Below are 72,089 nucleotides of genomic sequence, written 5' to 3'. Positions count from 1 at the left end.
TTCTTTCATGAATTGTTTAACTTTTTTTCACAGGAAGAAGAAGAAAAGAAGAGATTACTCAACGAGGAAGAAATTAAACAACAACAAGCCAAAGTTGAAGAATTTGAGAAGAAGATGGGAAAAGGGAGAAAAAGAAGAAAGAAGTTTGATGAAGAGGAGGAAGAGAAAATAAGTTTTATACAGCAACACAAAAAACTTTTAATAATGTCACTAACTGTGGCTGTTTTAGCAATATTTGCTTATAGTTTATTGTTACAGTAAATTTTTGTTATTTATTTGTTATGGGAATTTCAAAGCTATTACAATTTGGTAAGGTTTTTACAGTCTATGGTTTATTAAGTTTTGAATATTAATTTGTCTTCGCTGTTTGTCTCATAAGGTTGCTGTCTGATTAATGTACCTTGGATTCACTACTGACCGTTGAATACCAAATGTTCATGGATATTGTGGAATATCAAATGTTAAAAGAATTACTATGATTACAAATTTTTCTATAGGCTTGTTAGAGGGTGATGGTGGGCCTTTAAAGAATAGAGAATAATGATGTGTTGAAATATAAAGAAGAGAGAAAAATTCCCTAGCAAATTGAAGAATACAGAAATGGTGGCCCCCCCTATCCAGACTTTTGCAAAACTATGGAATGAATTATCTACAGATTTTTCCTGATTCCATGTAAATTTGTACCCTAAAAACATAATGAATCCACATTCAACCCCTCATCTCCTTTATTCCTAGTGATATTAGAAATAATCAAAGGTTAACAAATTCCCATCAAATTTATCTGATGTTTATTTATCCAGAACAAAAGATTTGTGGATGCATGTTTGTAAGGTGGATGAGGAAATCAGTTTTACCATTGTTTATTGTCTATTGAAAGCAAAGCAATTGTTACCATTTGTCTTTAAAATGATGGTATAATTATTGAAAGGATGACTGATAAACCTGTTTGATCAAGTATCTGTTCATACAGCTAATGTAATCTCTGAAACCAGCAAATGTCAATTTTGTAAACAAATATGAATTAAAACAAGATGAATTACAAAAGGCCACGGTTTTTTAATTTAGTAGTTGGTTTACGGATTTTCTCCATAAAAAAAGTCGGGTCAGTCGGTCGGAAAAAAAAGGAAAAAAAACAGAAAAATCTCGAGAGATTATGCAAAATAAATATATATTTCACCTTTCTAATAATATGTTTGTTATGCTATTTTGATATCATCTCTTACATTTTAGTTGAAATATTATTGCTCAGCTGTCATAAACATCGCACGACATTGTCTAATAATTTTTCGTAAAATAGGGGGGGTGCACGGACAAAGACGAAATTAAATCATCATTTCACAACCAAGCATAACAGATTCGTGTAGCTCTTAATCAATTTCAGAAAAACTTGTTAAATAATGATCTTCAAGCTTAAAGAAAAAAATGTAAAAATAAGTTTCAAAACACCTGTCAAAAGCGTAATAGACTCGTCCACTGAAAAAAACGAGAATATCGGATTAATCTGTTGTCATGCATTCCCGTTTTTTTTTTATCCAATTGGACGATATTTTTTTTTATTGTATATGAAACAAGAAAATTTCAAATGATTTGTTAATATTCAGTACTTTTAACTTAATGTCTTGAACTTCCACCTGTCCATCTTTGGACAAGTCTATTTCTATGAAATGATGCATCTTACGAACTGATGACAAATAAGAGAAACGAACTTGTTAGGTTATTGGTTTTAAACACAGGTTTCGTTCCGCAAAATTATTTGCGCAAACGACATTTCAAGGTCAGTTATAATTGATTTATCTATTTTTAGAAACGTAAACTGGAAGTTGTGTTTTTTCACATCAGAAAGTATTATCAATTCTGTTGGTGATTAATGCATTTCATTTCATAAAAAAAAGAATATTTTAATTATTTTTCAGTGATAATGCATTTGTTAGGGTCGGCGGGAATAAAAAAGCATGAAAAGTTAATTTTGTTTTTATTCTGGAAATCAGCAAAATCAGGTCGGTGGATCCGTAAATCAACAAATTAAAAAATCCTGGCCTAAGTTACTGTAAACTTGTCAGACATTTTGCAATGTTTTTGTTAGTGGAACAATTTGAGGTAATATTACTTGAAAAAATATAACCTCACATTTTCAAAATAATTATTCTTGCAATTATGTCCATTGTATTTCAATCTAAATAATGAATATTTGTAATAAATTTTTTAATGAATGAAAAGCAATTGTCAGTATATATATCTACACACGATTGAGATTTTCCGGTGCTTTTGTGTGATGTCTTTCAATATTCAATGTATGTGTATTTATTAATAATTTTAATATTACCTCAACAAAATGATGATGTTATTTGCAATGATGTATAACTTACCTTGATGATGTTGTAATATAGTATGTACCAATAGATTAGGTTTCATGTCTTAGTTTTTCATGTGTCATTGACTTCAGTCTATGTCTTAATAATATTTAATTTACTTTGTTAAATGAAATGTTTTTGTCAGTGGATTTTTTTTTCAAGATTTCAACATCTTTTTTCCCAAAACAAAATTGATCTTTTTAAGGAAAATCAGTATTAATGACCAAAAAAAATCAGGACAAAATAAAACCTCATGAACATAAACTTAAACTCTGCAAACATAAACTAGTTATATGTACATGTACATGCATATTTCAATTGTACCCCACACAAATTCTTATCCCCCCCCTGATTTCAGTGATTCTGGTATTTTGAAAGTAAATTGTACTGTGCATTGTTGAATTTTCTACCGAATAAAAATCATAACTATGGGACAATATAATCTGTTTTTCAATTTATGTAATAATCATCACAAGTTTGTAAATTTTATGCAAGCAAAATCTCTCTAGTAATGTTCTTTCTTCTCATCTAGAAAACCCAAAGAATATTAAAAAAAAAATCAGCTTGCCTTGACAATAGCATTAATCCAAGCTCTTTTTAATTATTGAAATTTATTTAATGATATCTGGTTATAGTTTGTAAATTATGATTTGGTTATTATTTATTAAGTAGTAGATATTTTTGACAGAATAAATAAAGGTTAATGTTTATGTGTATTGGAATATTTTTTGTTATTATACTTCACTCCCACCATCCCCCTTTTTTTGGCACTCTATATTAATCTAGGATTATTGCTGTATCTAGATCCTTTAATTTTAAGTCATCAGCATATATTATCATATGAAACGGGGAATAATTTGCAGTTAATCAAAACTTCATTGAAGTTTACAAATCTTGGGACAGAAGTTGCAGCATCAACAAAAGAGAAAAAAGTAAAATCACAAAAATACCAAACACTGAGGAACTCTGAGCAAATTCAGAATGGAATGTCCCTAATCAAATGAAGACATCAAAAGCTCAAACACATCAAATGATTGAATACCAACTGTCATTTTCCATACTTGGTACAGACATTTTCTTATGGTTTTATAGCTAGCTAAATCTAAATCTCTTGCTTGCAAGCCCTTAAGCCATGAATTTACCATTTTTAAAGGCAGTGCTTTAAGGCCTGACTTTCAAGTCATGAGGTTCATCTTTCCTTACGCAAATCTTTGCTGGGGGTCATTTTGCAAGAAATAGATCCGGAAATGTTTAAATTTCTCCTCTACTTTTTGTGGTATGTATTGGTTTTTGTTCCTTTCATTTACATTGGGAAATAAAGAAACGATCAGTGTGTATTGTTCGTTTTAAAAATCTGTTTAATAATGTGTCTTTTGCACATAGATATTAAATAAAACATGCATTATTTTTTATTATAGGGGCGGTTATAAAACATTTTTTATATTACTGTACTGTACATTGATAGATAAAAATATGTTTTTATTAAGAAGAAAGGGATTAGTTTTTATTAGATATAAAAAAAATATATATTTTATGCACACGCTAAAAATTGGCCATCAAAACAAAAAAATTTCAATTTCCCTTTAAAGAATTTATTGAATCAAAACCATGCAATATCATTTCCTTTCTAACAGTGAAATTCTTCTTTTTCATAGGGAAATATTTGATAGGTGTAGCTTCACCCTATCACATCAAATGAGAATAGCCTCGTGAGAGAATTACGATTCACTTGTCCCTTGTTAGTTATTGTCGCTTCGTCACTAAATTAAACTTCTTGTCGCTGTTTGTCTCTAAAATTCTTCTTGTCTCTTATTAATGAGACCAGTCAGTTCCGTCCTTAACTTCCGTTTTTGCACTGCAAAACAATCACACAATTAACGATGCCTAGTCCTTGTTGGTGTGTACCTGAGTGTCATTTAAGAGGAGGACTTGCATTTCTAAATGACTTAATAAGAAGGAAAAGTTGGATCAACGCCATGGCTCAAACGTTGATTGTCATGTGCGATGCAATCGTAGAACCCATATCAATCAGCTGTTGTTTGCAAGGCACATTTTACTGAAAACGACTACGTTCAGGAAACTATTCATGGTAAAACTTCATTTTCTTTAAGAAATATATACTGTTATTTATATAATCGCCATGCAAGTAAACCAAAGTCTGTTTGCAACCGCAATTATCGTTTTAGAATAAAAAGGGGGGTGAATTCAAGACGTCATAACTTTTGGGATTACGATTCAATATCATCTGTTTGACATTTTTTGGTTAATACTACAATTGTATGGTTTTTCTACAAGAGATATATTATACTAATAATTATTTTAGCAGTAATTATGTATATTTCGGTTGTAATGACAAGAATTCATGAGCTATGCCTCGGGCTTTCTTGAAAAATATCAATGACAATGTAAACAGGAACAAAACATTGACATGAATGATGCTCTCCACCTATGTTATAGTTATTTAGGTATGTGTGTTGCACAAGTCTTTCACAAGTTTCAAAAAAGCTAATGTTATAAAACTTTTTTCAGGGCACATACCCACTTTATAGAGACTTGTCTACTGCCATGCATTCCCAATCCTATTTTCATGCACCATTTGTAAACAAGAGACTGAATGGTTTACAAAATTAAAAATCAGGACGGTGTCCCGTTAAACCAAAAGAACTAAACTGGATGAATATTGTAGGAGAAATCTAGAGGAAAGTTTTGATTTGTGAAATTGGTTTTCCTGAACAGATGTACATTCATCCTGCAGGAAAGATTTATAACTGCACCACCAACTGACGAGCTAAAAAAATAAATGTTGAGCTTCACAGATGGAATTACTCAAACACCATAAATGCCTATGTTTTCAGCACAGATTTCACAAATCATGACACAGCTGTGCATTTTTATGCCCCACCTACGATAGTAGGGGGGCATTATGTTTTCTGGTCTGTGCGTCCGTCCGTCCGTTCGTCCGTCCGTCTGTCCCTCTTCAGGTTAAAGTTTTTGGTCAAGGTAGTTTTTGATGAAGTTGAAGTCCAATCGACTTCAAACTTGGTACACATGTTCCCTATGATATGATCTTTTTAATTTTAATGCCAAATTAGAGTTTTTACCCCAATGTCACGGTCCACTGAACATGGAAAATAATAGTGCGAGTGGGGCATTCGTGTACTGGGGACACATTCTTGTTTATACCTGTTAAGAGTCGAAAACTAAATATTATTTTTATATAAAAATAAACATATATTGTGTCATTTTAGAACTTATATTTTTCCAAAGGATGCATGAATGAAAGTAGTGAAATTCATTTTGCTTTGGTATATAGATTTGAATTACAATTGTTCATGTTATTGTAATGCATATAAAAATAAGGAGATGTGGCACAATGTAAATATATGATATTCTGTGAGTTTATCAAACTAAAGGGGATAAGAAATGGGTATAAGCAGTTACAGGACTGTACTACTGTACAATCTCCAACAATGAGAAAAACTCATACTGTAAAGAGAATTTCATATTTACAAGTAAGTTTTGTTTTTGCATTGAATAATTTTCTTCTATTGTCTTAAAAGCAAATATGGGAAGTGGTTAAAATGCTAATGAGACAGCTTTTATGGCCACCAGATGTCATTGTTACCTTGATTAAAAACTCCTTTTTAGCTCACCTGACCTGACTCATCACTTGGTTTCGTCGTCCATAAACTTTTACAAAAAATCTTCTCTGAAACTACTGTGCCAAATTTAACCAAACTTAGCAAAAATCATCATTGCGGTATCTAATTTAAAAAATGTGTGGTTAGACCCGGTCAACCAACCGAGATGGCCACTATGGCCAAAAATAGAACATACAGGTAAAATGTAGATTTTGGCTTATAACTCTGAAACCAAAGCATTTAGAGCAAATCTGACATAGGGTGAAATTGTCTCTTCAGTGAAGATCTATCTGCCCAGGAATTTTCATACAAATCTGACAACCCGTTCATGGATTGCTGCCCCCAAATTAGTAATTTGAAGGAAATTTTGCAGAGTTTGGTTATTATCTTAAATATTATTATAGATAGAGATAAACTGTAAACAGCAATAATGTTTTGCAAAGTAAGATCTACAAATAAGTCAACATGACCAAAATTTTAAGTTGACCCCTTAAAGAGTTATTGCCCTTTATAGTCAATTATTACAATTTTCATAAATTTTTGTATTTTTTGTTAATTTTTAAAAAATATTTTCAACTGTAAATACTGGGCCATGTTTATTATAGATAGAGATAATTGTAGCACCAAGAATGTTCAGTAAAGAAAGATCTACAAACACATCCCCATCATCAAAAACACAATTTTGTCATTTTATATGTGTCCGTTGTTTAATATGCACATAGACCGTCCAAGGTGAGCGACACAGGCTCTAGAGAGTCTCTAGGTCATTAATACAGGTAGATAACTTTATCATGTTTATACTGAAAAATAATTTTGCTTGGAGGGAGAATTTTAAAAAGTTCTGTCTTCAAAAGAGTTGACATGTTACTATGTACATTAACCATTATGTCAGTTGATGTTCTAGCAATACACACAGAACGGAGACTAGTCAATCTTTGTGAATTATTTTTCATAGGATAGGAGTAATTGAATATGTGTATATAATCAATAATTAAAAATAGTTTTATTTACATTAAAAAGGAAAAGTTCTTATGTCTTAAAAATGCATTTCATGGCGAGGTACAGAAAATGTACTGTAAACAGTAGACTATAGATATAGGTGAACTAGGTACAAGAGAACTCTAAATCTTAAATACTACAAACCACCTCTGTTCTATGGAAGATAATGATATAACTGGACTAGAAATACACACAACCTGTAATTAACTGCCTTTACAGCGCTTTCGCGCTTTGATTCTGTATTTTATTGATGTATGTACCCGAGAACCCCTGCATTAATTCAATTACTTTTGATGTGCTGATCAAAAAGGCAATATGCCATCTGTTTTCTTTATAGAATTAATGTCTCTTCAGTGATGAATGCTTGAAGAACAAAACAATTGAAAGTCCTAAAAACTAAAGAAAAATACAAATGTTGAAGAGCTGATAAAGTAAAAGTAATGGCTACTTTGTTAGGTTATACTAAAAGTTCAGAAATTATTGCGGGAGTTTATTATTGTGATTTTGTCAATATAGACGATTTTGAGAAAAATCTTGTTTAATTCATATAAAATGTTTCAAAATGCGAGTTTAAATAATTGCGTTTACAACTCTGTTGCATTTTTGGCAATAATAAAACCTCGCAATAATTTCTAAATTTACACCACCCTTTGGTATAAATATCCATTAGGAGAGGTATAGATCTAGTAGTAGAAAATCATATTTACAATACATGCACCTACTTTAACTGCACCAGGCCTCACGGTCATAAAACTTTCGAGCATGATTTTTGTACTCAGACTCGAAAATCAACCAATCAAATTGCTGGATTTCATGTTTCGAGCATGATTTTTGTGCTCAGAGCACTGAGCAAAATTTTATGCCTTTAAGGCCAGATGTGCAGCTCAAGAAAATATGTCTTCATTTTAGTAATGATTGAAGCCAGAGCAAATTGAAAGTCTAAAACCTAATACAAATATGTTCAACATGTGATAATTTTTTTACATGCCTACATATGTGTTTTAAACACATGTATGAATTTATGATTACACATATTTTACATAAATTTGTGTAATCATCATTCACACATGTGTTTAAAACATAAACAACTGATTTGGTATAATTTTGAATATGTGATCAAAATTTTAATGATTTATACCTCAAGATGGACTGCAATTTTGACAGGTATAGTAAATAATGGGAATAATAATAATTATGATTATAGTAAATATAATGTATGAAAATAACATTCACAACCATAACTAAATTTAATTGAAAGTCATTATTGTGTCTATAGGTTGCATTTTGTAAATACAGCTGTTTCTCAAAACATGCCTCATTTGGGAGATCTTAAATATTCATAGAATATTAGTTTTTTTTACATACTGGTTCCCAGTTATGCTCTCTGTGTTCCAACTCCAGACATAACTTGGGAATGTTACCAGTAAATAAACATGTGCATATTGTTCACATTGAAATCTGTTGTAACCTTTCATTTGAGGTAGGGGTAGTTAAGAAAATTAGTATTAGTTTAAACTCTGAGAAGTTCAGGGCATATAAACATTGAAAATATGCCGCACAGCCCTATATTTTTCAAAACTTCATAGTAAAAGTGGTAAAGTTTTAGCCCTAAAAGGAGTTCCTATGGGAAATTGCATTGTCAATATTTACAAAAATGCAACCTTTGAAGGGTGAAAAGGGGAACATTTAGAATTTAACCAAATTTGCTTTATTTCACAGATTTTAAAGACATTTACTCAAATATGAAGTTTTATAAATATTTAATGGAGATTGATATATTTTAACCTTTGAAAAAAGTTGTGGTGCAAATGAAATTTCATTTCTAGGATAAGATGTTTTTCAAAACTTCATAGGGTGCAATCAATAGTTTTTTTTCTATGACGTCATATTTTGAGGGACCATGTATAATTGACCCTTAGTGGTGTTAATGTTAGATATCATTAGAATCAGAATTTTCTCTAGTTTATAATGAAATAAAAATAAATTGTACTTTTAGCTGTACCAAAAAGGTTTATTCAGAGAAAATGGGAAAAACATTGCCTAATCTATGCATGAAATACCTGAAATCAGGTCATGTGCACACCCATGAAGACATGATACATGCACATTTTTCATAAACAAAACTATGAATTTCATAGGTTTTTTACCTGGTCTTTCTAAATATGTATGCTTCACGTTCGCCTGCTCCAAAAAGAGCTACAGTGACTGCAAATAAGTTTTCCAATTCACCAACATTCCAACTGACTCCATTTTCAGAAAACGTAATCTGTAACAAACATAAACTGTTAGCCACCGCTTTACAAGCAGAGCCAAATACAATGAAAGTCCCAACTATGTATTGGCTTCCGAAGCTACACAAAACCCCTTACAAATATAGATTTATTTCGTCTTCAAGCCATTGTTCAACTACTAAATTGTTTATCTTCTTACCAGCACAATTCACACAACTCATTAAATGGGCATTCAAAAAATCAGAATGTGAATATATATGTTCAAACTCTTTTAGGTCATTTTTTAGTAGCAATAAACAAAAAAACTATGTTAATTGGACATGCTTTGATACTATATATGCCCTTGAAATTTTACTAGATAACATTTTTGTTCGCTTTGGAGATTCCGTATATCGTCAGATTATCGGAATTCCAATGGGGACTAACTGTGCACCACTTATTGCGGACCTGTTTTTGTATTGTTATGAGTTACAATTTATGACAAAAATAAGCAAAGACCCATCGAAACAACATCTGATAAACAAATTTAATAATACTTTTAGATATTTGGATGATATTTTGGCTCTCACTAATGACGACTTCAGTATGTATATTAATGAAATTTATCCTGTTGAACTTACTTTAAATAAAGCTAATACTAACAATGACCACTGTCCTTTTCTTGATCTTGATATCTATATCACTAATGGAAAGCTGAATACTAAAATTTATGATACAAGGGATGATTTTTCATTTCCTATCGTTAATTATCCGTTTTTAGATGGTGACGTTCCCTTGTCACCATCTTACGGTGTTTATATATCTCAACTTGTACGATTCGCTCGTGTATTTAACAATGTTTTCGATTTTAACGAGAGAAATTTATGTATTACTGAAAAATTATTACACCAGGGTTTTCGATATCACAAACTAGTCAAAACATTTACTAAATTTTATCATCGGTATAAAGACATCATTCGTAAATATAGCTCAACATGCAGACTTCTAATACGTTCAGGTATTTCACATCCAATTTTTTATGGTAATATTCTTTATAAAGCACAAAGGTGTCAGTATTCACCTCAGAAACATACAAAACCTTTGAATAGACTTATTAAGAAGGGATATAATTACGATACTGTTGTCAAGTCATTAAAGATTGCATATTTTGGCGTTAATATTGAGTCACTGATAAGGTCTTTGCATCGGAACTAAACATATTTATTCTAAAATACAGTTGTTGGCATGACACGGGTTATGTTCTTCTCATATATGTTATGATGGTATGATACTAAACCCCTAACGGGAAGGATTGTGCCTGATGTTCATATGATGAAATCATAATCTTTCAGTCAGTTTAATTGAAGTCTGGAGCTGGCATGTCAGTTAACTGCTAGTAGTCTGTTGTTATTTATGTATTATTGTCATTTTGTTTATTTTCTTTGGTTACATCTTCTGACATCAGACTCGGATTTCTCTTGAACTGAATTTTAATGTGCGTATTGTTATGCGTTTACTTTACTACATTGGTTAGAGGTATAGGGGGAGGGTTGAGATCTCACAAACATGTTTAACCCCGCCGCATTTTTGCGCCTGTCCCAAGTCAGGAGCCTCTGGCCTTTGTTAGTCTTGTATTATTTTAATTTTAGTTTCTTGTGTACAATTTGGAAATTAGTATGGCGTTCATTATCACTGGACTAGTATATATTTGTTTAGGGGCCAGCTGAAGGACGCCTCCGGGTGCGGGAATTTCTCGCTACATTGAAGACCTATTGGTGACCCTCTGCTGTTGTTGTTTTTTATTTGGTCGGGTTGTTGTCTCTTTGACACATTCCCCATTTCCATTCTCAATTTTATTTCAATTTTCACTGCCAAAAAAACAGGATGTTTACACTTTGTCTCCCCTCAAAACATGTGTATTTAATATTTTTTAAAATTTATTTGAATGAATCAACCTGTTTTAATTGAAGCTAATGAACTTATTTTTACAATCAAATACAAAAAACATGATACTTTTTCACCAATTATGTTGATAAAGGGACTTCCCTCCATGTCTATTTTTAGTCTGGGAATAACCCCTAGTTTTTTTATACGAAACTGTTTAAAGCACCCATAGTAAAAGTGGTACAGTTTTAGCCCTAAAAGGAGTTCCTATGGGAAATTGCATTGTCAATATTTACAGAAGTTCAACCTATAAAGGGTGAAAAAGGGGAACATTCCGAATTTAACCTAACTTGCTTTATTTCACAGATTTTAAAGACATTAACTCAAATATGAAGTTTTATAGATATTTAATAAAGATTGATAGAATCCTGGGCCTAAAATATGATGACTCAGCATGAATTCACAGTTTACTGTATATATGTATAGCTTACTCAAAGTCCCAGATACAAAATTAATTCATAATATTTGCATATTTGTAAGTTAAATTGTTAAAAAGTGCTTATATTTACTCTTCGCAGTCATTGAAACTCATAGATCCTTCATAAATTTTATGTATAGGGTATTTGTGTCCTTTCAAATAACTCAAAAGTAAGCTGCAACACCTAAATCTGCTTTTATGTCACCATGGCATAATAAATACTAGCTAGAAAAACAAAAATATCTCAAAAAAACTTACAATAGTGTGTTTTATCCTGAATATGTACTTAATATTCCAAATTGCTCGAAACAGCAGAGTGGTTTAGTATATTTGAGGCCCAAGGGGCGAAAAAACATAGAAAATTGCCTACCCCCTGGGTCATAAAACAAATAATTTAACTTGTAAATGCTATGATTTTATGATTTTAAAATTCTTGATATAGAAAACAATAACTATGCTTGGAAGTTGTGCATAAATCAGATGTTAGCAGTCACCTCTTCAACAATTTAAATGAATTTGTATCTCAGACTGATATCTGCATACACCAACTATTGCAAATATGGCTTTGTTTGAACACTATCTAGTATATATATTAGCTAAATTGTGTCAGATATATAGTTACAGATGATACTGTTGTGACAAGAATTCTAAATTGACCATTTGAGGCAGAAAACGTGTTCTTTAATTGACAAATAGGCATACAGTAAGATGTGGACTGGAGACAGAGGCTGGATTGGATACTTTATATAATCTTAAATTTTGTAATGATTGACTGCTAAACATTACATTTATAGTATTCTGATATGCTTTCAAAATGTTATCAAAACAGTTTAAAACCGGTTCTAGACATTTTTTTTTTATCAGAAAATATGCCAATAGGGTAAGCTGACAATGATAAAAGTCTTGTTTTCAAATTCTTTTAAAAATTTAAACAGGGAAGGGGTATAAAATGTGTAGTAAAGAAAAACTTAAGAGTATATACAGTGATCTTTTTAAGACTATAATTCTGATAAATGAGTATTAATGTGAGAAAAACTGAATCTAGAGTTTTTTTATTTGAACAAATGTCTGTAAAGTTGCACTTTGTTCCATCTCACAGAGACATAATTTGGGAATGTTACCAGTAAATAAATGTGTGCATATTGTTTACATTGAAATCTGTGGTAACCTTTCATTCGAGGTAGGGGTAGTTAAGAAAATTAGTATTAGTTTAAACTCTGAGAAGTTCAGGGCATATAAACGATGAAAATATGCAGCACAGCACAGAAATGCAACCTATAAGATACACAATTTGCTTGTTCATCATTTTCATCAAAATTTTCCCAAAGAAGTAAGGTTTGTAGCATTAATGAACACTATGCATTTTAAACATTTAAGAACTTATGACAACGTTGATCTTCTCTTACAATTAATCAGTTTCTACCTCATATTAACTTGAGGAATTAATTGTAATGCACGATTTCCCTTTTTATACGCCTGTCAAAATTTTGACGGGATGTATTATGGTATACAAATGTCCGGTGTCCGTCCGTCTGTCCGTCCGTCTGTCTGTCCGTCTGTCCGTCTGCCCGGCGTAAACATGTCGCACCGTAACTTGAGAACGACTTATCCAAATTTCATGAAACTTAATAAAGTTGTTTCTTATGATAGTCAAATGATCTGTATACTTTTTGGTGAAAATAAGATTTAAACTTTTTGAGTTACGGCACTTTATAACTAAAACAGGGGTGTGTTTTTTTCACATGTCGCACTGTATCTCAAAAACGATTCTTGATTATGACTTAAAACTTTAAACACTTCTTAGTTATATTAATCTCAATATCTGTATACTTTTTGGAGTTGATTCAAAATTTAATTTTTGAGTTATTGAGTATTTTGTAAAAAAGGGGGAGGGGGTTTTTACATGTCGTGCCGTATCTCAAAAACAAACGATTTATGATTATTGCTTAAAAATTTACACACTTCTTTGTTCTATTAATCTAAAGATCTGTATACTTTTTGGTGATTATTCAAAATTTTATTTTTGAGTTATTGAGTATTTTGTAAAACAGGGGAGGGTTTTTTACATGTCGCGCCGTATCTCAAAAATAATTTATGATTATTGCTTAAAACTTAACACACTTCTTTGTTATATTAATCTAAAGATCTGTATACTTTTTGGTTTTGATTCAAAATTTTATTTTGGTAATATTTAGTTTTTTGTAAAAAAAAAAACCAGGGTGGGTGGTTTCACATGTCCCGCCGTGTCTCTAAAACAATATATGGTTATTGCTTAAAACTTTCTCAGAAACTATTTATGATTATTGCATAAGACTTCCACATACGACGTCGGGCGTATCATGCGCTCACGGCGCAGCTGTTTATTTACAGAATGACACACGATTATAAGCTATTGATTATTGTCTGCCTTGTCATTTAAAATTTTGTATAAAATTTAAGAAATCTTATAATTTGCTTGTCAAAGAAGTGATTAAAATTATGTCTCTTACATAAACTTCTTTCTAGAGATAAACTGCAATAACCTCAATCTAGTACTTTATTTTGTCTTTTATCAAAAAGGTATGAATTGAGATAGATTTTACTGTTGTATGTCTCATTTAAAATATTTAAGTATTGATATTTATCAACATCAGGGTAGCAGATGTCATTACATTGATTTGTGAAGTAATGGATACGACATACACACCGTGTAATGGTAAGCTTTGACGAATTCATTTCAAAGTTTTCAAAGATTTTCTTATTGTAAAGATGTTTGGGTAAGAATTGCTGGTGGTTGTCTTTTTATATGAATTCCTAAACCAGGAAATAGACTTCTATCAGAACATTGTAGGAACCTTATAGGGTTATGCACCTCGTCTTTTATTTCTTTGATCTAGCTTATTAAAATAATCATGGAGAAATAGACATCCAAATTTGAATAAGATAATTGATAAGATACAAATGCACGCAAGCAAATTAAATCATAAGATGAAAACTAGAAGCTTTGACAGCGTTAATGTATTGAGATATTTAAATGACACGCGATGGGAAAGATGGTATGATATAGATGTAGTCTGCTGGAAAGTTATAAAATCATCATATTTATTCTATTGTTGAATTTAATATCGTTCAGGTAGTCCGTATCAAGGAAGAGATCAAGGTATGACTCTTGGGCGGTATGCATAAAACATCTTAACTTAAATATTCCATAAACTTAGATTTCACTAAGAGTTTCCTTACTTAAGTAAAATTCTTAAGTGGTATGCATAAACTTACTTAAGTCTTCACTTAACTAAGGAATACTTAAATTGGAACCTTTCTCTAATTACCGTATTGTAACGTGAACCTTTATGGGCAAGGCAGAATAGAGTCAAACAAAAATAAATAGTTGATATGTTCTATTACTAAAATCACATAAATCAAAATATACATCAAATGATTTGAATGTACTGAACTACTATATCCATCAAACTCGTATATTCACTTAAATCCAAATAATAGCATTGCGAATAGTCACTCTTTGTAGCACTAGATGTAATCCTTTACTCTACCAAAGTTCGATCTCCGGTCTCCTCGTAACGGTATTTCCGGCCTTTATATACCAATCCTCGTCGGATCCATGGACGGATCTCCCGACGGATCTCCCGACGGATCTCTTAGGCTCCGACTCGATGTTCTGATTATCTTGAATATTATTATAGATAAAGATAAACTGTAAACAGCAAAAATGATCAGCAAAGTAAGATCTACAAATAAGTTAATATGACCAAAATTGTCAATTGACCCCTTAAGGGGTTATTGTCCTTTAATGACAATTTTTCACAATTTGTTCATCATATTTGCTAACTTTAAAAAATCTTCTCCTCTAAAACTACTCAACCAAATTCAACCAAACTTCATTTGAATGATCAGTAGGGTGTATAAAATAAAGTTTGTGTTTTATTTTCTATTTCGTCAAAAAACATGGCCAAAGGCATTGTTTACCAGGTGAGCGATTCAGGCTCTTGAGAGCCTCTTGTTTGTTGTGTCATTGGGTTACTGTCTGATTAATGTACTGTGGATTTTATTATTATTTATGGAATACATTTTACATGGATTTTTGTGGGAGCATGTTAACCAAGAATTTAAATGTTCAACAATTTCTACAAGCTTGTATGCAGACTTTTACAAAACCATGAAATCAAGAATGCATAAAAATTTGTGTGCACAAAAAGTAAATGAATCCACAGTATACCCCTCATCTCCTTTTATTCATAACCATAGTAGAAACAATCAAAGGTTAACAAAATTCCCATCTTATTTATCTCAATATTTATACAGAACAAAAGAGTTGTGGATGCATGTTTACTATCTTTTGTTACCATTTGTCTTTCGGAATAGTTAAAATAAGAATGATATGATAAACTGTCTGAACAGTCTCTATTAATACCAACAAGGAAAAGTTTTCAGTTATAACGCTAAAACCAGGTAATTTAAAAGTTGTGAACAAATATACACTTGAATGGTTAAGCTATAACTTGTTTACTTTGAAAAAAGTCTGAAAAGGCAATTACTGATAAAAAACATGTTAACTTTCTATGTAAAATATGAATAAAGACTAAACGAATCAGGAAAACTCCTATTAAAAAGAGTTAATGAGTAGACAAGTTATAAAATTGTCAGACATTTTGCAATGGTTTTCTTTTTTAAGTGAAACAATTTGAGAGGATAGTACTTGAAAAAAACATAACCTCACATTTAAATTTTGAAACCATTATTCATAATGATGAATCTTGTTATTATGCTCGTTGTATATCAATCTAAATAATAAATATTAGTAAAATTTCTAGATTTACAGCATAACTTTTAAGCAAACGAAGAGAAATTGTCACTATATGTATCTACACAAGAATGAGATTTTCCGGTGCTTTTGTGTGATGTCTTTCAATATTCAATATTCATTGTACATGTATATATTAATATATTTGATATTACCTCAAACAAAATGATGATGTTATTTGCAGTGATGTACACATTTTCTTGACAAAGTTTTAATTTAGTATGTACTAATAGACTACTTTTATTCCTCAGTGTATCATGTGTCATTACTTGAGTTAATGTCTAAATAATATCTTGTTTATAACAATGTTAAGTTGTACGTTTTTGTTCTACGGTTTTTTTTGGGTTTTTTTTTTTTCATTTCCTTTTTGTCAGGTTTTTTTTTTTCTCAAGATTTCAACAACTTTTAATATGGACAAATTTGATCTTTAAAGAAAATTAGTATTAAGGACAAAACAAAAGTAAAACCTGATATAAAGTAGAAACTTAAACCAGTTTGCAGGACATGTATTTGCATAACGGGGGTAAATTTCAATAATCCTGGTGTTTTGATAGTTTTATTATGAATCTTTTTACAATATTTTGGACACTTCCACCTTTACTAAGGTTTCTTTCTTATATTGTCAAGCTACAACTTAGTCTATGATTGCTTGCATTCATTCCATTTGACCTGTCATGGATAGTTGTCTAATTGACAATAATTATACCACATCTCCTTATATTTATTATATATAAGTATTTAGCAGTCACCGCTACAGTTTAATTCTGATAGCTTCAATAGCATGTAAGATACAGGTTGGGCAGAATATTTTCTGTACTTGGTTATGAAATATGTTGTAAGAATGAGATACATAATTTTCTGGTCATATACCTCATTTTATATATTAAATTAGCATTGAACATATTGTAATTTTTTAAGGCAATGTGGAAGGACTAATTTACAGTCATAACAAACAGATAAACCATGTTCTGTAAATGTAGACAGTAGTTAGTGCATGTATTATTGCGATTTTGTCATTTTAGATTAAAATGGATAATAATTTACCAAAAAAAAAAAATACTGAGAAAATAAATCCCAATTCATTCATATAAAAAAATCTAAAATATGAGTTTAAATTATTGGAATTACAACTCTGTTGCATTTAAGCAGTAATTTCTGAATTTACAGTAAACATTTTCAACAGGCTGTTTATAAAAATAGCATTACAACTTCAACAAGTATAAAAATTCTGAGAAGTTGCAGGATTTGGGGATTTTGACTTTTTACCCTATATTTTCTTATTAAAAATATTGGAGTTTTTTCTTATTTCTTGATTTTGAAACTTTCTACCCTCATGGGACGATAAATAACCATTTTTGCTATTGAAATACTGTTTGATAAAGTTGTCAAAGTCTATAAAAAAAAATATGTTTTTATACCAGGAAAATCTCTCCTGGTCGTCTTTTTCATAACTAGAAAACCCAAAGATAAAAAAATATGAATACGATTCAAATGGAGGTCAAAAATGGAACCTAAGATATCAGAAAGGATGAAACTAGGTGCATTGACAAAGTAAGCATTAGTGTATTGAGATATTTAAAAGCCAATAGAACTGATAGGAGGTTGTAGCTGAAAAATTCTGTTGTCCACTTAAAGTTATAAATCATCATATTTATTTTACTTTTTAGTTAAAATCGTCCAAGTAGTCAGTATCAAGGTATGACACCGGCCTTCAACCTGAAAAGTATTCTTTACCTTAAATCTACTAGGATATTTGAGATGGGAGCACTGACTGAAATATTTGTTATTGAGTGACAGGACATCTTGATCCAACAGTGAAATTGAAGAACTTTGCAAGACTAGTTTTTATATTTGTCTTTTACAAGGTTCTGAATGAATTCTACTTCTTTAATATCTGTTTTCAGAATCTGATTTTTCATGATCTTAATAAGAAATTTGTATTGATCATTTCCATTATGTTAGCACCCTAGATTTGTGTTCATCACAGTGAATGGTGAAAAAAAGAGCCATAAAATATTTTTATAGTAAAACTACTGATAATAGGATGCCATCGGTTGATCTCTTAGTTAATCAAAGGGATAATTAATAAGGACAGATTGTAGAAGAATCAAAAGTATGTAAATAAGATCTTTAAAACCTGTTCATATGTGGTTCTTTGTAAGGATTGTCGCAATGTATTCAATATATTGATTGAATATGATCTTCCTCTTATGTGATGTACATTCCAAATGAAAAGAAGGACGTTTCTGTGTTGAACATCCATGCTTTTGATCAAGATTTTATCGAATGGTCCCTATCTGCATTTAATTTCCTCCTGTTGAAAGGCTCACGAATTTGATATTTTGGCCAAAAATAAAACAACGATGAAAACGATTTAAAGGAATGTTTGTATTTTAAACCTTGGCAAAGTCTTCAATATGGTTCAAAAATCTCGGATTCATTTGGCTTTACGTTTGAAGAAGAAAAGACCAGTGTAAATTATCCTTCAAGTAATCATGTTTAGTTATTTGTGCAGTATATAGCTGAAAAAATCTTATAAATAGTCCCGGATATTGAAGGAAGGAAACTAATATTAGGGTGACTTCATACAGGAACTTCTAAGGAAGAATGGAAAGAAACTAGCTCTGTTCTTAAACTTCACGTTCCGCTATATAGATTATGTTCTTTTACTAAAATTATCAAAGTTTGGTGATTATGCTGAGCGCAAAAGCGATCAAAGGGGCAATTTAGATTCATAAGTCGAAAAATACTTGACAACGCAAGGGCTAAAAAAAGAAACAGACAAACAATAGTACGCAAAACACAACATGGAAAACTGAAGACAGTGAAATACGAACCCCACCATGAACTGGGGTGTTCTCAGATGAAAGCTGATCCTGCTCCACATTAGACAGCTGTCGTGTGGCTTCTATCAGTACAAAACCGGTAAAGTTAATTCGGGAAACGACGACGGGGTTGTATTTATGACATTATGAAGATATCTGCTATCATCTGAAACAAATATTCCATAACGATCAACTAGCTCGTGATGGCGTCTCAAAGGGATGATTTCAAATTATCAATGTAACTCTTGGTTCAATAGCTTCCTTGTGAGCAGCAACTTTCTATCAATGTTATAGGAAATACAAGGCATGGATTATTGTATCAACTGTGAGATATATACACTGTATGCTGACGCTGTTGGTATGTTGCTACATAAAAATAGAAAATTTGCAACTGGGAAGCTGAAATCACATCTTTTGTCTTAAATTTTGTTTTTTAACCGACCCACGTATAGGGAAGTCTTCCCAAGATTTTGACCGACATCTAGAATTTACAAGGAGGATTGATTTGAATGGCAATTTACAGCGTAAGACATGATTTTAGCTTCCCAATGGTGATAATGTATAAATCAGGAGTATGATAGGAGCCTGCATTTGTCAATGAAAAAAACCAGAAGCTATTATTATTTTTAATATTATGTTAATTTCGCCTTTTCTTAACCGGAGTTACTTCAAATGCAATCACTTCAACAAAACAGGTCCTTTAAATTGATGTATAATTGTAGAACCAACATGTTCATTAGTTAATCAAATGTTATATGTTTATTGTAGTAATAAATATAATTTGATTTTTTCTTGTTTCTCATTGGTATATTAAGTCCCTTGTTTCCAAATTTATATTTTGTATTTTTGTCACTATTTTGACTTGACGTTACTATTTCTAGAAATGACAATGATGTTTTGTTACTAGAATAGTAACAGAGTCAATATAATTCAAAAATTAGTAACTTCGAGTCGATATAATTTTCAAACTTACACTTTTTTACATATGCAATATATAAATTACGGCCTTTCTATATATGTACCCGTTATACTATATTGCATATTGGACTTTTGTAATCGGTCAATATAATCTGATCATGTCGACATGTGATGTATTGAGCTCGTCAAAAGTCCATGATTGACAAATGATATTATTTCAATTCACGCTATGGAATACAAGTAAGTAAAATTTAACCTGAGATATCTGGTGAGGTTCTAAATTGAATTATTCCGCCAAAATAATTTGAAAGAGGAAGTTGTATCTTATAATTCAATCAGTACGTTAACAAATCTGATAGAGGCAAGTCAATTTTCACAAAGGAAATATATATTCAAACCAAAATTTTATCCTAACAGGTGTAAGGTTGTCCTTTTTCATTTATTTTTTTACTGTTAATCAAAATCTAATGTGCATGTAATAAATATCTAGTTTTCCTGATAAGAAGTTAACGATACAATTCAAATCTAAAGACGAGACAGAAAATAATGTAATAACTGCTGATATCTTTGATAGCAGACTTGACTTGAATAACTTGTTTATTGATTAATCTACTTTTTTGAAGTTCTATTTTGTGATATTTGTTGCAGAAATTGCATATGTTTAGAAACATCGGGATTACTATTCCTAAAAGTTATGAGTAACTGTGTCTAAGTTCTATTTTTTATTAAGTATCCACAAATGATATACATGTACGATTTAATCAGCAAATGAACCGGAAGCCCTACGCAAGTAAAGATATATTCTGGTTGGTATATTACATCGTAATATTAGATATAAGATTTGTATAATGATATAGTTATCATCGTAAATGCGTATCTTAACTGTCTGAAATGAATATAAGGTTTTATTGAGTGAGGTACAAATGACTGTCCTTTAAATCGTAACAATAGAAAAATAATATGTGTACCCAACGTTTCACACACATTTCTTTATCATGTGTATGGGTTTATATTGTTGAATTTGGTGATTATCAAAAAACCTATCAGACATTGTACTTCCTTGACCTTTAACATCTATGCTATTTAAAAACGATATACGACTGAACGTGTCTCTAAATTTAATTGAGTACAGATAACGTTGAACCTGTCTGGTGTTACTAGACAACGAAACTATGTATGGAAATTCGTTATGCTAGATGTTGTGAGTGTAGTTTGTTCATACAAGATTACAGAGTTCCTGATAATTGTTTTGAATAGTTCGTGAATTATCTGAACCATATTGAATTTTCTAAAACACTAGCAGGTGGAGTTATATTCACGAAAGCTTAAGATATTGTCATTATTATAGGGGAAAAGAAGTATAACATTTTCCCTACATGATGGATGCCTTTTGTGTACTCAAAGTATTTTTCAGGATCGATTGATTGGTGATCTATTTACACCAGGTAAGCACAAAAGGCTATTGCAGCTTAAGGAAGTAAACTTTGTGATGTTGTGATAAGATGTAAGGGTATAGTAGATATACATTTATAATTATCTATATTTATAGATAAATCCACTTTCTTTGAATTATATCTAAAAATCAAGGGAAATCTTTGTGAGAATTCTTCAAAACGGCTTTCAAATGTTTATAGATATGATGTAATTCGACCATGGACATGAAGACTTTAAACAAGCTCCGTCCGAAAATGGTTATGTTACTACTAGTATTTGACTCCCCTTTTCCCAACAGAACAATGATGAATCATTGTCCCGCAAACCTGCTTTGGCAAAGTTCACCATATTAATAGTTGCAAATCTAGAAAATGGTAGGTTTGTCGTTTATTGAGGAAAACACTACCATTTCCCATATAAGATAAAAAGAAACCACCATATCATTGATTGTTCAAATGATGAAATATTCCAGGTACTAAAAAAGGTCTTCATTTCGTCTATAGAAAAAAAAGTTTGAAGACCTCCTCCAAACAAACATATTTAAAGACAATCCTAGATAAAGGATTTTTCGACACATACATGTACACTATTTATGCCATATTTTGCTGTTAATGACGAAAGACACACATTGATTTCATTTAAGAAACTAAATTGCATGCAATCACTATTTTAGAATGAAGAAAGATGTCTAGAAATACAGTGAATTTGATAACTGAATTAGAGCGTCGATATTTAGAGTGTAACATATGCACAGAAGTGTTTGATGAAGAGGAACGTATACCGAGACTTCTCCCCTGTCATCATCCATTTTGTTCAGAATGTATAAAAAGGCTTGGTCGTCGAAAGGAAACAATTAAATGTCCGACATGTAACGCTGAACATAAAGTGAAAAAACATGGCCCTATAGATTTTCCAAAGGATAATACAAGGCGGGATTTGACTTCGTTTTTGCAAGCTCACTCGGATCAAAATGCGTTTAGAAAATGTAACCAATGTGGCAAAACCGTGGATGTTACCTATAAATGTCAACAGTGTAATATTAATCTCTGTGAAACATGTCAATGTCAACATCAAATAGAGCATGAAACGCACGACATCATTATTAACAAATCTGAGACATTCCGAGAGGAACAGGACAATCTTGATGTTTGTCAAAATCCTCATCATGAAAGAGCAAAGCTAAAATATTTCTGCATTTCATCTGATTGTCAAAGTGTTCTGTGTCCTTTTTGTGTAATAGAGGAGCATAGAGACATCAGTAAGCATGAACTTGAAGACATTGAAAAAGCTTTCAAAAAGAGAAAAAGTGAATTAGGAAATGACACAAAATCTCTTCGAACACGAATATCCCATGTCGAATCTACCAAGCAAAAAATCCTTGACAAAACAAATACACTACAAGATGAAAAAGATGATTTCCTTCAAAACCTGGATGCTATATATAACAGAGGTATTGCCGATTTGAAATACAGAAGACAAAGGCTCATAGATAGATATATTGTTGCTTTCAAAAGGAAAGAATCAACACTTTTGACAAGAAAACATAATCTAGACAGTTTTCTTCAAAATGCGAGTGAATGTTGTAGCCTCTCTGAACAACTAATAAACCGCAATAGCATGAGCTCCTTCCTCAACGTCCATCAGACATTAGACGTCCATGTTAAGCGGTACTTAAATATAGCAGTTGAAGATTCATCTTGCAATACAAACGATAATTCAGATACTAATATAGATTTCAATGATTATCTTCACACGTTTGATGGTAATGTTGAACTTCTAGAAAACGCAAAAAGAGAGGAAGGTTTGGAGTCCTTGATCGAACCGGAAAAAGGTAGATATAGTCCGTTGCAGTTCAGTGTTTCCGTTGTTCCTTTTTTGTCGAGCCTTCGTATTTTGTCGAAAAAGCGAGACAGCGATCCTACATTCTTTCTTCGTCGTCGTTATCTCCGTCGGTGGCGTCCACAAATATTCACTCTGGGGTTAAAGTTTTTGGTATTTTCATAACTTCTTAAACTGTCCTGAATTTGGATTAAAACTTGGACAGAAACTTGTTTATGATCAAAAGGTAGTATCTAGAAAGAAACTTAGTTTTTAGGTGTTTTTTTTAGAAATTTTACTTATTAATGGACTTTATTTTTCTTCATGTTAGCATTACACACAGTGCAGTTGAAGTTTTTGCATCATTTGTTAGATGTATAAGCTATCCTGGATTTTTGACAATCAAAAGATAGTATCAAGAGGAATATTTTTATCAAATGTTTTCCTTATTTTAGTAAAGCCTGCGATTAGCAGCAAAAGTAGACGAGACGCTGGGTTCGGGGGAACCCTTAAACATTTTGTTCCCCTACAGTTTATGTGTTCCCTCGGTTTGACTTTGTAAAATGGATTTGTTTTCGCTGAAATCGCTTAATCGATTCATAACTATTGAATAGCGGTATACCACTGTTACCTTTATTTATTTTTGAGAATTTCAATACCCTTTAAAAGATGTTATTCTCCTTACAGTGAAATATTTTTGTAGTACGTCTGAATAATCCAGATAAACTAAATTATGATTTATCCACACAATAAGCAAGACCATAACAAAATATGTCATATTCATATTGTTTACCGGGACAGTTTTTAAAAATATTGCTAATTTTTGTAAGTTTATTATAACAAAGACATGACTATAACATATAAATAGTGAGCCTATCATATTTCAACGGATATTATTTACGCGTTATGCACAGGTCACTTACCTTAAGAATTTTGATTTATTGTTTAGGTCAATAAGTATTTGTTCCGATGATCTATTTTTATGTATACATAAATCACCCTTAACTATCTAATTGCACATTTTTGAAATCATTCTAGACATTTAAATTTCTTTTTTTAAATCTTAAAGTTTCTTCTTTTTGCTTCCATACACCGAATATACTAGACCAATTGCTCATAGTATCTGAGATATGGACTTGACCACCAAAACTTAACCTTGTTCACTGATTCATGAAATGAGGTCGAGGTCAAGTGAAAACTGTCTGACGGGCATGAGGACCTTTCAAGGTACGCACATACCAAATATAGCTACCCTATTACTTATAATAAGAGAGAATTGAACATTACAAAAAATATTTACTTTTTTTTCAAGTAGTCACTGAACCATGAAAATGAGGTCAAGGACATTGGACATGTGACTGACGGAAACTTCGTAACATGAGGCATATCCATATACAAAGTATGAAGCATCCAGGTCTTCCACCTTCTAAAATATAAAGCTTTTAAGAAGTTAGCTAACGCCGCCGCCGCCGCCGTCGCCGCCGCCACCGGATCACTATCCCTATGTCGAGCTTTCTGCAACAAAAGTTGCAGGCTCTACAAAAACCATTATCATAGTCACATGATCAATTCATAACATAAACAGTGTGTATATTTCCCCCCCATTATTATAGTAAGTTTTCGTTTATAGAATCGATAATGAATAAATTCTATTTATTTCAAATCATGTTTTAACATATATTTCAAGGGAATACCATTCAAAGATCGTATTTGCATCGAAGTTCTTTTTACATTATAGCAATTTTACATTGTTTAAACAAAAGTGTTAATCAATTAACTGACAACAACACTCTTGATGACACTTGCATTTAATACAGATTACTCGAATGCTCATTTAAAGTATATAACTTTGAATTTAATAAGTGTAAACACATTTCATTGTCCAACAAGGACAAATGGATTAGACACACGTTTTTTCAACTTAGTAACGTCTTCTCAAAATAGAATTAAATTGACCACAACAGACATTTTCCTGGGTTCATTATCACTATTTCTCACACATAAAAGTGAACAAAACTATGCAAAAATCAAATCACATCATCAAGATTAGTTCAATACACGAACTAGCTCCTAGAATAATCTGCATTAATTAAATAAAATTGTAAATTAGAAGAATTTGAAATATATTACTATATAAGCTCTTTTTCATTTCTAAAGGATTATATATAGATTCTGATAGATTAGAAGTAAATATGAACCACGTAAATAGTTACACAGTGTGTTGGGGTGCTTATAGGTTTTAAACATTACATACAGGGAAAACTGTGAATTTAAAGTTTAAATGTAATTTTATTATATTTACAAAAAAATACGGTGCAGGAAATGGACTAGATTACATTTTCGGATACGGGAAGTGGGATTATTAAACATTTCTTTTTCTGTTTAGAAAAAAAATGGTGCGGGCGGGTCCGTCGAACAAGGAATCAAATTGGTGTGGCCTTACGTAAGTTTGTGGGGAACCACTAGTGGTAAGATAATGATAATTGTTATGCAGTTGTGTGAGCATTGGCATACATCATTTATATGGAGATTATTCCCCCCTCAGTCATAGTCGATTGACTTTGAATATCTAGCTTAGTTTTCATGTATATGTTTGTGAAAAGGTCGGTTTATGGGGAACCACTTGTGGTAGGTCAACGATATTTGGTAATCAGTTGTATTAGAATTGGGACATTTATTTACAATGTAGATTATTGGACCCTGCCCCCTCAGTTAGGGTTTATTGACTTGGAAAATTTTGCTTAAATTTCGTGTATGTTTGTGATTAGGTCAGTTTATGGGGAACCACTAGTAGTAAGTTTATGATAATTGGTATACAGTTTTATAAACATTGGCATATCTCATTTCCATGGAGATTTTTTGCCCCGCAACCTCAGTCATGGTGTATGGTCTTCGAATACTTAGCTTAGTGTTAATGTATGGGTTTGTGTTAAGGTCGGATCATTGGTCAATGATATTTGGTATGCAGTTGTTTTACCATTGTCACATCTCTTTACCATGGAGATTATTTGACCCTGCCTCCTCATGAGTGCTTGATGGAATTTTGGTTAGTTTAGCTTTGTATAAGTTTGTTTTTAGGTTTGTTTAAAGGGAACGATTTATAATAAATCAATGGTATGTGGTATGCGTTGTATAATCTTTGGCACATCTCATTTCAATGGAGATTGTTTAGTAATGTACCTTCAGTCATGGTTCATTGAATTTGAAAATTTTGCCCAACTAACATGTTAAAGTGTTGCTATTTTAATTTCAACTTGCATTATCATTGTAACCAAAAAGCGAGACATATCTCTGTGATAACAGTTTATTAAAAATAGAGCGCGTTTTAATCATTTTTCAGTTAGATGTTGGCATCGACCCTTGAAACCCGTTTATGAAATTTGAAATTATATAGAAATTAGGTTTCAACTCCCTCGTGCAAATTGACCTTATTTTGATTTTTTTTATGTCTTTAGGCATATAGCTCTTCAACGGTTTCGGTACTTATACATCCTAGGCCTTCAAATATTTGGCTTTGAGCGTTCCTGGTGAAGGTAAATCCTGACGCATACAATTAGTAACATCACTGGGTCGATACATCTACTGTTGGACTATCAATCCCTGAGGGTATCATCAGCTCAGTAGTCAGTACTACGGTACTTGCATGATTTGTAACAAACCTTTTTTTACAATTGTCCATTTATAAATTTTGAAATAATAAAGAAACTTACTCTTGCAAAGTTGACCTTATATGACTTTTGGCTTTTTTTTTTATTTTTGTCATACAGCTCTCCAACTGTTTCGGTACTTATACATCCTCGGCTTTCAAATATTTGGCCAGAAAAACGCTACGGACGCATACAATAAATAAAAGTGTTGTTTTCAATTTTTGTCTTGCCTTGAAGGAGTCAAAAAGCGAGACATAACTATGCTGATTCCGGTATTGGCAGCGACGATGGCGTCAACAATGTATTAGTTTGTGATTATGTCTAGTTTATGGTAAACCACAAGTGGTAGGTCAATCATATTTTGTATGAAGTTGTATAAGCATAGGCACATCTCATTTCTATGGAGATTATTTGGTCCTGCCCCCTCAGTCATGGTCTAATAACTTCGAAATTTTTGCTTATTTTACATGTATTATTTAGTGATTATATCAGTTTATGGGGAACCATTAGTGGTAGGCCAATTGTATAAGCATTGGTACATCTCATTGCAATGGAGAATATTTGGCCTCGCACCTCAGTCACAATCTAATGACTTAGAAACTTATCTTAGTTTACATGTATGAGTTTGAGATTAGATATGTTAAAGATGAATTTTTAATGTTAAGTCAATGATATTTGGTATACAAATTTATTGGCATTTGCAAGTATCGTTTCCACGGAGATTATATAGCCTCACACCCTCTTCATTGTTCATTGAATTTGAAACTTTTACGTAGGTTACAAGTTAATGTTTGTATTTAGGTTTGGGAACGACTTATAATAAGTCAATGGTATTGGGTATGCAGTTGTATTAACATTGGCACATCTCATTTTGAGAAAGATTGTTTAGCCATGTAACTCAGTCATGGTTCATTGTCTTTGAATGTTTGCATTTCTTGTGTAAGGTGTTAAAGTATTGCTATTTTGATTTCAACATTTGCGTAATCAAAATTACAAAAAGGCGAGACATATCTCTGTGATAAGTCCGAAATTGGTATCACTTTATAACTGCCTCTCCTCCTCCTTCATGTTAATAGTGCTATAAATCTATTGTACTAATCTTACACTGTAAATCAATAATGCAGTTTTGATCAGACGTTAATGATTTTTAAGAATTGAATGCTTCTTTTTGTAACTTCATTGGGGTGTAAAATTGTTGACCGATATACATTTTGTATGAAGCGCGGAAGGCTTCATTCTAAAAATGTGAACACGGTCAAAGCATTTACAACCCTTTTAGCTACAAAAAGAAGCATTCCATACTTATAATTACATTTTTTAGCTAGGATCATGAAAACACGAATTTTATTAATTTTTTTATTTAGTTCACCTGTGCACTATATTGTGATACCTCGTGTTATGATGGACGATAAGTTTTATTGTGTTATGCAATTGATTAAGGAATAAAACGTGATGTACAGTTAGCCAATCAGAATAACGTATTATAATGAAAAATAATCTAATGTAATTATTTGTCATCTTTTAGTCATTCACTAAATAATAAAAATGAAATGTCTGATGGTGCATTTTCGTAAGTGTGTTGCAGATGTTTTTTATTTTCATTCATGTTGATCTTTTAAATTAAGATGAAAATACTTTTTTAAGTTTTTTTACATTCTCGTGTTATACACACATGTTGAAGAGCATTTAGGACACAAATTTCTAAACATAGTCATCTAATATTTTGTATGTGAACATATTGCTTCCAGCTAAAATATCGCTTTCTTATCATACAATTCAAACTCACATTACAAGTCGTTTGGTAACCTACAAACTTCTTTATATGCCATCTTTAAATGTTTTAGTCTATTATCTGCTTTTAAATACTTTACAATCCACGATATGGTTGGTACCCGGTCCACATGCTATTTCAAAGTTACATCATTAAGTTAAATTTGATCAATAGATCTACTACTAGTATTATTCATGTCATATATGAAGAGAAGGCAAATATATGTATTTACTTAATATTTAATAACAAAGAATTCAAATAGTTATGTTCTGAATATAAACTCTCAGGTTCAAACTACGTTTACGGTAACGAGTGTATTGTATGACGATAAACGTAAATAATTTGACAGCTGGTCGTAGTTATAGAACCTTTTGTCATGTATATGCAAGAAACAATGACATTTTTGTAATATTTGCAGGGAACCAACTAGAATGTCAGGCGGCGAATTCGATAAACGTCGTTGGAAAATATATCTGCAACAATATAGCAATTTTGTTTAGTTATTTCTTCCAAAAAGTAAAGCAGGGTGTTTTATTAGTGATATCTTTCATCAACACGATTTTAAAAACACCATTCAAACTGAAACAACTATTCTTTCGGGAAAACCCATATACTATACAGTCTTATCAGGAACACTCTAGAAAGATGCGTCAACATGTCATGAATATCCGCAGGCTTCACGAAGGGTACCGTGCAACAGGTGATTCTCTTGAATTCGAACAATATCTGAGAGAACACATTCCGTTGGCCAATTGTCTGATGAATAGTTTTGCACTTTTTTGGAACCTTGTATTAGCCATTTGTATGTTCATATTAGTGCGCGAGATAACATTGATACCCCTCAGCATTATAGAAGAACGCGGTAAACGTAAGTATGATTTCATGTAGAAACTTAGCATATATTCATGTGTTTTTCTATTACAACATTGATCATGTAAGTGGAATTTAAGGATAAATATCAAATGCACAACGTTATCATTGGAAGTTAAACATTCTATTTCTTTTTTACTTCACATTAATTTCTTAGTGATTTAAACAGTTTCAGATATGATAGGTAAATTACTGTGGATTCATTCATTTTCGTGGGTATCAATTTTCGTGGACTGCTGAAAACTTGCATTTTCGTGGATATTCGATTTCGTGGTTTTGCCAATCTCTGTACACAAAGCCTATTGAAAATATGATATTCGTTGAACATTAGAATTCGTGGTTCACTTGTACCCACGAAACTCACGAAAATTGGTATCCAACGAATTATAATGAATCCACAGTATGAAAGTTGATAAATCAATAGGTATATTTCTAGTTAGTTTAGAGGACTGATATTTCAGAACACAGTCGGTATTTCAATGAGTATGAATTATACACCCCTACGTGCCGATTTGCTTTCGTGCACGTGAGAATAAAAATTAATGCATTAGCTTCACTGCAAAGACAAAGTGATAAGCTTCATGCGAATTTCTTTAATTTCTCTTTCAGATATTTAGATGGTGTTCTATCACTTAATACGTATCATTTGACTGAGTGCTTATATTTCATATACCCTCAAATGAACTTAAGATCAAACATACTACCAGAGAAGAAGGTCTGCTTCATATCTTGATTTTATTTCACGATATTGGCACAGACAAACGACTTGTATAATGTAGAATTGATGACAAGCTGGATAGTACTATTTTTTGGAATTCCAAGTTATCCTTATTCTAAAAAAATCTCTAGCTTATTGTTTTACCTCTTTGACTTATTTATCGACTTAACTTTATTTAACGCTAAAAACTCTTTATCTATATATTTACAGTTACTGGATTGAAATTCAACACTCAAGAAACAAGTCAATTTGCATGTCGATCAGCTGATAATCACACCGTATCTACAAAACCATCTGGAAAAATGTCATGTGGTTCGACACGTAGACTTTATAAGTATGAAGGTGTCTTTGCAAACACATCTTTTCTTCATCAACAAGAAAGTTCTGTAGAATTTTCTATTAGATTTCATCAAATGTCTTTGGAGCTAAAAGAGTATAACGAATTACCTATTTTTGAATTTGGATTAACAAATGACAGCATAAATACACACCTTTTGTTATCAACATTTTTTTCTGTCAGTGGTGTCGCTTGCCAAAACAAGTTTGGTGTTTGTCTTTCAATTGGAAATGAGGTTTTAAGTAAAAGTAAAGACATCTTTAAAAGTGAAACCAATTCACATTTTGCTGAAGGACGTTTTATACTTTTTTATCAACCTTCTGATTTGTCACTTTTGTTTCTTGCTAAATTTCCATACACAAAGACAACCATAGCGTTACGTAGAATTCAACCCTTCATATTTAAAGGTCAATTATTGCCTGTTTTTTCTACCTATACAACAATTGCTGTTTCCATGACCATTAAAACAAATCAAGTCGGGTTTGATCGTTTTACATTGTACCCGAATCTATACTTGTCTGACGACAATAAAACTATGTCTAATAAGAAATTAAGTGGAACGTATCCAAGCGACAGTTTTGGAACTCCGGTGATATTTACGCGACCAAACAATTTTCGAAAAACAAGTACTATTCAAACAAAGATAACAATTGATTTTGACGATTCAAACAGAGGCAATTCCTTATTTAGGCTCGGTATTGGGAAACATGAAGGTGGAGTTTTTAAAAGAACTGAACTATTAGAATGTTCCAAATGTGTTTGGAATTATCTTTTTGGCTATTTGCCCAGAGATGGTTATTGCCTGTCACATGTGTCATTTGGTACTGATAAGATTATGGTAGGGAACACATTCAGTTTATTTTTACATTACAACAGAAGACAAGGTCTTATTGAGGTCTACATTGTTAATTATAACTTTGGGTACAGCCATCGCATCTTCAAATTTGAACAGTTTCAAAATCAGCCTCTTAAAGTTTATATTGAAAAAATTGATGCTAAGGATATTGTTATATCTTCAACCAAAAACGTCAATTTATTAAACAATACCTACCTTTTCATATGCCTGATTGTAATACTATCTTTCTTTAGAAATTAAAAACAAACATTTGACAAAGGCTTCACAGAAACTAGTTGTTATCATTGAAAAATTTGCAGTGGATTAATAAAATGGTGCATCAAGCTTTCCAATTGTCATCGTTGAAAAGGATCATTTCAACTATGAATCGAGACTTTCCCTCAATAAAGAACATTGCAGCTTGAATGTTTGCATGTTTTAATAGATATTGTAATTTTCTTTTTATAATGTTTAATTAATGTACAATTCAGAATATTTTCAGCTACTTGTAAATGAAAGTAATGAATCACATTATGTTTTTGCTCTCATCATGAATTACTTTTCAATAACATTATAGTATTAGATTGAAAGTTGATATTGTTTCTCTGATGCACTCATACATGATAACTGTATTTTATTCATTTAAATTTGATTTAACATGTCATGTGAACGTTATATTGATTTATCTCTGTATACTTTTATTGTATATACCAATTTTTGTTAAAACAAATTAATATCGATAATTGGTGAATGATGATTTTTTGTAATATATAATAATCTTTATTATGGCTTAAGTTTTAAATTCATCTATATTCACTAAAAAAATAAAAGATCAAAACCAATACAGGCTCATGTTCATTCAATCTGTAAATTCGTTTTTCTAACAATTAACTGTAATGTTAGTATTTTGAAATATCTTTCACTTAACTATTTGATAAAGTACAACAAAGTCTCTTAATTTTATGCACAATGCAATTTAATTTCAAAACGAGGTATATTACATTAGGCAGATCTATTATATAAGTTCTACAGTTTGAATATCAATATACTAATTCATTTATAAGCACAGAAGAAAAATATCTGCCCAATGTGAAATACTTCTTTTTTTTTTTTAAAACATAGTATTCAAAGGGAAAAGGTAGCAAAAATCAAACAAACAAACAAACAAACAAACACATATTACGCATAGCACTTTTTTATTGGTTCTATTCCAACAATACTGGATGAATGTGTCTATGCATATCAAGACTGGTAATTTCATTATCAATATATATATTTTTTTACGTAACACGTTTTCTGATTGGCTGACAGTTTTTAGATGCATTTGCTTAAGCATTCGTTTCTCAAAGATATTTATAAATTGTATTAAAGGGACATTGGCTGTTAAATTCATGTTCACTGATTTTACTCAAATTTTCATATTTGATTTATGACATACTAAAACTTATATATCCAAATTATAAAAAGTCAATAATAAATAAAACAAGGCATTGGCTCGATAATTTGTATCATCGTTTCGTGTTTTGTTGTCTATATGCCATTTATCTAACTATCTAGTTGACCCCTGAAGACTGCCGACGGTCATATAACGGAATTAACATACGTATAGATATAGATAGCGAACTACACGAAACGCAATTGAGTCTGTCTGTCTAAATTCATATAATATTATAGTTTAAAAAAAAAGAGTTAGTCATTGTGTTTATTGAGATGAGTTTTTGTGGATAAAATTAGTGGATCGAATGATTTACCTTTGATTTAAAGGTAAGTTTCCTTTCCTTTAAACACATAACATGCATAATCTATTCGTAATTCATCTCTAGCTAAGGGTTAAATTGAAGGTTATGTGAATACGGATTCAACGAGGTCGTGTTATTTGTTTGCAAGTGATTCATTTACTTTACATTTTGCTTGCATATATTCTCAAGAAATCCAAATGAATGGCTTATCGAGTAAGGACATATTATGAATCTGTACATACTTTCTTGAAAAATTGAAATTATCATAATAAAGTATTTAAGTGTTTCGTAAATCTGCTTCAACTTCAACTCTGTTTTATCCTAAAGTAATGAGTGATGGCACCTGTATAAACAGAGAGATTGTTAAGATGGTGTATCGGGATATGCATATCTAGTCATTACATTTATATATTTATCACTTTCTCTATTTCTAGTGAGCATAGTTATCAAAGGTACCAGGATTATAATTTAATACGCCAACTTAATTATGCGTTTCGTTTACATAAGACTCAGCATCATTTTCCAAATATGACATAATTTGGCATTTTCAATTAACTGCAAAATCAATTATCCACAGAATTGCAAGTTTTTCTGAATCCTCGTTAATTGGTACACATGAAGATAATTGAATCAACACCCTTCTCTCATCTCCTTTTTTCATATCAATGGTAGAAAAAAAATCAAGGTAAACAAATTCCCATCTTATCTTATAATATTTGAATAATTATCCTGAACACAAAAGCATTTTGGATGAATGATTGCAAGGCGAAGACATTATTGCCATTGTTTATACTAAATATGATCACAATTATCATCACAAGTCAAGTATTGAAACATTGTTGAAGGGATGACTGTGAAACGTGTCTGTCTAGTCTCAGTTAATAAAACTAATCAACATTTAACCAAATCATCTCGAAAACCAGCAAACTTACATTTGTGATAAAACATATACTTAAATGGTTAAGCTATAATTTGAAATCTGTACTTTTGAAGAGAGTTTTTGTGTAGACAAGTTACTATAAACTTGGCACACATTTTGCGATGGCTTTTTTTAGTGGCAAAATTTGAGATGATATGACTTCAAAAAAATATAACCTCACATTTAAATTTGAAAACCATTGTTTATTTGTAGCCTTTTCTGAAATCAAAATAAATAACCTTGCAATTATGTCCATTGTATTACAATCTATGCTATAAATATTTGTAAAAAAAATTAAACGAATGAAAAGAAGTGTCAGTATACTAGTTTTTAAGAATGAGATTAAACAGGTGCTGTTCTGTTATGTCTTTCAATACTAAATTATCTTTTGATATAGTTTTACCTCAAACAGAATAATGATGTATTTGCATTGATGTATACATTTTCTTGACACAGTTGTAATTTAGTTTGTACCGATAGATTACTTTTATGCCTCAGTGTTTCATGTGTCACTGAGTTGAGTCTATGTCTAATTAATATCTTGTTTACTCTGTGAAGTGACTCATTTTTGCCGGTATATTTTTTTTTTTCGAGAATCGAACAAAACTTCAACACACAACATTGATAGTTTAAAGGAAAAGTAGTATTTAGCACAACTACAGAAGGTAAAAATAAAACCTCAGGAACGAAACTTAAACTCTGCAAATATAAACTAGTTTACTGTACAGCCATTTATTTAACATAACTTGTGTTAAATTTAATGATTTTAGTATTTTGAAGATGAATTGTATGGTGCCTTGTAAAAAATTCTTTACGTAATGAAATTTATAATTATTGGACACAACTACATTTTAAAGGATTTTTAACAATCTCTTTTTATGTATTGCAGATACAGTATGTGAACATTCATGTCTATGTGTGTAAGTTGCTGTTTTGATGACATTTTTATGAACAATACAATGATGTGAATTGGATTCATTTTTATGTATTAAGATTTTCCCTTATTTTATTTGAAAATATCAATTAGACATTGTAAATTGTTTACATGACAATGTTTTATATATTAATTTGTTGGTGTTAAGTCATGTTTTTTACATCTAGAAAATACCAAAGAATTTAAAAACAATTGTTCAGCTTATCTGGACAATAGCATTAGTTTCAAGCTTTTTTAGCTCACCTGGCCCGAAGGGCCAAGTGAGCTTTTCTCATCACTTGGCGTCCGGCGTCCGTCGTCGTCCGGCGTCGTCCGTCGTCCGTCGTCCGTTGTCCGTCGTCGTTAACTTTTACAAAAAGCTTCTCCTCTGAAACTACTGGGCCAAATTTAACCAAACTTGGTCACAATAATCATTGGGGTATCTAGTTTAAAAAATGTGTTCGGTTACCCGGCCAACCAACCAAGATGGCCGCCATGGCTAAAAATAGAACATAGGGGTCAAATGCAGTTTTTGGCTTATAACTCTACAACCGAAGCATTTAGAGCAAATCTGACATGGGGTTAAATTGTTTATTAAGTCAAGATCTATCTGCCCTGAAATTTTCAGACGAATCGGACAACCCGTTGTTGGGTTGCTGCCCCTGAATTGGCAATTTTAAGGAAATTTTGCCGTTATATGGTTATTATCTTGAATATTATTATAGATAGAGATAAACTGTAAACAGCAATAATGTTCAGCAAAGTAAGATTTACAAATAAGTCAACATGACCGAAATGGTCAGTTGACCCATATAGGAGTTATTGCCCTTTATAGTCAATTTTTAACCATTTTTCGTAAATCTTAGTAATCTTTTACAAAAATCTTCTCCTCTGAAACTACTGGGCCAAATTTATCCAAACTTGGCCACAATTATCTTTGGGGTATCTAGTTTAAAAAATGTGTCCGGTGACCCGGCCAACCAACCAAGATGGCCGCCACGGCTAAAAATAGAACATAAGGGTAAAATGCAGTTTTTTGCTTATAACTTAAAAACCAAAGCATTTAGAGCAAATCTGACATTTGGTAAAATTGTTTATCAGGTGAAGATCTATCTACCCTGAAATTTTCAGATGAATCTGACAACCTGTTGTTGGGTTGCTGCCCCTGAATTAGTAATTTTAAGGAAATTTTGCTGTTTTTGGTTATTATCTTGTATATTATTATAGATAGAGATAAACTGTAAACAGCCATTATGTTCAGCAAAGTAAGATTTACAAATAAGTCAACATGACCGAAATGGTCAGTTGACCCCTTTAGGAGTTATTGCCCTTTATAGTCAATTTTTAACCATTTTTCGTAAATCTTAGTAATCTTTTACAAAAATCTTCTCCTCTAAAACTACTGGGCCAAATTAATCCAAACTTATCTACAATCATCTTTGGGGTATCTAGTTTCAAAAATGTGTTCGATGACCCGCCCATCCAACCAAGATGGCCGCCATGGCTAAAAATAGAACATAGGGGTAAAATGCAGTTTTTGGCTTATAACTCAAAAACCAAAGCGTTTAGAGCAAATCTGACATGGGGTAAAATTGTTTATCAGGTCAAGATCTATCTGCCCAGAAATTTTCAGATGAATCGGACAACCCGTTGTTGGGTTGCTGCCCCTGAATTGGTAATTTTAAGGAAATTTTGCTGTTTTTGCTTATTGTCTTGAATATTATTATAGATAGAGATAAACTGTAAACAGCAATAATGTTCAGCAAAGTAAGATTTACAAATAAGTCAACATGACCGAAATGGTCAATTGACCCCCTAAGGAGTTATTGTCCTTTATAGTCAATTTTCAACAATTTTTATAAAATTTGTAAATTTTTACTAACATTTTCCACTGAAACTACTGGGCCAAGTTCATTATAGATAGAGATAATTGTAAGCAGCAAGGATGTTCAGTAAAGTAAGATGTACAAACACACCAACATCACCAAAATACAATTTTGTCATGAATCCATCTGCTTCTTTTGTTTAATAGTCACATAGACCAAGGTGAGCGACACAGGCTCTTTAGAGCCTCTAGTTATATATTTGCCAATGCTGATTTTTTTCTTTAATCTTGTACCATTTGTTGTCGTTCCCATGCCACTGCTGTATTTAGGAAATAAAAAGATAAATCATTTATTTTTGGAAATAACTTTGGTTTATATCTTATTTTCTGAATGCTAAGAGAAGATTTATATTATATTTCCTGTGAAAAAGTGAAATTTAATTATCTAGAAAATAGTGTTGACTGAAGTTTCTCTGAGTGTTTAATGTTTGTACAATGATTACCAGAGTTTATCATATAAAAATGGGTTTTGTGCCTAGAAACAGATTATGGTATTGCATTAATGATTTGAATAATATTTAAAAAAAGAATTTATTAATATACTTGGCTTAGTATCAAAACTTCTTGAAGAAAAATAAACGAAGGCGTATTTGGTCTATGAAGTCCTTTATAGCTCATTATGGGCCAGCATTAGCTTTTAATTGCCATCACTTGGCATTTGTCCTAAATCATCCACTGTAAAAAAAAATGAAAATCTTTCCCTATGTAAAAGTTTGAAGTAAATGGAAACCAAACTTATCCTGTCATAGGCAGATCTACCTTATAACTTTTAATAATGAGACAGTTATCATAACAACATGACCTCTATGATTTGAAGCAGCTGATTTAAAGGGTAAATTACATTTTTTTTGTTGAATATCCAAACAATGATTGTAGACAAGAGAAATGTTGAATGATGTACAATGTTCAGAATATCAAAATTTACCTACATTCACTTGATAGTGATATCAAATGACTCCTTTCAGAGTTATTGCCCTTGAATGACCACTTTTACTTTTAAATCTTGTAACATATAAAAAGAGCAAAAATATGAGCACTACAATATCTATGCTGCTGACTGATACCATTGTATTGATTCCTTATAGGAGTTATTGCCCTTATTAAATGTTATTTGATTATTTTCTGAATATAACATAAAAAGCAAAGATGCTGATGGGACTAAAACCATTGATTGACTCTTGTGAGTGGTTGTTCTAAAAAATTTGGCTCTGAAAACAATTATATAGCATCTGTACTATGATACAGAAATTGTGAACAGTTCTGCCTCAACAAAAATTCTGATATGACTGAAACCTTAAATTGACTCCAGGGGTTGAAGTCATAAAACTTTGCTCAGTGCTTGGAGCACAAAAATCATGCTTGAAACATGAAATCCAACATTTTGATTGGTTGATTTTAGAGTACAAGTACAAAAACTGACTCGAAAGTTTTATAACCACAAGGCCTGAGGTTGATGAACATGAATGGCAATTCTAACCATGTTTAAGCATTTTTGTTTTTAACATTTTTTAAGTAGATCAGAAAAATTGGCAATATGTCTACTGGAAATTGAATCAAAATAGTCGACAATTTTACAATGTAAATTTATAGTTATTTACCATTAATGATGACTTTTATAAACTTTAAATGTTTTGAAGGTAGTAGTTTTGAAATTTACTATGATAGATTGGGAGAGGCTGTAAAAAGCAAGATTGATAAACAAGCAATCTATAAAATTTGAGTTTACAAATCCTATTATTGGTTTGTTCTGACGCCTTAGGAATTTCCACTTTAATTGTTGCCCTACCCTATTGTTTGTTGTGAGAGCATTAGGGAACATATATTTATTCTAGTGAGCTTCCTCCAGGCATGCTTGGAGGATGCTCCGAGCATTTTAGAGAAGCTAATATCGTTAATACACCATTACATTCCCATTAATGTCAATCAAATATAAAAGTAATAGTTAAGAGCTTGTATGAGCTTTTTGTGAGCCTTTTGTTCGCCTGTATTAATAAAGTTTTACTATGTTGCCCTCGAAAATTAGTTAATTGACACAAAAATAGATAAATCAAAACTTGAGGTTAAACAGTTTAGGGACATTTCATCAACATGAGAACGAAAAGTTCTAATATGACTAAAGCATATTTATATAAAGCCGATCAAAATAACACAACAGTGGTTGTAAAAAATCGATTACATCAAACCACAAACAAGTCACCTTAACAGTTATCATTACTTGAAAATAAATATTAACGTTGTTGTCAAATCTATAAAAGATATTGTTGAAAAACTATACAGGAAAAAAGAAATAGATTCACAAACTTATAATTTTTTGAAGAATGATAACGAATCAAAACATAGACACATGTACCTTCTTCCGAAAATTCATAAAAATCAATTTAGAAATAATTAATGAGGCATTTCAACCTGGTCAAATAGTTAGCAACATAAACATTTCTTACCGACCAATCATCCATAAGTGTAACTCTACCACGAGACGCATTGAAAGATTACTGGATCTAATTCTACAACCTTTATTGAAGAGTAATCACTTTTACATTCAAGATACCAAAGACTTCATTTATAAAATAGAGTCGCAGAAGGTACATGAAGAATGCATTCTTATTGTCTATTATGCAACAGTTATCAATGCATTTTCATCATTTGACAAACAAGAATATATTTTAAAAATTTCAAACAAACAGAATAAACGGCATTTGTTAAGTTAAGAAACATTGAACTTGAATTAAATGGACATGGCTGTTGTCTGCTCTATGGTCGGGTTGTTGTCGCTTTGACACATTCCCCATTTCCTTTCTCAATTTTATTTTTACAAACAAATAATACGAGCGCCTATTGGTGGTATATGATTTACATCTGTCTGGTCTATTAAAAATATCTTAGATATTAAGTTCCAATTGATAGAAAACATTAAATTGCACTGCCAATACAAAGACGACAGTTTTATGTTCTTCAAAGGCACATTAAAACAGGCTGCAGATTATTTTAATACAGCGAACAACATTGGCCCTCTGCTTAAAATCACATTTGAGGTGTCTAGATTTAGTATGACCTATTTATTTACCGAAGTGTACAAAGGTGAAAGATTCAATAATAATAACATACTTGATGTTCAATCAAATATAAAAAAAAATTGTCGTTTTGGTATTGACAGTACAATTTGATGTTTTCTATCCATTGGAACTTATCTAAGATATTTTTAATAGGACAGACAGATGTAAATCTGCATGTCGGAGAAAATATACCACCAAAAGGTGCTCCAATAATTTGTTTGTATAACTGTCAGTTTCATTCGAGTTCATTGTGACTTAACTTTACAAATGCCGTTTATTCTGTTTGTTTGAAATTTTTAAAGCATATTCTTGTTTGTCAACTGATGAAAATGCATTGATAACTGTTTCTTCTTAGTTATCAATCTTCATATTTGTGTACATTGACGTTACATCAAAGGCAAAAAATGCATTCTTTCTTGACCTTGTGTGACTCTATTTTATAAATGAAGTCTTTCGTATCTTGATTGTAAAAGTGATGACTCTTCAATAATGGTTTTAGAATTAGATCCAGTAATCTTTCAATACGTTACACTTATGGATGATTGGTCAGTAAGAAATGTTTATGTTGCTACCTATTTGACCAGTTCGAAATGCCTCATTAATTATTTCTAGATTGATTTGATGAATTTTCAGAAGAAGGTATAATATGTGTCCATGTTTTGATTTGTTATCATTCTTAAAAAAAGTATAAGTTTATGAATCTGCTTCTTTTTTCCTGTATAGTTTTCAACAATATCTTTTATAGATTTGACAACAACGTTAACATTTATTTTCATGTAATTATAACTGTTAAGGTGACTTGTTACTGTTTGGATGTAATCGAATTTATTTGAAACCACTGTTGTTTAATTTTTATCGACTTTATATCAATATGTTTTAGTTAAATTAGAGCTTTTTCATCTCATGTTGATGAAATGTCCCTAAACTGTTTAACCTCAAGTTTTAATGTATCTATTTTTGTGTCAATTAACTAATTTTCGAGGGCAACATAGTAAAACTTTATTATTACAGGCGAACAAAAGGCTCACAAAAAACTCATACAAGCTCTTAACTATAAACTCTTCTATTTGATTGACGTTAATGGGAGTGTAATGGTTTATTAACGATATTAGCTTCTCTAAAATGCTCGGAGCATCCTCCAAGCATGCCTGGAGGAAGCTCACTAGAATAAATATATGTTCCCTTACTATGCTCATTCTCACTTTATATATACGTCACTTTCTGTCATCTTAATCATAATTACCTATACCATGATATTATTGATTAAGGACTTAAAAGCAACTAGTTTTCTTTCTCATTAACTATAGATTTGAGCTTAACTTCCTCAGGAGGATTTCACCAGGCAGTATACAGTAATGTCAGGACCTAGCACTTTATAGATTGTTAATTTCAGTTGTATCCATTTCAGATTGTTGTGACAGGTGTTTTAGACAGGTGATCGCATGTGTTAATTGATCAATTGATGCACAGTAAATAGTGATGAACATTTATCTGGCAATGGAACTGACATAGAATCTATCAACATGATAAATATTAAACTGGTGATATGGTGGAAACTCATATGATGAAAGAAGTTTCTAACAATAATCAGTCTGAGATGTTAAATGGAGAAGCTGCAAACCCAGAAGAAGAGCCAAAAGAACCTCAGACTTCCGAGGAGGAACAACCTAAACAGAGAAAATCTACTCCTTACGAACGCCTTTCATTCGATTTAACAAATGATCAAAGATGCTTGAAAGAAATAACTTTAGGAAAAAGGATTGGGTTTTACAGAATTCGTGGAGAATTAGGGAGTGGGAACTCTTCTCAAGTCAAAATGGGAATCCATGCACTAGTCAAAGGTAATTTAAATGTTTGAGAAGGAAAAAAATCATGATATCAGTTTTTAGCTCACCTGGCCGATAGGCCAAGTGAGCTTTTCTCATCACTTGGCGTCCGGCGTCCGTCGTCGTCTGTCGTCGTCGTCCTGCGTTAACTTTTACAAAAATTTTCTCCTCTGAAACTACTGGGCCAAATTTAACCAAACTTGGCCACAATCATCATTGGGGTATCTAGTTTAAAAAATGTGTCCGGTGACCCGACCAACCAACCAAGATGGCCGCCATGGCTAAAAATAGAACATAGGGGTAAAATGCAGTTTTTGGCTTATAACTCAAAAACCAAAGCATTTAGAGCAAATCTGACAGGAGTAATATTGTTCATCAGGTCAAGATCTATCTGCCCTGAAATTTTCAGATGAATCGGACATTTCGTTGTTGGGTTGCTGCCCCTAAAATGGTAATTTTAAGGAAATTTTGCTGTTTTTGGTTATTATCTTGAATATTATTATAGATAGAGATAAACTGTAAACAGCAATAATGTTCAGCAAAGTAAAATCTACAAATAAGTCAACTTGACCAAAATGGTCAGTTGAACACTTTAGGAGTTATTGCCCTTTATAGTCAATTTTTAACCATTTTTCGTAAATCTTAGTAATCTTTTAGAAAAGTCTTCTCCTCTGAAACTACTGGGCCAAATTTAACCAAACTTGGCCATAATCATTATTGGGGTATCTAGTTTAAAAAATGTGTCCGGTGACCCGGCCAACCAACCAAGCTGGCCGCCATGGCTAAAAATAGAACATAGGGGTCAAATGCAGTTTTTGGCTTATAACTCAAAAACCAAAGCATTTAGAGCAAATCTGACATGGGGGGTAAAATTGTTCATCAGGTCAAAATCTATCTGCCCTGAAATTTTCAGATGAATCGGACATTCCGTTGTTGGGTTGCTGCCCCTGAAATGGTAATTTTAAGGAAATTTTGCTGTTTTTGGTTATTATCTTGAATATTATTATAGATAGAGATAAACTGTAAACAGCAATAATGTTCAGCAAAGTAAAATCTACAAATAAGTCAACATGACCAAAATGGTCAGTTGACCACTTTAGGAGTTATTGTCCTTTATAGTCAATTTTTAACCATTTTTCGTAAATCTTAGTTATCTTTTACAAAAAATCTTTTCCTCTGAAACTACTGGGTTAAATTAATCTAAACTTGGCCACAATCATTTTTGGGGTATTTAGTTAAAAAAAATGTGTCCAGTAACTCGGCCAACAAACCAAGATGGCTAAAAATATAACATGGGGGTAAAATGCAGTTTTTGGCTTATAACTCAAAAACCAAAGCATTAAGAACAAATCTGACAGGAAGTAAAATTGTTGATCAGGTCACGATCTATCTGCCCTGGAATTTTCAGATGAATCGGATAATCGGTTGTTAGGTTGCTGCCCCTGAATTGGTAATTTTGAGGAAATTTTGCTGTTTTTTTGTTATTATCTTGAATATTATTATAGATAGAGATAAACTGTAAACAGCAATAATGTACAGCAAAGTAAGAACTAAAAATAAGTCAGTCTGACCAAAATAGTCAATTGACCCCCTAAGGAGTTATTGCCCTTCATAGTCCATTTTTAACAATTTTCTTAAAATTTGAAGATTTTCAATAACATTTTCCACAGAAAGTACTGTTATAGATAGAGATAATTGTAAGCAGCAAGAATGTTTAGTAAAGTAAGATCTACAAACACATCACCATCACCAAAACACAATTTTGTCATGAATCCATCTGTGTCCATTGTTTAATATTCACATAGACCAAGGTGAGCGACACAGGCTCTTTAGAGCCTCTAGTTTTAATATGGCCATAGTTTTCATGCTATCTTGTTATAGTTTGTAAATTATGATTTGGTTAATTATTAATTTAAAGTAGTACATATTTGTGACAGAATAAATAAAGGTTTATGTTTATGTGTATTGGAAAATTTCTCTTTATTCTTTACTCTACCCTCCCCCCATTTTTTTGGAACTCTGTATTCATCAAAAAGATTATTACTGTATCTATCATTTAATATTTAATCATCAAGAATAAATGTTTCCCTTTTAGTATTTATCGAAGTCAAAACAATTGAAAGTCTAAAATCAAATACAAATATGTTCAAGATATAATTTTTTTACAGGCCTATTTTTTTTTTACATAAATTTGTGTAATCAAACATTCATACATGTGTTTGAAAACAACTTTTATGGTATAATTTTTGATATGTGACCAAAATGTTCAATAATCAAGATAGACTGCAATTTTGACAGTTTTAGTAAATAATGTGAATTCTAATAATTATGATAAGGAGTCTATTGGAAATACATACAAATGTCCTCTTTTAGAGAACCACTGAATGGAATGAAACCAAACATAGCATGAATGTTCCTAATGAGATGCTGACCAAGTGTTGTTACTTTGAAGCCAATTTTATCTTTAGTGGTTTTTGTTTTGCTTCTTGAAACAGTCAAATATTTTTTGAGGATACAGCGAGTTCGTTAAGGTAATGAATCCAAAGTGACAGTTATGTATGCACACAATGTTATCTGCAGGTGGTATATATATTTAACTGATTATCGTGACTTTTATTGCGTCGAATATAGAGGCCAAATAATTCTTATCTGTTGACATCACTTCATTTGGGACAAGAAGATATTGAGAAGTGTACTTGAGAAATACTAAATCTGTGTGTGCAGAATGTAACATAACATTTCGTTACAACGGCGTCGGTTAGGCAAACATAGTGGAATCATACTGTGCTAGATCTATTTGGAAATATATATCGAAAAACCCTCTTGAGAACTATAAGTAACTTTAATCAAAATATTTATGATAAAAATAAATGTGCACGTAAATCTCCCTAGCAGTTACAATTAGTCAATTCAACAACTAAATTTTTCAATTGCAAATTTATGTCTTTTCTTATAACACGAAATGTTTTCGTTCATATTATGGCTTACGACAAAATTAGAAGACTTAAACCTTATACATATGACAGTTTTTGATTCACAATGAAAAAAAAATGAAATTGTCATAGTTTGATTTGTATCATTATAGGCCATATTTCCCTTTGCATTGAAAAAGGCTAAAAAATTATCCAACCATCCGAAGTTCGACACTACACTTTCGTTCCACGTTGACATATAGCTTTATTAAGGTCGGCGGTGTAACCATGTTAATGTTAATACAATGAAAATCAAAGTATCAGCTTAAATGAAATTATGAATAAGATATATGAAATTAAACAGATGTTGTATGATAGACAATTTGAAGAGAAAGAAGAAGGCTAAACATGAATTTGCAGCAAATTAATTTACAATGATATTTTCAAAAGCCTTAAGCTGAGATGTGGTAATGATAGGACCGTTTACTATATGGCTCTCTGTGGACCTGAATATATATTAATTTCTGATTTCAGTCCTTAACGCCATACTTCAAGCACATACTAGTTGACTGTGTTGTCGGCTGATACGAACACCCAAACTGTTTTCCGAGTACCTAAAGTTTATTTCATATTCAAACAATGGGCGAATAATTGTTTTACATTTGTCACAAAAGAGCCTTTTGTAGCTAACTTGGCAGTATGAGTTTCACCCATTGTTGTAGGCCGTACGATGACCTATATAGTTGTTGATTTCTGTGTCATTTTACTTCATTGGACGTGCTAAACAACTTATAGATTTACATTATTGAAATATTATTCTGCTCGATTTAGGGGAATCATATCAGAATCACTTAACGTACAATTTCTCAAGTCCCTGTTTATAATTTTTGCTGATTATCAAGTCAATAATAAACTGTTTATACCATGAAATAAGCCTTTATCACGAGAAAATATATATTCCAGTTGTTATATAACATCCATTATTTGAAATCAAATATTGACCCTCAAGAGGTGCAAGTAATTTTGTGTGCATAATAATATATGCACATTTGATATGGGAAACGTCATGTGCTATTAATGGGTTTTAAACCGTTTGGTATATTTCGCGAGTATGCTACTTTGATAAGAAGAGAAAAGGATACTTAAAGTAAGGAGTACTTGGTTAGACTGTCCACGATAATTCAATATCTTTTGTTTTAAAAAGGAAAAGTAATCCTCTTTGAATATTGTCATGAAAAACATATCATTATTCATACACCCACATGTACAGATTTTCATTTACGTTTATTTTGTTGAATGTTTTGGTTAACAACGAGCTTATCAAACTTAGTTCTTTATAATGATAAAAGGTGAAATATGCGGCTAAATTTAGAAGTATAGATAATGTTGCCGAACATTGAATGTTGTTTTTCGATCACGGTGATGTGTATAGGATATTTCACTCATCTAATCATCCAATATTTTTTATTGATTTATTGTGTACTTGACGTCCTGTGGCACATATGTCATGCATGTTCAGGATGTGAGCAAATTAACAAATAATGCCAAAATACGGATTATGCAATGCAAGCTGTGGAAATCTCCCTACATCAGGCTCCAAATTTAACAGCCCTGTTCACATCCAAATGAATGTACCGCATACGTAAGGGGTTTACTCTCGCAACGGAAAGAGTCGAGGAACTTAAACAGGATTATCCTACATTATTGACCAAGAAGATTATTAAAAGTAAATTGATACTGTTAAGATCTTTTACTTTTTTTATTATCCCTATTTTTAACAGCAGTGGTATCATGTGTACTGTACTAGATGTTTATTTCGACAACTAAAGACTCCTCAGTATTGCCAGAATGTTTGAACATTTTGAAGATTAGATGCAAAATTATAGATAACACTAGAGAAATTCGAGTTACATTCTTAAAAATTAAACGTCTGTCTAGATACTTGATTTGATAATTAAGATAGACGGCCTTGAATGTTTGTCCCTAATATTTTATTAACTGTGCATTTGCATTCAGATATCTCAGTTCAAATTTATTCGTTCATAGTGTATTAATTTACGTTTTTTGATTGAGTTAAGCCTGCCAATTAATATTTTACCGTGTGTTTTTCTATGTTGTGATGTTATGCTATTGTTTCAGAAAAAGGGAGAAGGTTTGGATCCATTAAAACGTTTAATCCCGCTGCAAATGTTTGCACCTGTCCTAAGTCAGGAATCTGATGTACAGTAGTTGTCGTTTGTTTATGTAATTTATACGTGTTTTTCGTTTCTCTTTTCTCTTTTTTTTTATATAAAGATTAGACCGTTGGTTTTCCCGTTTGAATGGTTTTACATTAGTAATTGTGGGGCCCTTTATAGCTTGTTGTTCGGTGTGAGCCACGGCTCCGTGTTGAAGGCCGTACATTAACCTATAATGGTTTCCTTTTTTTTAAATTGTTATTTGGATGGAGAGTTGTCTCATTGGCACTCACACCACATCTTCCTATATCTATCTAACCACCACATATTTATATGTAAATCCTTAAGTATTCCATGTGCTACTTTTTTTAACATTTTAAGGAAGCACAATACAAAGATTTTTTACTTCCTATCTCTAACCTTTAAAATGCTGTTACTGTCTTAATACTGCATATAGACTAATAAAAGAAATATATGTAGATTGATAAAAGATTTAACTTTAAATAATGCAATATTCTGTCTATGCAATCATTATGTAATTAGTATGCAAATAATGGCAAAATCGTGGTCAGTTCACTTGAATGAATGTAGCTCTATCATCTGTATAACTATACTGGAAATTTTAACAAAATCTTAATCAACACAGCAGGAGCTACAATAAGGTGTCTCAAATTATTGCTATCGTATTCCATTCTCTCATAAATCTGTAATTAGTGTCAACATCCTTACCACATAAATGTAGATAATGTTTGATTATGTGTAAAGTTTAATCTAAACATTCTATCCAAAATCTGAGACGCACTTTTGTAGATAATGGTTCTAGGAGCAACATATTAAAACATCCACCTCTCGGGGTATCCGCGAAGAAGCTAATTGCAATTGACAGTTGAAATTTCTTGTAAAATTTTGTAGACACAGTTAAAATCATAATTGATTACATAATTGTTTTATAATTCTAGCATTGCTTTAATTTGTTAGCTGTCCATAGATATCACTTTTATAAATTTTCAAGCATAATAAAGAAAGTTACAGTATTTTGAAACTGGGGAATTGGAGGTATAAAATCTTTGTATTGTGCTACCTCAACAGTACCTTCATATTTGTTTATGGTATTTCAGAACTTATACGAATATAATTTGTTCAGAATGATGGCTGATAAAAATATGGTCAGCTTGATAACTGAATTAGAACGTCGATATTTAGAATGCAGCATATGTACAGAAGTGTTTGATGAAGATGGACGTAAACCAAGACTGCTTCCGTGTCATCATTCGTTTTGCTCAGAATGTCTAAAAAGGCTAGGTCGCAGAAAGGATACACTTATATGTCCGTCTTGTAACGCTGTGCATAAGGTGGTGAGTCCTATAGATTTTCCAAAGGATAACACGAGAAGGGATTTAACGTCATTTTTGCAGACTCACACATATAGTAATGCCTTCAAAAAATGCTGCGAATGTGGTCGTTCTGTGGATGTTACTCATGCATGTCAACAGTGTTAAATGGATTTTTGTGAAATGTGTCGGCTACAACACATAACAGAAAACAAATCGCACAGCTTAATTGTTAACAATTCTGAGACATTCCAGGAGAAAGAAGACAATCTTGATATTTGTCAGATTCCTAATCATGACCGGGCGAAATTGAAATATTTCTGTAATTCTGCAAATTGTCAAAGTGTTTTTTGTCCTTCGTGTGCACTCGAGGATCATAGAGAAATCAGTAAACATGCCCTGGAAGACACTGAAGAAAGAAGCTTTCAAAAAGAGAAAAAAAAGATTTGGGTATTGACGTCGAATCCCTTCGAACGCAAATATTACGTGTCAAATCTATACTACAAAAGGTCCAAAAGACTACTGCTTCTCTCCAAGAGGAAGGGGATAAGTTCCACAGAAACGTATACCCAATATATGATAGAAATATCAAAAGACTTCTTGATCAATATGATATTGCTTTCCAAAGAATAGAATCAAAACTAGTTACAAGAAAATATTAATTAAGTAGATTTCTTAAAAATGCAAGTGAATGTTGTAGCCTTTCTGAACAATTAATTAACTGCAATAGTATTAGCTCCTTTTTGAACGTCCATCCAATAGTAGATGGTCAATTGAAGCTGTACTTAAATACCCAAGTTTACTCAACTGAAGGCGAAATTGATTTGGAGTTGAAAACGTTTCTTGATGATAGTCTTCGATTGCTCGAGAGAAGCGTAAACAGTCAGAAAAACCACGAGGGAGATGAAGTTAATAGTTATCAAAGGCACCAGGATGAGATACTGTTAGTGAATCAGGGTATAGGTAAATACAAATATGTTTAGTTGAATTTCATTTAAAGATGCACTGTAAGATAAGCAGTATAACGAAATCTGTATACAACTCGAAGGAACATTCTTTTTATGATCTCCCATCAAAATATCCAGTTCAATCTTTTATGTTTCAGACCAGGTGTGGTTTTAAATATGTAAACCTTTTCATCTATTAGTTCTGGCATTGTTTCCTTTATCAAATTTTACTTTCCTATTTTCATAAACCAAATGTGAACACTTTTCAACATTCTCATGCCAGATAGCAAGATATCTAAGCAGTAAGCCCCCATCCTTATTTTGTCGACATTTCTTGTTCAAGACTTTTGTTTTCAATAAAGAACTTTGTACCTCTTCATACGGAGAATGATTCATAACATTTTCAAAATATAAGTTTTCAAGTTTGAGAGTAAAGTGTTTTCCTCCTTGGATTTATCGATGCTGTAAAAAGATAATTGTTTGCCAGACGCAAAACTTATTTTCAATATATAAAAAAATGATTGAACATTGCATGAGAACAAAACCAAAACCAGTCATATCACCTGACAGATGATATTTTAAAGTGGTATCCTTAATGCATGGTTTAATCATTTGTATATAATATGCATTTCTACATAACTGAGAGTTAAATGTCCACTTCCTTTTGCTAGTTTTTCCAAACAAGCTGAGGAGGTGAAAATAAATGCAAAGTAATCACCTCTTTTGCCTTATGTAATTTTAGTATTTTTGTTTTTTCATAACTCAAAAAATGCTTTCTGAAATAAACAAAAATTAATCAAGACGACTTTGTACCTTATAATCTTTCACGTAAACGTTTTTGATTTTGAAAGGTTGTGATGAGTTTGAAAAAATGCTGCCTACCAATTCATTTAATTAGTGTTATTTTGAATTCGTGTTATTTGGTATTTAGTCCATTTTTGTAATACTTACAGGGAATCACCAAGACATTCATTTGGAAAATACGATACACGCATATGGAAAAAATATCTTCCTACCTGTAGCAACTAGCACCATGACGATGAAAACAACCAAGAATACTGTAACGATATTAAAACAATAGTAGTATGGCCCATTCTGTTGCTATTAATTGTGTTCCTGGTTATACTAGAAATAGCACTTATACCACTTGATATACGAGAACATGGTAAACGTAAGTATATATTATATATACAATACGGATATGCATGATTGAATTATGTATCATAAAATATTACATATTAATTTGCTTTCACTCACCTACTGAACAAAACTAATCCGTTTCAAATGCTCGCTCGGACATAATATGTGAGTGATAACATACAAGATTATTTTTGGTGAAAAAAAATCTATACATCTGTAAAAGTGAGTCAAAATATACAGAAGGAGTATTCAAACTCATAAAACGAACAGACAATTTTATGACAAAAACTGAAAAACTTTGGACATGTAATATATATGTTACACTTAGGAGGAATAGCATTTCCATTACTTGCAACTGCATGTTTATATAAAATTGAAATTGTCTTTATTAATTATAAGCATGGTATTCTTGATTTTATTGTCGAAAACACCATTTACTTTGCTCCGCTGGGCGTCGTAAAGTAAACTCAATTCTAGATAGTAAAATCTAAGAGTTGCAGAGGTTATGCTTAAAATACAGCACGGTTATCTCCTACATATTAACGTATGTCTTGTGAACATTCACCTGATGATATTTGGTAGATTTATGATATTCTTTTAATTTTTCAGCTAAAAAAGAAAGAAGTGGCCTGCTGATACCTTTTATTATTATTTTAAACTTAACTTGTTTATATATGTGAGATTACTTATATTATATATGCTACTATTTTCTATTATAGTCACGGAACTGAAGTTTGACACTCAAGTGGGAAGCCAGTTTACATGCAGATCAGCTGATAATCAGACTGTAGCTACTGTGCCATCAGAACGTATGTTGTGTGGTTCGAGAAGAAGGCTCTTTAAATTTCAAGGTGGTTTTTCAAACTCGTCTTTTTCTCCAAAAAAAGAAAGTTCAATAGAATTTTCGATAAGATTTCATGAACCAAATTTGCAACTACAGGAATACGGTGAAGTACTTATGTTTGAATTCGGACTAACAAATGACACCATCAGCACTAAGCTATTATTTCCATCAACTTTGTCTGTCAGAGCATTTATCTCTCAACATAAGTCTAACATCTATCTTTTGATTGGCAATACAGTTTTGCTTGATAGTACAGACATAATTAAATGTGAAACCAGACCATATTGTTTTGACGCGAGATTTATGCTTACCTATCGACCATTTGATTCATCAGTTTTATTCCTATCCAAATCTCAAAAAAATAATGCTACGACCATTATGCATACAGTTAAGAACGTGAACTTTATACGTCCATTGAAGCCGGTCTTCGCTGTGTATAAATCTGATTTAATAACCGTTTCAATAACGATGGAAACAAATGGGGTTGTATTTGATCGTAACACATTGCATCAAGATTTATACATTTCTGACGAAAATAGAAAAGTGTCTAATGCAAAGCTCAGTGACACATTTCAAAGCAATAGTTCTAGAACTCCGGTTATATTTACACGTCCTAAAAAGTTTGTAAACTCAAATGCGATCCAAACAAAGATTGACATTCTTTTCGAGACAAATGATGGAGATATTTTTTTTAAGATCGGGATTGTGCAACAAAAAGATGGATTTCGAAAAGTAACACCCCTTTTACAATGTTTCAAGAATGTTGTGTATAGAACAACTTGTTCTTGTCTTTCAAACGCTGATACAAATAAGATTTATTTAGGAAACCAACTCAGCTTGTTTTTACATTACAACAAAGATGGTATTATTGAAATGTACATACGTAATTTTTTTTGGGGATACAGCTATCTAAGTTTTAAATTTGAGCCGTTCAACAAACTGGCTTCTACATTTTTTATTGAAAAAATTAATGCAAAGGATATAATTGTATCTTCTATCAAACATACGGAACTCATCAACGTGAACAGAATAATTTTCGGACTAATATTAGGAGTACTTTTACTTTTGTTAACTGTTCCAAATTGAAACGACTAAAGTAGATACATATATTTGATTGTTAAATTATACAATTAATTGAAATGATTAGTCTTGACATTCTCTAGGCAATGTATGGATGATAAATATTATTGAGTATAATAATAAATTTATGGAAAGAACCGTAAACAGAGATACTACATACATGTTTCGAAAAATTCTATATAAGATTGAATAATTACTTACATGTTTATCAACTAAAACATGTACATTTCGATCGACCTTTGGAACCTAGTAATTAGACGTGTTTAGTGAAGTAAAGAAAAATCTTTTGAATTATTTGGTAGGTCCGAATCCGGTACACTTACATCATTAGGAACGCTTTAATCGAAACATTTAAAATCTTGCAACTGGAAAGGTCATTAAAAGCAAAACTTATGAATATTCGAATAGTTTTTCAACAGAATGTTCACTATCTGTTTTTGCAATAATTGTATATCTTATAAAAAAAACAAGCGTTTTAAAAAATTAAAAACATTTTCCTTTACAACAAAAGGTTTAAGAAAACAATTTTTGATCAAAAGATGTCAATTTTGCTCTTCCGATGAACTGTTTCTAACTGTCTTTTATTATTTTGACACTTGTTTTATATCTCTTGTACGATTTGAATAATGTTAGTGAACATTTTCCCAGACTTTACAATCAATATGAGTATGTAACAACCAGTGACGTGAACCAGAGACAGCTGACAGGTCACTTAAAAGTGTTGCTGATTTTATGACATTAGATAGAAAAATTAATAATTGTAATTAAGGAGGCTCGAGGGTATAAAAATTTCAGAAAAAATTAAACATTTGTTTTTCACTACAAATTTTATTTATTACCTTTTATAGTTGTTACTTTATCATATGGTACAAAAATCATTCAAAACAATCAATTCGTGTTGGCCCCAGATGACATTTAAAATGTGTACATCATGGAAAAAGTTCCAAATTATCTCCGTTTGGTGGAAAAATTCCCTTTTTTGGCTTTAAAATTGAAATATCTTTTTTAACTCATCGGTGACATATATTTTTTAATATAATTTCCATATAAGCTGTACTTAAACTAAATTATTGTAAAATTTGAACGATTTCTGTAATAAATTTCTTTTTTTATTTCGATATTACCTTTATTTCTCCTATTACTTCAACCACCTTTACAAAAATGTATGCTTCTTTCGAAGGCAGATTGTGAGCGCAAATGAACGGTGACCCCACTTTTTTATTTTAATTTTCTATTTACTATAAGATAAAGTTCATTTATAGAAAAATATAGAGAAATCCTATATAAATGATTTAGACCCGCGAACCCCCTTAAGGGAGTATTAATGATGTTATAACATTATTTTTTAAAATATCAAACTTGATACATTGTTGGTTTCAAGATGACAAACTATGTAGATTCTTGCAATGTGAATACTTTTTGGATTTTGTTTATGAATAAAAAGTGTACACACCAACTTTTAAATATTAACTATATTTTCTCTACTTTTTGTTTATATGACGAAAATGACGGTTAGACCGAGTGTGAATTGATGACGTCTTTTGGTATTTTGTTCATCCAACATTCATGTATTTATTTTTCATGTTTTTGTTATGGCTTGGTTTGGATAATCTGTTATGTCAAATCGTTTGTAGTCCCACATATTTATAAAATTGACTTTCCACTGTCATGCTTATTGTCTGGAGAAGTATTGGAAAAATAATCGTATAAAGATAGAGATTTTATATTAATTACGTATGTATAAAGCTCGTTATTTATATATATTAGTTACATATGTATAAAGGTGTCAGACCACCAATTAAAAATCCCTATCTGTTCAACCAAATTTTGCAATTTTCACAGCTTTCTAAATATTTTACCTTAAGTTTAACTTCAAGGAAACCAGGTATATCCTAAATTGTACATGTGTCACCTTTCTACATGCCAATTTTCAACCAATGTTTAAAGTCTTGTAACAAATTTCTGATCTTGAAAAGACAGGTACTACCAAAATAACTCCCGGTTTTCTGGAAATCTTAAATTAGTGTACTATGTAGCGCATTAATCCTGAATTTTTAATGCAAACTCATAGACAAGTGAATCTTGGCTCAAAATGGTCTAAATATATTTCCCTTTCACCAAAAGTTTCATTTCTGCAAATTTGTGGGTTAGTTTAGGTAAACAATGACATCAAAAGCACTATTTTGTGTTAGAGTAGGACTACTTTTACATACGTTCTAAATTGGAGGGAGTAATTGGTGGTCTGACACCTATAAAGTTCAAGATTTATATAAGTTACGTATGTATAACGTTCAAGATTTTATATTAGTTACGTATGAGCCTCACTGATTCTAATATCCAGTGGTGTCTTTAATTGATTGAAAATGTTCGTTGTAGTTCCGAGGTTTGCATCTTGTGTCGACTATTGTATTTTTTTTATTGTGCGTTTCTCTCGAATGAATATTTTTTTGTACTAGTATTTCGGTCACGTAGGGCTATCATACTAGCAATATGTTATTCCCTATTTATGGGCATTATGCTTACTGGTATGTGAGTCCGTTTGTTTTTCCTTCCGTATGTTCGTCCGTCCGTTCGTTCGTTCGTTCGTACCGCTTTATGTTAAAGTTTTTGGTCAAGGTGGTTTTTGATGAAGTTGAGGTCTTATCAACTTCTAACTTGTTCCCAAAGATATGATCTTTCTAATTTGAATTCCAAATTAGAGTTTTGACTCCAATTTCAGGGTCCATGGAACCTTTAAAATGATGGTGCGATTGGAGCATCCGTGTACGATGGACACGTTTTTGTTTTACCATGTCATAAAGCTGGATGTTTGGAGTGACATTAAACTAGGTTCAAGCCACCATTTGTTCCTTTACCGAGTTAGAAATGTGGTAGTTGTTATAAAAAAAAGTCGTTTCTATGTGTGTTGGCGTCTGTTTTTGTTGCAATTCTGTGTTCCTGTGATTCAATTGTTTTCCTCTTATAGTTGATGTTTTTCCCTCGGTTTTGGTTTGTTACCAAGGTTTGTTTTCTGTCAATTGATTGATGACTTTTAAACATCGGTATACTATTGTTGACTTCATTCAAATTTGTTCTATTTTAAATTTCTTGGGCAGTGTGAGAACTAAATTTTTCATCAGTAGTGAAATCAAATTGTCTCGATTTCTTCTGAAATTTCGTATTGTGACGTACCGAAAAAAAATTACCATGCCATCCATATCTTTGAAAAGAAAGGATTAGAGAAACAGATTCCACTGCTATAACTCGTGTATTACGATATGCCTCTACTATCAACAGTTTTATTCAATACAAAGCTCGACAAGCCTCAAGCTTAAAATATTAAAATTTAACTGTCTCCACTGGAGAAATATCTGGATACACTTGTTTCAGTGTTTACATCTATATATTTTGTATATTACTTGGTGTTTTCAACGTTGATTCTTCTGCTGCCTTTACGAATAAATAAACTCATCAAAGATACCAGGATTCAATTTTATATTTACGCCAGACGCGCGTTTCGTAAAAAAAAATCCTTAACAGCGACAAATACAGTACGAAGTTGGAGAGCATTGAGGGCTAAATTTCATAAATGTTATAAGCTGTTAGTATATAGATATTAGAACAAGAGAATGCAAAGAAAAAAGGAAAAGTGGATCTCCTTGTTTTTATGTGTAGGCGATAAAAAATTTGGCGCGAAAGGATTTTTCAAAATAGTAAATTGTTCTTACATTTAGCTTTGGCACGTTTCAATAACTAAACATGATCTTAATTTTACTATTTGAAAAAAAAGCTTTTTACCGTATTCTTATCATTATCTGTAAAACTATGTTAACGCGAAACTATTTTCTTTATTGGCCTCATAAAACCAATTGAACATGTTGATTATACCTACAATTGATAATTTGACGTAAAGATAACGCGAAACTGTATTCTTTATTGACCCCATAAAACAAATTGTAACAAAATACATCATGCGGTTAATGGTAGTGTGTTTCAATAAAATTGAGAATGGAATAAAATGAACGGTACCAATTTTCTTGAACCAGATGCGCATTTCGACAATACATGTCTCTTCAGTAATGCTCGTGGCCAATATATTTGAAATCCAAAGCTTATATAAAAGATGAAGAGCTATAATCCAAAAGGTCCAAAAAGTATAGCCAAATCCGTAAAAGGAATCAGAGCTTTGCATGAGGGAGATATATTGCTTAATTTATAATAATTTCTAACATTTTGTAACTACAAATTTTAATAACACAAACAAATCCGTATCTTCATAAAATATGTTATGTATCATCATCAAATGAAAGATATATTCAAATATTAAGACTAAACAAAAGTGAGGACACTTTAATTTTCGACAAAACACGAAAGATAAGCAAATGAATTAATGATGTTAGTACCTGGTGCATGTGTATTTTAATGTGGAAAAAACCAGCCCATATGAATGTAAAAGAGGAACGAAAGATACCAGAGGGACAGTCCATGGCTAAAACAGTGAAAGATAAACAGACAAATAATTATAAACAAGACACAATATAGAAAACTAATAACTAAACAACACAAGCCCCACCAAAAACTGGGGGTGATCTTAGGTGCTCAGGAAGGGTAAACATATTAAAAATTTGCTCGACATGTGGCACCGGCCGACGTGTTGCTCATGTTATAACAAACGGGATAAATAGTCCAATGCAGTAGGTCACATTCGTGTAAAAGGAATGGGATTTTAGTTACGACATAAGGAACATATTCGATATCACCTGTGAAACGGTTATTCCATAATAGTCAAGCAACTCTTGGTGGCGTCCATAAAATTTTCAAAGGTGATATTTCGACAATACATGTCTCTTCAGTGATGCTCGTGGCCAAAATTTTTGAAATCCAAAGCTTATATAAAAGATGAAGAGCTATAATGCAAAAGGTCCAAAAAGTATAGCCAAATCCGTGAAAGAAATCAGAGCTTTGCATGAGGGAGATACATTCCTTAATTTATAATGATTTCTAATATTTTGTAACAGCAAATTTTAATAACACAAAAAATCCTTATTTTCATGACCAGTACCGGAGTACTGGCTACTGGGCTGGTGATACCCTCGGGGACTAATAGTCCACCAGCAGAGGCATCTACCCAGTGGTAGTAATAAAATGAACGGTACCAATTTTCTTGCACCAGATGCGCATTTCGACAATACATGTCTCTTCAGTGATGCTCGTGGCCAAAATTTTTGAAATCCAAAGCTTATATAAAAGATGAAGAGCTATAATGCAAAAGGTCCAAAACGTATAGCCAAATCCGTGAAAGGAATCAGAGCTTTGCATGAGGGAGATACATTCCTTAATTTATAATGATTTCTAATATTTTGTAACAGCAAATTTTAATAACACAAAAAATCCTTATTTTCATGCCAGTACCGAAGTACTGGCTACTGGGCTGGTGATACCCTCGGAGACTTAATAGTCCACCAGCAGAGGCATCTACCCAGTGGTAGTAATAAAATGAACGGTACCAATTTTCTTGCACCAGATGCGCATTTTGACAATACATGTCTCTTCAGTGATGCTCGTGGCCAAAATTTTTGAAATCCAAAGCTTATATAAAAGATGAAGAGCTATAATGCAAAAGGTCCAAAAAGTATAGCCAAATCCGTGAAAGGAATCAGAGCTTTGCATGAGGGAGATACATTCCTTAATTTATAATGATTTCTAATATTTTGTAACAGCAAATTTTAATAACACAAAAAATCCTTATTTTCATGCCAGTACCGAAGTACTGGCTACTGGGCTGGTGATACCCTCGGGGAATAATAGTCCACCAGCAGAGGAATGTGTCAAAGAGACAACAACCCGACCATAGAAAAAACAACAGCAGAAATATTCAAGTATTTATATGACCAATGTTATTATATAAGAAATAAAAAACGTTGCAAACAAAAGGAATGTTAACATATGAGACTGTAATCTAGCATGTTCTCTGACCTCTGATAAATCGAAAACAATTAAGATACAATTGGAGTTGAAAATCGATCAATTTTATGATTTTTCTTAGTCGTGAAAAAAATACAAAACAATAGCATCCCCTTTAGTATATGAACTCTCGTAACTATGCTATTCAAAGGAGGGTCGAAAGATTACAACGTGACAGACTAAATAAAGTGACAACGCCATATGGCTAAAACCGAAAAAGAGCAACAGACAAATAATAGTACACAAGACACAACATAGAAAACTAAAGACTAAGTAACACGAACTCCACCATTAACTTGGGGTTATCTGAGGAGCTCCGGAAGGATACGCAGATCCTGTTCCACATGTGAAACCCGTTGTTTAACTTATGTTATTAAACAAACGGTAAATAGTCTAATTCGGTAGGTCACATTCGTGAAAAGAGAAGGGGATTGTAGTTTCGACATAAGAAACATATCAGATATCATCTGTAAAACGTGTTATTCCATAACGGTCAACGTTGCTATCATTATACTTAAATTTGTTATCAAAAACGTACATTACCTCATGTTTTGGTGCGATCTTTAATTGAAAATTCCGCCAAAATAACATTTAAGAGGAAGTAAAATTTAGCTATTCAATTTAATTATTCAATCAAAGCGTAGTCAAAATATGTCGTGTACACAAATCAAATCGATTTTGAAATATGATACTAATACTAAAAGAAATACATAGCAACTAACAGGTAAGATCTTGTTTATCTGTAAAAGAGTATGATGATAATTGTTATGCATATGAGTTCTTCGTTCCCATTGAAAATACGCATACAGGACACAAAATAATTCATTGTTGGAAACACCCTTGACAATCATGTATTTAAACTTCTAACGACAACATTCGTGTGATGTAAACAGAAAGAGAGAGAATTAAGTTTATCACTAAATATAGATCTACACAGGTAGCATGTGAGGTGGATACACTTTTATTGTCAGAATTACCAAAGGTTAGTTTGTTTTTTCATTACACCTATATATAATTTCTGTCTTTTTTAAAACCCACAAAAGAACTATGTCACTGTATCATGTGTATGCAAGTACAACTGCACCTCAAATGCAATTCATTTATGTTTATTCCCGGATAAAGCACATCAATGGTGTCTCGAGAATCTGTGCCATTTATATTAATTAAATAATTAAGAATTATTATTTCAAGAAGATTACATGTTCCTCGAAAGCGGTGCCAGTGTAATTTGTATTCAGTTCACCTACTTTAAGAAACAATGCAGTAAATGATAAAACTAAACAAACCACATACTAGTTCATAGTTTAAAAGTACAATGATTGCATTGACTGAAAAATACAATAAGGATATTTTCAAACCTGATCACATCTGTTTTGTTGTATTCTTTTATTAGCATTTACATGGTTTACACATAGGTCAATAGTGGGACTAACATGACTAACAATACTCATGATACTGTTTAATTCAATCTGTTTGATATATTAAGAATGATATGGCTAGGCTTTAAAATAAGACAAATTCAACTTGTGCTTCCTATTCTCTAAATATTGATAAATCTTTGTTATGCCAATTCGTTTCAATAAAAACAAAATATTGATTATAGCTAGACGTGAATTTTAATTTTCATCCCGTTTGTGCACATCATCGACACAGATATTTCCTTGAGTTATTACTCAATTGAACAAACTCGAATGTGTTCCCAGATTTTTTTTTTATTTTCACTACAAACCAGTAAAAAAGTCTTAAATTTTCTATATCGATCTTTCTCACCTGTACTGATTTTTACTCAACCACTCTGAATGGGTCTGTACTGATTTTTACTTGACCCTTATCTTTGTCATTGAAAATAGTATGAACTACTGACCGACTAGTCTGAAAATCTCTTACCCCGTTCTCGGCCTGTACTTGACCTATTCTGTCTGCTAAAACCATACTCGACCAAAGGTCTGAACAGTACTCGATCAGTCTGACCAAATAACCACTGCTTTTTTTTTTTAACTTAAACTTTTAAAATAAATTTCTGTATAACTAAGATGACAACAGCCACAATGAAATACATATATACTTGTTTATAAAATCAGATTTTTACATCCTTACATTGATTCTCATATTTGTGAAAAAGAGATAGTTAAATCAATTTTTTTTTATATAATAATATAATTGTATTAATTTTAAACTTTTACATTAAAACCACACTTACATGTATACTGAGCGTAATAAAACCTTTTTAAGGTGTTTTTTGTTTGGCATGTGTTTTTTTAAACCTAATTTTCCTAAATTTCTAAATAAAAACTACATATGTTTCACGGTTACAAATAATAATTATATAATTACCATTTTAATGAGGTAACAACAGCCAACAAAATCACTAAAATTGTTAAACCTTATATCAAAAATATATCTTTTATGAAAATTAGGGATATATATAGATTCTACCACTGCATCGAGTGTGATAAGATATTTATCTACTCGATACATTTAAATTCTAAAATTTAAAACGTGAGGCTCGCCGAGCGTTTTAAATATTTAAAATTTAACTGTCGAGAGTGGATAAATATCGTATTACACGAGATTTGGTGGTAGAATCTGTTTCTCTAATGATTTTCAAACAATATGCAGGAAAACGTATTCCATCTTTTCGAAAGATCTGCAAAAAGATGTGTTCTTTCTATGTGACGTCATCAGGCATGGTCGCCTTTTTTCATGCCGTCACAATAGGACATTCAGAGAAAAACATGAAATTTCGATGTCATAATCGGATTTTAATCAATGAAGAACTGAGATCAAACGAACCACATGTTGGTTAATTTTTTTTATATACAATGGGTGCAGAAAGGGATAAATTGACGAAGAATTAGAGAAATTATATATAATATATATCAAAAAGGGTTACAATTTTAAGAAATTAATATATATATGTATATATATATATAAACGAATACCTCCTGCTTGGGGAAAACTCATTGATAAGCTCACACCTGTAGGGTCAGACTAGGTCGACCATGGTTAAGATTATGTCGACCATGGTTAAGACTAGGTCGAGCATGGTAAAGACTAGGTCGAGCATGGTTCAGACTAAGTAAAATATGGTTTATACGCGTAATAAATGGTTAAGTAGTGGTTGAGTGAAAGTCGAGTATAAGTTCAGACTATTGAGTATGGTTCCGACTACAGTCGAGTATTATCAAGTATTTCAGACCAATTCAAACTGGATGAGTCAAAATCAGTACAGTCGAGTACAGATATATGCCATTTCAAACCTTTACCTGTTTGTAGTGTATATAGTTCAAGCTTTGGTTATTTCAATTGTCTTAACTTAACATGTGCATAGAAAAGCTAATTCTACAACATCATTCACTACGAAAGCTAAAAACAAGCAAAATGGTCCGATAAAATTATTAATAACGTCTTTCATTTCAATGTTATGTATGAACCATGTGTACGTATGTGTGTATGACACCAGGTTACAAACTCTTTACAAACAGTTGCAACAATTGAACTAATTCGCCCTCAGAATGTATCTGTAATGAACTTAATAGCACTTTAAATACGTAATTATCCTTAACTCACAAAATCATTAAACAGTGTATGATTCCTTGAAAAGAATTTGGAAAATAAAACTTTCAATAATGTGATCATTTTTTACAGCATAACATGTACAGAATCGGGAATTAAACTCACAGTTATATAAGCATTGCACGTATCCGAGGTAGAAAGTATAATGCTTTCTGGTCCGTCCGTTCAATTGTTATTCCACTCACCCCTTCAGTATCAGATACTAGTTTATGTTCAGGGTTCAAGTAGTTAACTATACATTTACTAAATTGTATCATTGGTACACGGACATCATTCGTAAATATATCTCGACATTTAGACATCATATACGTTCAGGTGTTTCAAATCAAATCTTTTATGGTTATATTCTTTACAAAACACAAAAATGTCAGTACTGTGTTTTGATTATTATTCGTTGTATACCAATTTTCGTGGATTTCATGTGGTGAACCACGAATGTGCATGTTCAACGAATTGCAAATTATTTGTAGGCTTTGTATGCAGAGATTGGCACGAAATCAAATATCCACGAAAGTGCAAGTTTTCCTCAATCCACCAAAATTGATACCTACGAAAAAGAAATTAATCCACAGTATTCTCATCAAAAGCTAACAAAACCTTTAAAAGAATTATTAAGAAGGTATAAAGTTACGATACTGATCATTAAAGATTACATATTTTGGCTTTAATATTGATTCACTTATAGGGTCTTTGCATCGGAATTAAAGATATTTATTCTAAAACCAGTTGTTGGCATGACACGGTTGATGTTCATCTCGTATATTTTATAATGATATAATACTAATCCCCTAAAGGGAGGAATTGTGCTTGATATTCATATAATGAGGACATAATCTTTCAATCAGTTAAATTGAGGTCTGGAGCAGGCATGCCAGTAACTGCGAGTAATCCTTTGTCAATTGATGTGTTATTGTCATTTTGTCATTTACCTATTCGGACATCGGACTCGGACTTCTCTTAGACTGAGTTTTACTGTGCGTTTTGTTGTGCGTTTATTTTTCTACATTGGCTAGAGGTAAGGGGGAGGGTTTGGATATATAAAACAACATATTTAACCCCGCCGCATTTTTGCGCCTGACCAATGTCAGGAGCCTCTGGCCTTTGTTAGTCTTGTATGATTTTTAATTTTAGTTTTTTAGTGAATAATGTGGAGTTTATTATGACGTCCATCATCATTGATCTAGTTACATATTTGTTTTTAGGGGCCAGCTGAACGACTCCTCCGGTTGCGGGAGTTTCTCGCTGCATTGAAGACCCATTGGTAGCCTTCAGCTGTTGTCTTCTCTCTGGTCGAATTGTTGTTTCTTTGACACATTCCCCATTTCCTTTTTCAATTTTATTTGTGTTCATATCAAAATAACACATAGTGGACATATTCATTATGTATGGAACTTAATTATATACCAGTCAATGTTTAAACCTGATTTCTTGGTTTACAAGATATGGGATAGTGTGAGCAGGGCATGGTGCAGTATGAACACATATTCTTGTTCTGGATATCTTATGAAGCTTTACTGTTATAACGTAATTTTTTTTTTTAATAAAACAAACGAAATACTGTGATTCTTTCAGAATGAAGTAAGTTGGTTACGAAAAATGCTGTGAATCTAATTACTGAATTGGAACGTCGATATTTGGAGTGAAACATATGCGCAATTTGTTTGACAAAGATAAGCGTATACCCAGGGAATTATTCATTTTGCTCAGAATGTTTAAACAAGCTCGGTCTATAGAAGGACACCATTAATTGTCCGACCTGTAACACTGTTCATAAACTGAAGACAAATGTACATTTAGATCTTCAAAGGATATCACCAGACGGGATTTATAATAGTTTTCGCAGGCTCACTCCAATCTAAATTCTTTCAAACAATTTTAACCATATGGAAATACCGTTGATCTAACCGACAAATGTCAACAGTGTAAAATCAATCTCTGTTAGATTTGTCGCTGTCTACACGAAACAGAATACAAGATGCAAAGCGCAATTATAAACACACATGAGACATTTCGAGAAGAAGATCTTGATGTGTGTCTGAATCCTCAACATGAAAGGGCAAAACTTAAACATTTCTGTAACTCTCCGAATTGTCAAAGTTTACTTTGCCCATCGTGTGTTATAGCTGAACATAGAGACCCAAGTAAGCATGAACTTGAAGACATCGAAGAAGCTTTCAAAAAGAAGAAAATAAAATTAGGAAAAGACGTTAAATCTCTTCGAAGACGAATATCAGAAGTCGAAGCGACAATGCTCAACGTTCAAGACAGTACGTTACAAGATGAAAAGACGGAATTTCTTAGAAATGTTGAAGCAATTTTCAACAGGGGTATTAAAATTTTAGAAAACAAAAGACAAAAACTTGTAGATAGATACAACGTTGCCTTTAAACAGAAAGAATCAAAAGATAGAGCAAGAAAAGAAAGTTTAGACAGTTTTCTGAAAAATGCTACAGAATATTGTAACCACTCTGAACAACTGATTAACCGTAAAAGTATGAGATCGCTTCTGAACGTCCATCAGTCGGTAGAGGCTCATTTGAACATGTACTTAGATACCCCAGTTGCAGATTTAACACGTGGAGAAAATGATGTTGAGGAGAACATAGATGTTGATCACTTTGATCTGTTTGATATGTTCGACATAAATGTTGAAAATATGGAATACGCGTCTGAAGAGGAAGATAACGAACTGTTGATGAAACTGACTAAAGGTAGTTTTTTTATTAATATATTTGTTTTATAGTCATCAACTTGCAGATAACTTATCATTCCATCTAATTAGCACAAGTCACTTTTATCAAAATAGTTAGAAGATGTGGTATGAGTGTCAATGAGACAACTCTCCGTCCATCCAACTCACAATTTGTAAAAGTAAAGTATAGGTCAAAGCACGGTCTTCAACGCTGAACCATGGCTCACATCGAACAATAAGCTATAAAGGGCCAATAAAATTACTAGTGTGAAGCCAACGGTCTAATCTATATAATAAACGAGAAAACTTATGAACCACATCAACAAACGACAACAAATGAACATCAGAATCCTGACTTAGGATCGGTGCAAAAAATACAGCAGGGCTTTATCGTTTTAAAGGGCATACAGTTACAGTGGAGGTAATGACGTTGATAACGTAAAAAAAATTTTCGCGACGTCAAACTGTGACATATCGGGGAAAGATGCATTTGTCGACTGATTTTTATTATTTAAACTGATTTAACTTTTGAACGAGTTCACGGACCCTCCTTTTGAAAATGAAATTCGGTTTGATTAAATATGAAGATTATTTGTACCAAATTTTACGGAAAAAGTCAATGATGCAATTTTTTTAAAATTACATATTTGATTTAAGCAGACAAAAATAGCCTATATATCTTAAAGAAAAAAAAATCTCACCGTCAGTAGTAAGGGGACCCTCTTTTAGAAAAGGTGTTCAAAATATAAGGAATTTTCCCCCTTTTAAGTTAAAAAAAGTTCTTCTATTTACAAGTAAATGTTTTAGTGTTTATTTATTACAATATAGACTCCAAGATAAGTTTAAATAATCATGGACAACAATGGGGCAACCTCATCTTATTCCTAAATATATAGGGGAAAAGGGGGGGGGGGGGTAGAAAAAAGGAAAATTTTAAACAAAAAATATAAGGGAAACCAATCTTAATTCACCTTTATCTGAAACAATAGTGTAACATCACAAAATAGAAAGACACTATGAAATATCAATTGAAATTCCCTAACTCAATCAAAAAGACACATTAACAAAAATGAACATACACTGAACAACTTGATTTGATCTATGAATTAATGTAAGTACAAAATCAATAAAAAGGGGGAGGGGTGTAATTAGATAAAAACAACAGTAGTATACCGCTGTGAGATGTTAAACAATTTCAAAAATCAACAATAACCTTGAACAGAAAGCCACTATATACAATAATATACACAGGTATTTGTTTTTGTTCATAGTACAAAGAGGTGAATATTTATAGTCAAATAAACACAAAGCTGATATATCGACTAGATATAGCCCTGAATAAGTAAACATTAAATAACAAAAGAAAGCATTACACATAAAATCAACAGGTCAGATTAACAAACAAGTACGATTTGAGAGTACTCGCAGTTACTGACAGTTAAAAGCAAAACAAAACCCAATTATTAATAATAAAAAAATCATGCATCAGAAACTAAAATCAACAGGAATTTAGTATTTAACGTCATGGACAGTTAAAAAGACTTTTGGTACAACCACATTTACTAATCAAATCTTTGGATCTATATATAATTTAGTAAATGTTTTAAATATAAAAAAAGAAGATGTGGTATGATTTCCAATGAGACAACTGTCCACAAGAGACAAAAATGACACAGACATTAACAATTATAGGTCACCGTACGGCCGCAAACATACCGCATAGTCAGCTATAAAAGGCCCCGATGTGACAATGTAAAACAATTCAAACGAGAAAAATTACGGTCATATTTATTAAAAAAATAAAATTAACGAAAAACAAATATGTAACACATAAACAAACGACAACCACTAAATTACAGGCTCCTGACTTGGGACAGGCACATAAATAAATGATGTAGCGGGGTTAAATGCATATTTCATGAATCAACAAATTCCGCCTCATATCGTATTTATTTTAAATCTTTGATACTCATCCTATATACTGCAGGTAGATCAAATTAGATATTTGCAGTATTTGTTCTTTGGAAAAGACAATGCACTCCTTTGAAATATTCATTTTCTTTAAATCAGTTTCAAATGAAGTAGTATCACCTCAATCTCCGGCGCAGAGATCACATATCCGTTCCGTTCAATACTTTGTAACACCTAATATTAGTGCAGTATTGCGGAGCATGTATGGAACGGATATGAACTCTGTGCCTCTGTGATACAACTTTAGATTGATATTATGCCTAAAATATGTGTTGTAATAATCGAAAGAAAAAATAAGAAGGATGATGTTATTCGTTCACTCTGTCTGTGTGACTTCATTGTAGATACTTTTCATATTCAGTTTTGGTTTGATTTTGATGGTTTTTTTTTTACCCTGTAACGACATTTTGGAAGAAAAGTAATCGGTCTGTTTGTCTATATCAAATCAAGTTTGTTTGTGGGGTTCATGTTGTATAAGTTATCTAGCATTGATGATTTAATCAAGTTAACAAAGTGCTTTCATTCTTTTAGCACACTTTCTTTTCTTATATTTACAGAGAACAAACAACAAAATTACTTGAGAAATACAATCAGCACATTTAAAAAATATAATTTCAAAAAAATAAAAACTGTCTTTAGCTATTCGATACAATCTGTTTTACATGTGATCGCATTAATTTGGGTGATTATAAAACTTCCATTGATTCTGATTCAACTTCTAAATAACGACAAAGAGAACCCAAACGATACACAGCTTGATGCGGAGCAACATAATGAAATGCATGGTGGAAACATGAATCAAGATGCCAGACAGATGAATATGGGTGATTTGGGTCACAATGAACGTGTTGATGTTCGGAAACACCTTGAATTAGAGAAAATCTGAGGATACATGATAAGATTTCGGGACATATCATGGCATATTATGATGCTTCTTATTATATCCATGGTTATACGTGAAATAACACTGATACCACTTAGAATGTTAGAACATGGTAATTGTAAGTATGAAAATAAAAATAAAGAGATGCTTAAGGTGGTACCCAACACTACAGGGAGATAACTCTGTAAAATCAGCAGAACGTTTTAATAACGCTGTGTTCTTAAGGGACTATTAAGCTTCTCAATGATAAAAATGAGTGTTTGTCAAACTGCTATATAACCAGTGTAATTTTTCTGATTAAATGGTTGATTCAATTTTTTTGATTTTTTGATATTTTTGCCAAAGGGTCAAATAAACTCATCATAGATACCAGATCTAAATTTTGTATATACGCCAGATGCGCGTTTCGTCTACAAAAGACTCATCAGTGACGCTCGAATCCGAAAAAATTAAAAAGTCCAAATAAAGTACGACGTTGAAGAGCATTGAGAACCAAAATTCCTAAAAGTTTTGTCAAATCCAGCTAAGGTAATCTATGCCTGAGGTAGAAAAGCCTTAGTATTTCAAAAATTCTAAATTTTGTAAACAGTAAATACTTTGTCAAAATTTTAAAAAAATTAAACGAGCCAAATTAATTTTAGTACAGGTGTTAGGTACCTCCTTAAACACTATTTCATTTGGTATTACTCATGATACATAACATTATTGTATTGCTTGAATAAGAGTATATTGCAATGCGACAGCAACACAACGATAAATGCAAAAGAAAAGAAATTTGGAGGTTAACACATTAAATCCGTAAAGAATTACAAAATGTTAATATTTTTTTTTTAAACAAAAAATTAGCAAACATCTGCTACAAACACCAAATTCATTTACGTACAACAATGTTAAGTCAAAATATTCTTCTGAAAAGCAAATTACACTATATACACTTTATATCTACATAATCTCCTACCTTTCATTGCTAGTAATTTGGTTCAATTGATTGATTTTTTGTGTTTTAACGCCATTCTCAAGCACCGCTTGTGAAAGCCGGAGTGCCCGAAGAAAATCAGCGACCTTCGACAGGATAACTGACAAACATAATCAATTAAGATTGTAGTCGACTGCAATTGGACGAGCGAGGTTCGCACTCACAACCTTAGAGTAGAATGACCTGTGATTACAGTAGTAACTACTTAGACCACTTGACCACCGGAGCACCTAATTTGGTTCAATATGTCGATGTTATCCAAAACATGCTCGCATTAATATTTTCCTGTCATGAATTTATAAAAAAAACAAGTTGGTCACTGAGCACTTATAGTGTATCTAACCAGGGATTTTGCTGGTCAAATATCATACTTTCGGGAGTATATTTAGCATAAAATTTGAAATGAGTAATTGGCAACGTTACGATATCTTTCATGACATTCTAAATTTCCTCTTGCCAGTCGTTAAAAAAATATGGCAGTTTTACTTGAAATTGCGTTTCTAATGCAGTCAATATCTAGATGTTAATGTACACTAGTTATATTTTAAATCAAAGATTTTCTTTGGTAATTTTTGATGTTTTAGTTTTTGCAGTAGTATTCTATAAAAATTGCCCTCTTTTAAAATAATAATAACATATTCTAACATAAGTATATTATTTCCAGCTCCCGAATTTGAGTTTGATACTCGAGATACAAATCAGTTTGCATGTCGATCAGCTGATAATCATACTTTGGCTACAAAACCTTTGGAAGATATGTCGTGTGGTTCAACTGGAAGATTATTTAAATATGGAGGTGTTTTTGCAAACACCACTTTTCCTCTTGAAGAAAGCAGTTCTATCGAATTTTCTATAAGATTTCAACCAATGGCTTTGCGATCACAAAACAATGTACAAGACAATGCTGAATATACAGTTTTTGAATTTGGATTAACAAATGACAGCATTAGCAAGGAGTTTTTGTATCCGTCAGTGTTTTCCGTCAGTGCTTTTACCTGTCCAAATTCTTTTGGTGTGTGCCTTAAAACTGATAATGGGATACTTCTTCCAGGTGAGGTCATATTCAAAAGTGGAACCAGTTCACTTTTTAAAGAAGCGCGATTTATACTTCAATATCGACCTTCTGATTTTGCAATTATAATTCAAGCTAAATTTCCAATGAAAAATACTACTAAGGAGTTGCATAGGATTTCGTTCACCAAATTGATAAGTCCATTTAGGCCTGTTTTTGCTGCTTATAATTCGAACAAAATCACTGTTTCAATGACAATTGTAACAAATCATGTTGGGTTTGATCGTAATACATTGCACCCAAATTTATACATTTCTGACGACAACAAAACAATGTCAAATACAAAGTTAAATGCCACACATCCGGGAAACAATTTAAAAATGTACCTATCAAATGAATTTTTGAATACTATGATTAGCATCGATTTTGACGAGTCAAATAGTGGCGACACACTCTTAAAGATTGGAATGAGAGAGAGAGATTTCGAACTTAGTAGAGATAGAAATAAGAAAGTTGGTAGTATCGGTTTAAGAGTGAAAGAGGAAGTTATTTTCAAAACAACAGAAATTTTAAAATTAACCAAGTGTAATGTGACAATTTTTTTTGGTTTTTACCGCACAATAGGTTACTGTCTATCAGATAATTCCAATGCAAATCGGATAGTTGTAGGAGACCATATAGACTTATTTTTATATTACAACATGTATGGTCTTGATCAACTGTACATATTAGATAATTTTTCGGGGTACAGATACTTTAACTTTCATTTCAATTCTAATTACATGCCTTGGTTTGTAATGGGTTTACCAGCTGGTTTATGTCCAGAAATTTATATTGAAAAAGTAAGCGCACAGGATATTATTGTAGCTTCTAGTGAAATTAAAAATGAACTGAATTTTGAGAATAATCCAAAACTGTTTCTTGCTTTGCTTTTAGGAATTGTCTTAATCATATCTAAAATAATAATAGATTTCACACAAATAGAGTTTTAACATTGCACAGCCTTTATTGATGAACATCATTGTAATATACTATCTTACTGCACTATAAATTGTTGTAATTTACAATGTTACATGTTGAATAAACATATATGTTTTTTGTTTTGTTGTTTTAATTTTTAAATTACAAAGTCGAAAGCTTATTACAGTGTAACCTGCCTAATCCAACACCTGAGTATACCAATATCCTACTGTAACACATTTTCATGGTCCCAAAATATGCCTTTGCTTGCAGAAAAAAATCCTGAGTATTCCGACACCCAGCTGCTTAATTCAACATATTTGTCTGGTACCCTAGTGTGTTGGATTATATAGGTAACATTGACTTGATTGATCCTCAAGCCTAAAAACAAGGAAATATACAATTAAAGAGATGATTTCCTGCATCAGATTTAATGAAACTTTGAATGCGAGTTATTCATTTGTACGCTGAGTCTTTAATCCTTTTGTTCGTAGGGGTTCTGAGTATGCTCTGTTCAGCCATCAATACTTGCATTTGAGAACAGGGTGAAAGATGCCAGAGGGAAAGTCAATAAAAATGGTACAAAGTGAAAAATCCCTCCGACATTACTATTTTTCCATGAAGAACAACTATATTATGACAAAACTATAAATGACTTTATGGTTTTAATGGATACAGTACTCATTTCCTGACATTATTCAACCAAAAATGAATTCATGGTTCTTGTTTTGGTTTTTAAAATTCAATCAGAAAAACATTATATTATTTTAATTTAACGCAGGGACGTTAAGGTCGTTTAAAAAAAAATCCATTTTTGTACACAAGAAAACTCATATTGAACTCAGAGTTAGTTTTCTCTGTCTAAAAGCCAAAATACACGTCATAGGAGTAAACAGAGGGAAAAGGGTCTATTCTGATTTACATTCCAAACTTTTATAGAAAATTATAAATACACTAGAGTCACGTGACTTCAAACTGAAAGTACCGACATTTTCCAAAAAAGTCAAAAGTGCAAGTTGAAGATGAAATCGGATCGCCCTGATTTTGGTCTCCCTGTAATTGGCAAAACTTGTTTTACTTGGAAAGTGCTGCTACTAGTTTTTTATTAGATGTTTTGTAAATAAAAAAAACAATAAAATATGGAGAATTTTATCGAAATATTGACTTTTTGGCACTTCGGGTTGTGTAATTTCTTTTACACGAACGCTATATAACTAGTAGCAGCACTTTTTGAAAAAAATGAAATGTGGCCTTTCTACTAATACCAGAATGTAGTGTGTTGGTGTAGCTCTTGTACCTGCACTTTTCAATTAATCTAACGTGTAGTAAAATAACCGCCATGAAATGCAAGGAAAAACATTTGAAAGACCCTTTAGTAGTCGGATCGGCTGATGGACAAACTACGTGTATATTTATTTTCACCGGCGTTTCATGTAATATTATAATTGAGCGAATAAACAAACATGCTCTTATTGCTTGCTTAATTATTTGAAAGAAACAAATACAGAATTATTCAGGTCATTATTATGTGTTTATGTGTAGCACTCCAAACGTCTAGTCCTATAACATATGACCTCGGGAGCATTATTTACTATTTTCATTTGCTGTTCTGAATTTTTTTTACTATCAATGTGCCACCCGAGGTCATATCTCGATAAGCCAAAAATGCGTAGCATGAAGAAAATTTTAATTCTGATTTGACCAGCCACGTAAATATTTTAGATGCATTAAGAAGTGATAACTTACCTGAAAAATGGTTTTTATATTGATTGTTTT

The 72,089-nt window shown here is 31.8% G+C and overlaps 2 protein-coding genes and 3 long non-coding RNA genes across 5 annotated transcripts in view; all 5 read left to right on the top strand.

Annotated features, from left to right (window-relative positions):
- LOC143042792 (NF-X1-type zinc finger protein NFXL1-like) overlaps window positions 1-1,398 on the top strand; it is a 51,769-nt gene extending 50,371 nt beyond the window's left edge. The window contains exon 19 of the mRNA XM_076215252.1: window positions 34-1,398. Within this exon, the coding sequence (XP_076071367.1) occupies window positions 34-261 (228 nt within the window). The 3' untranslated portion in view covers window positions 262-1,398. The remainder of the gene's footprint in view (window positions 1-33) is intronic.
- Window positions 1,399-21,204: 19,806 nt separating this feature from the next.
- LOC143043657 (uncharacterized) lies at window positions 21,205-33,216 on the top strand. Its single transcript, XR_012968530.1, has 4 exons — window positions 21,205-21,549; window positions 22,212-23,369; window positions 29,193-29,642; window positions 30,573-33,216. It is a non-coding gene; the product is annotated as an uncharacterized LOC143043657 (long non-coding RNA).
- An 8,240-nt stretch (window positions 33,217-41,456) lies between these two features.
- LOC143043656 (serine/threonine-protein kinase NIM1-like) lies at window positions 41,457-48,707 on the top strand. Its single transcript, XM_076215859.1, has 2 exons — window positions 41,457-41,884; window positions 48,103-48,707. The coding sequence occupies exons 1-2, from the start codon at window positions 41,590-41,592 to the stop codon at window positions 48,105-48,107; spliced, it is 300 nt and encodes a 99-aa protein (XP_076071974.1). The 5' UTR covers window positions 41,457-41,589; the 3' UTR covers window positions 48,108-48,707.
- A 262-nt stretch (window positions 48,708-48,969) lies between these two features.
- LOC143043655 (uncharacterized) lies at window positions 48,970-53,733 on the top strand. Its single transcript, XR_012968529.1, has 3 exons — window positions 48,970-49,252; window positions 50,190-50,407; window positions 51,096-53,733. It is a non-coding gene; the product is annotated as an uncharacterized LOC143043655 (long non-coding RNA).
- Window positions 53,734-59,096: 5,363 nt separating this feature from the next.
- On the top strand, window positions 59,097-70,371 carry LOC143043654 (uncharacterized). The gene is made up of 4 exons (XR_012968528.1): window positions 59,097-59,225; window positions 63,392-64,530; window positions 67,040-67,483; window positions 69,006-70,371. It is a non-coding gene; the product is annotated as an uncharacterized LOC143043654 (long non-coding RNA).
- The last annotated feature ends 1,718 nt before the right edge of the window (window positions 70,372-72,089 follow it).

The sequence above is a fragment of the Mytilus galloprovincialis genome, chromosome 8 (assembly GCF_965363235.1).
Source record: "Mytilus galloprovincialis chromosome 8, xbMytGall1.hap1.1, whole genome shotgun sequence".
In the NCBI taxonomy this organism is placed as follows: domain Eukaryota; kingdom Metazoa; phylum Mollusca; class Bivalvia; order Mytilida; family Mytilidae; genus Mytilus; species Mytilus galloprovincialis.
This window is presented reverse-complemented; position numbering and strand designations above follow the sequence as displayed.

What these genes read in the sequence shown, in the direction of transcription:
- LOC143043656 (XM_076215859.1), top strand. Translation starts at nt 41,590, where the DNA reads ATGGTGGAAACTCATATGATGAAAGAAGTTTCTAACAATAATCAGTCT.